This window comes from Scyliorhinus torazame, chromosome 1, assembly GCF_047496885.1.
Source record: "Scyliorhinus torazame isolate Kashiwa2021f chromosome 1, sScyTor2.1, whole genome shotgun sequence".
Taxonomy (NCBI): domain Eukaryota; kingdom Metazoa; phylum Chordata; class Chondrichthyes; order Carcharhiniformes; family Scyliorhinidae; genus Scyliorhinus; species Scyliorhinus torazame.
Window position 1 is genome coordinate 68,769,177 of NC_092707.1, and position 72,089 is coordinate 68,841,265.

General features: G+C 48.6%; 1 long non-coding RNA gene across 1 annotated transcript; it reads left to right on the top strand.

Moving 5' to 3' along the window:
• The first annotated feature begins 12,938 nt into the window (after positions 1-12,938).
• On the top strand, positions 12,939-44,961 carry LOC140429496 (uncharacterized). The gene is made up of 2 exons (XR_011949101.1): positions 12,939-13,023; positions 43,896-44,961. It is a non-coding gene; the product is annotated as an uncharacterized lncRNA (long non-coding RNA).
• The last annotated feature ends 27,128 nt before the right edge of the window (positions 44,962-72,089 follow it).

Sequence of the window (72,089 nt, forward strand, 5' to 3'; positions counted from 1 at the left end):
GTTTCGGTGGGTGTCATGGCCCTCGATGCGGAGGCTACCGGTTCCCAGGATGAAGCGTCATCGCGGTGAAGCAGCACTGCACCGATGCCATCCTGGCTCGCATCTGTCGAGATCTTCGTCTCCCTGTCTGGGTCGAAAAATGCCAAGACGGGTGCAGTGGTGAGCTTGGCTTTCAGCTCCAACCACTCTGCCTGATGTGCTGCCTTCCACTCAAAGGCAGTGGACTTCTTCACCAGGTTTTGTAGGGCCGTGGTGTGTGAGGTCAGGTTTGGGATGAACCTACCCAGAAAATTGACCATGCCCAGGAAGCGCAACATCATCTTCTTGTCTTCTGGGACCTTCATGGCTTCGATGGCCTTGACCTTGTCTGTGTCGGGGCACACGCCCTGCTGAGAGATCTGGTCACCTAGGAACTTGAGTGTCGACATGCCAAAGCAACATTTGGATCTGTTCAGCTTCAGGCCTTTGGCATGGACACGGTGGAATACCTGCTGGAGGCGGGAAACATGCTCTTCAGGGGTCGTGGACCATATGATGATGTCGTCCATGTACACACGAACCCCTTCAATGCCCTCCATCATCTGCTCCCTGATGCGATGGAAGATCTATGATGCCGAGACAATGCCAAACGGCATGCGATTCTAGCAGTATCTGCCAAACGGTGTGTTGAAGGTGCAGAGCCTTCTGCTGGACTCATCCAGCTGGATTTGCCAAAATCCATGTGACGCATCTAACTTGGTGAAAATACGTGCATGTGCCATCTCACTGGTGAGTTCCTCCCGCTTCGGTATGGGGTAATGTTCACGTATTATATTCTTATTGAGATCCTTGGGATTAATGTAGGTGCGCAGGTCTCCCGAAGGCTTTCTAACACATACCATCGAGCTGACCCAGTCAGTTGGTTCGGTTACCTTGGAAATGATGCCCTGTTGCTGAAGATCTTGAGCTTGTGCCTTCAGGCGCTCCCTCAGCGGAGCCGGGACCCGGTGTGGTGCGTGGACCACTGGCTTGGCATCAGGTCGTAGCAGAATCTTGTATTGCTATGGCAGCATGCCCATCCCGTCGAACACATCCAGATACTGAGCGAGGATGTCTTCAATGCCGGCCTGAAGATCCACATTGGAGGATGTTGTTGTGTAATCCCGCTACACGAGGTTCAGCTGCTTGCAGGCATGCGCGCCAAGTAGGGATGCCCTGTCTGGCTTGACAATTTCAAAACATAACCGTGCATGGGTGCTCCGGTTGGAGACGAGTAGATGGCAGGATCCCAGTGCCGTGATGGCATTTCCGTTGTAGTCCAGGAGCCTGCAGGCTGCTGGAAGGACCTTGGGGGGGCTTCTTGATGCATTTGAAATCTGCCTGTGAGAGGACGCTGCAGAAGCACTTGTGTCCAGCTTAAACTGGATGGAGCAGTGATTGACCTGCATCACCGCACGGCATTCGTCCACAGAATCCACAGCGAGGATGGATTGAATTTGTGATGAGTTGGATGTGACATATTCACATTTGGTAATGATGCCCACACAGTAGGCGGAGTCCAGGCATTCTTCCTCTGGATCCGTTGTGCTGCCAGGATCAGAATCCTGTAATCGTTGTTGCACACTCTGAACGTGACGTCGTCGGAATTGGGAGCGCTGGCCCCTGACTGGTGGTGCAGACCTGCACAAGGCTGCATAGTGTCCAGGCTTCCCGCAGTTTAAACATCGCCTGCCTCTTGCAGGGCAGTGTTTCTTTAAGTGGGCGTTGCCGCAGTTCGAGCACGTCCATGACGTTGGCATCCTGACGCTCCATGCGTCGTCGCACATGCGCAGTGCGGGTGTCGGCCGCTTCATTATCCCGTTCGCAGCGCTCATGCGTGGGGCGCTGGGAAAAGCGTGCGAAATGGCCGCTTTCATCAATGCTGAGGCGCTGCATCCGGGAGGTGGCCTGCACACTCTCTGCCTCGTGGGAGGAAAGTTTCTCATTTTCAGCCGATTTGTACTGGGCATAGTGATTTTTGGCATGCTCATGCACTGTACACGTTTCAATCGCGACTGGCAAGGTTATATGCTTGATTTTCAGTAGCTGCTCTCTCAGACGATCAGAGTGAACTCCAAAAACGATTTGGTCTCTGATCATGGAGTCAGCAATATCATCAAAGTTGCAGGACAGCACTAGCAGGCAGTGGTTAGTTAAGAAGGAGTTGAAAGATTCATCTTTACCTTGTAGACGCTGTTTCAATATGTAGCGCTCAATGATTTCATTGGTGTCCACTTCACAGTGACTGTCAAACTTGTCCAGGATGGTCTGAAACTTTGTCTTGTCCTGGCCTTCCGTGAAGTGAAAAGAGTTGAAGAGTTAGATGGCTTGATCACCTGCTGTTAAGAGAAGCCCGATCTTCCTTGCATCAGATGCACCCACAAGGTCTGAAGCTTTGATGTACAGCAGAAACATTTGCTTGAATGTCCGCCAGTTGGCACTGAGATTGCCGAAGGTCCTGAGCTGGTGAGGAGCTTGAATCTTCTCCATGGTGCCGGGATACATTCGCTGGTCGTCACGGAATGGACTGAGGTAAACCACCTAGGTTAAGCAGTCTCCTGGTAGCATGTTGTGTTATGTACTCTGGGATAATACAGGCTGCAACTGGATGCAGCTTTAACCAAAAGATACTCCAGACCTTGAAGTTAGTTCAATCTGGTTTATTGAACCAGTAGCAGTTAGCACAGTTCTCTATGAGTTCGACTCTCTGCTAACCTAAGTGTGGTTACTCTGTCTGACTGAACCAGACTAGCTCTTAGCCACGTGCTGGAGATGTGATACTGTACATACACCCTGACTCACTCTGTCGATGTTCATCAGTGGAAAGAGGTGGAGTGTGAATGCCTCGTGCCTTTTATAGTGAGATACCACCCCTGAGTGTCCTGCCTGTTCATTGGTCATATCCTGTTCTCTGTGTTCATTAGCTGCCTGTCTCTATATCATTATCTGCATGTCTGCATATCATGACACCTGTACCACAGGTGGGAAGGAGGCTGCCAGCCCCCGCAGTTCGCCGGGAGTTGCAGAGGTCATCAGCGCCGCAGGCAACACTGTCAGGATCAGCTAGCAGTGCCGAAAGAAACTGCACGACCTCTTCAGGGTGGCCAGGGTGAGTAGGTAGCACTGTGCCCCTAGCACCAATACCTGTCCCACACACCAATAACCCCACCCTCCCCATCCGAAGGGCGGCCGAACGCCCACCCTGCATCACATGCCGACACTCATACTACCCTCCATGGCCGGGAGCCCTGGCCACTGAAACCACCAGCTACTCACCCTCTGGGCTGCATGCATTTGACTGTTTACCAATGTGCTTTTTCTGTTCTCCCCCATCCCCCAGGATGAGGCAGCTCTCAACCGCCGAGAGCGGGAAAAGACTGGAGGGACCGCTGGACCTGTGCCCCCGCAACACAGCAGAAGAGAGGGCACTGGACGTGGTCGGCAGGCCCGAAGAAAGGGCAGTCGCTGGCGGGGCAGTCGGCACAAGGCGAAGAAGTGAGAGATCATTCAGTTGTAATTCCCATGGCACGTGTGTCACCCCCCCGCTCCACCCCCCCACCATCACCCTAGGTGTCGACCAGCGATGATGATGACACTGGCATGGCCGGGGGCCATCGAACCGTATCCTGCCGCACCACGTTACTCGAGGCCCGGAAGACACTGACTTCCTGCCATAGCTGTCTCAACACCCTCCACCATCCTGGAGACTCACACCTCGGTTGGGCATTTTAGTGAAGAGGCTCCTGGGACACGCTCTGGTGCGCACCACACACATCCGGTACATCAGGTGGAGGTCGGAACTCCCGAAGAGGGCGGGCGGTCGTAGGGTAGGCTGACCCCAGGGACTAGCTGCCGTCGATACGGGTTTCGGGTTTCTGGAACGGACAGTCTCATCGATTGTGGAGATGCAGTCACAGAGCCAGGGACTACATGAGGGGATGTTGGCGAGCATCCAGCACCTGCAGGTGCAGTTGGAGGAGTCCAACCACATGCAGGAGCAGGGGGTGGTGCCACCCAGGCCAACAACACGTGGGTGACATCTGCGGTGGAGGCCTTGGTGGTAAAGATTTTGGCCATGGGTCAATAGGAGGTGGCCGAGGCCCAGGACAGGGTTGCTGCCTCAGAGGCAGCCATGTACCAGAGCCTCCTGGATATTGCAGCGGCACTCCAGAGCGTGGCCCAGTCACAGAGGCCCATGGCTGAGAGCAATTGCGGCATTGCCCTGGTGCTGGTTGACGTGGCACAGACACAGAGGGAGGTGGCCCAGTCCCAGAGGGAGATGGCGCAGTCACTGGCTGATGTGTCACAAACCCAGAAGGTGGTGGCACAGTTGCAGGGTGATGTGGCAAAGTCACAGATGGAGGTGGACCACCCCCTGTGCTCCTTGGCCACGAACATGCAGACCCTAGTCGAGGCGAGAGTGGGCCTCCAGGACTGGAGGCACCAGGTGGCAGGGGAGCCTCAGGGCTTCGCTCCACTTGCACCCCCGTCCCATGGGGTATCCCTGGGGTCATTGGGCAACCCGAGGGAGGAGAAGGCGATGGGGCCCATGCCGGTGACTCCCGCCGGGAAGATGCCGGAACACCACAGTGCCTCGGTCTCCTTCCCTCCTGTCCCTGGAGCATCTGGTGGGCAGTGGGCAGAACATGATGGCCCTCTGCCACCTGAGACACCCAGGCGGCAGCTAGGCCCACCCAGAGCCGGTCGCCCAAGAGGACGGCAGCCAAAGGGGCTCCAAGTCACAGGTCAGGAATCGCAGCAGGCCGGCCCCACTCCTTATGTAAAGTCTGAGGATCCATCTCGGTGTAGCGCTCGGGCCTCTAAGGCCAGAAACATCACACCAGTTAAGTTGGCACAGGTGAAGGGCACAGTATAGTGTTAGGGACTAGGGCCCAAACCTGTATATATTTGTTCACATTGCCCCTTAGCATGCAGGTTAGGTGGGATTGCAGGGATAGAGCAGGTGAGTGGGCCTGGGTGGAGTGCTCTTTCAGAGGTTTGGTGCAGACTCAATGGGCTGAATGGCCTCCTTCTGCACTGTAGAGATTCAATGATCCTTTTTATAAATTTAAAGCATCCAATTCTTTTTTCTTTCCAATTAAGGGGCAATTTTAGCATGGTCAATCCACCTACCTTGCACATCTTTTTGGGTTGTGGGGGTGAGACCCATGCAGCCACAGGGAGAATGTGCAAACTCCATACAAACAGTGACCTGGGGCCGGGATCGAGCCCGGGTCCTCGATGCCGTAAGGCAGCAGTGCTTGCCACAGTGCCGCCGTCTATGATTCTATTCTAGTTGGGAGGACGACCTCTTTGTACACAAGTATCTTGGTGTCAGCACGGATGTCAGCGTCAAAGATTCTGGTCCTTAGATGTTTAATTAACCACCTTCTCTGTCCTACCACCTACATGAGTGTACATCCATCCTCAGGTCCCACTGCTCCTGCAGCTCCTTATATAATTATTTAGAATTATTTTGCTTCTCCTCAATCTTCCTCCCCAAATGCATCACTTCTCGCTTCCTGCATTAAATGTTATCTGTTACATGTCCATCCATTCCACCAGCCGCCCCTCTCGAACCCGATCGTTATCCTCCTCTCACTTCACAATACTTCCAAGTTAAGTGTCATCAGTAAATTTTGAAATTGCTCACACATTAATTCATATAGATCAAGGAATGAAGTGGTAAAAGTCCTGACCGCCTGGGGGTCGAATCCCACTATATGCCTGCCTCCTGTGTGAAAAACAACCATTCACCATTACTCCCTGTTTGCTGTCACTCAGACAACTTTGTATCCGCGCTGCTGCTGTCCCTTTTATTCCATGGGTATTGACTTTGTTATGCGGCACTTTATCAGATGACGTTTGGAAGTCCATGTCCATCAGATCTGCTGCGTCGCCCCCATCAACCTGCTCTGTTCATAAAAAAAGAATTAGTGAAAATAATTTCATTTCATTTCTTTGTGGCTGTTTCTTTGTCATTAATATTACATTGCATTTGAGTTTTCAAAACAGATATATTGGAAATGAATAGCAGGTCTGAAAGAGGAGAAATAACTCTATGCTCTGCAAGTGACCTTTTGCTGTACTGCGTTCAAAGCTTCTGATGGAAAATGCCATCCAAAATATCGGTCCCTCTTTTAGATGCTGACAGAACTGCTGTGCATTTCCAGTATTTTCTTTGCACCTTAAATTCACAATTCTTCATGTGATTCTGGTTCTCATTGCTTAATTGTTTGCTAATATAACCGGTAACATATACATAAAATTAAACATATTAGAAACAGATGTGTCGGAATTGAATAGATCTGAAAGAGACCTGTTAGTATCTTATGGGTGGCACGGTAGCACACTGGTTAGCACTGTGTGATGAACGGTTATTGTATTACTGTACCCTTATCATCATGTAAGGTGATGTCCCATTTAAGACCGGGCTTGGAACCCTGAGGGACTCCACCTCTGGCTCCGCCCACCTGGGAGTCATATATAAGGGGCCGCCTTGCAGGCGGCACCCAGTAGGCACCCGTCTTGTCATCAGGCTAGTTCTCAGCTTATTAAAGCCTTCTTTACCGTTTTACTCTCTAGCGTCGTTATTGAGGGTACAACACACTGTTGCTTCACAGTGCCAGGAAGCCGGGTTTGATTCCCGGCTAGGGTCACTGTCTCTGAGGAGTCTGCATGTTTTCCTCTTGTCTGCGTGGGTTTCCTCCGGGTGCTCCGGTTTCCACCCACAAGTCCCGAAAGACGAGCTTATTAGGTAATTTGGACATTCTGAATTCTCCCTCTGTGTACCCAAGCAGGCGTCGGAGCTTGGCGACGAGGGGATTTTCACAGTTACGTCATTGCAGGGTTAATGTAAGCCTGCTTGTGACATGATGAGCCTGAACCAGTGTTTTAGAAAGTTTCACCACAATGAATTTTCCAGCCATTCTGGCTGGCAGGATCTTCTGGTCCCATCGACAGCGAACCCCCGTCACGGGATTCCCAGCGGCCAGGGGTGGGGTAGGGGGTTGATGCATAGAACGGGAAGCCCCGTTGACAGAGGCGGGATGAGAAAATCCCACGGCCAGCCAGTGATGGACCGCCTATGCCGCTGTGGAACTGGATGCAGTGAGTGCGGACAATCCCACCTTGGTGACGTCAATAGGTCTACACTTTTTAAAAAATATATTTATTCAAATTTTCCAACAGATTTTCAACAAAACCTCCCCCCCAACAAGAAAAAAGAAGCAAAAACACAACAACCAGAAATTATACATTGGATTTCCCCCATATACAATAACCCCCCATATAACATTTAAAAGCACAAAATAGGGAAAAAACCCACCTTCACCCAAACGCCACCCTCGCCCCCCCCCCAATCCCCAGCTCGGCTTGACCCGGGCGTTCACCACCTTGGACATAGTCCACGCAACACCCCTCCAAAACCCATCCAGCGCCGGGCACGACCAGAACATATGGACGTGATTTGCTGGGCGCCCCGAGCACCTCCCACATCTGTCCTCCACCCCAAAGAACCTACTCAACCTCGCCCCTGTCATATGCGCTCTGTGAGTAACTTTGAACTGTATTAGGCTGAGCCTGGCGCAAGAGGAGGAATAATTAACCCTACTCAGGGCATCAGCCCACAGACCCTCATCTATCTCCTCCCCAATCTCCTACTCCCACTTGCCCTTTAACTCCTCCACCGAGGCCTCCTCCTCTTCCTTCAGCTCCTGGTAAATCGCCGAAACCTTGCCTTCTCCAACCCATACACCCGAAATCATCCTGTCCTGAATCCCACGTGCTGGAAGCAGCGGGAATTCCCTCACCTGCCACCTCACAAACGCCCTCACTTGCATGTACCTGAAAGCGTTTCCCGGGGGTAGCCCAAACTTCTCCTCCAGCGCTCCTAGGCTCACAAACGTCCCATCGATGAACAGGTCCCCCATTCTTCTAATCCCTGCCCGATGCCAGCTCCGAAACACCGCATCCATCCTTCCCGGGATGCGAATCGGTGACCAAACCGAGGTTCCCACCTCGCCCCTGTGTCGCCTCCACTGCCCCCAGATCTTCAGCGTCGCCGCCACCACCGAACTCGTGGTGTACCTTGTCGGCGAGAGCGGCAGCGGTGCCGTCACCAGCGCCCTCAGGCTCGTGCCCACACAGGACACCATCTCTAACCTCTTCCACGCCACGCCCTCTCCCTCCATTACTCACTTACGGATCATCGCCACATTGGCTGCCCAATAATAGCCACACACATTCGGCAGCGCCAGCCCCCCTACTCCCTGCTACGCTCCAGAATCACTCTCTTCACCCTCGGGGTCTTATTCGCCCACACAAATCCCATGATGCTCCTGCTTACCCGTTTGAAAAAGGCCTTGGGGATCAAACTGGGAAGGCACTGGAACACAAAGAGGAACCTCGGAGGACCGTCATTTTGACCGACAGCACCCTACCCGCTAGTGAGAGTGGCAGCATATCCCATCTTTTAAAATCCTCCTCCATCTGTTCCACCAACCGCGTCAAATTGAGCTTGTGCAAGGCCCTCCAGCTCCTAGCTACTTGGATCCCTAGGTACCGAAAGCTCCTTTCCGCCCTCTTCAGCGGTAGCTCGTCTATCCCCCTTCCCTGGTCCCCTGATTGTACCACAAAGAGCTCACTCTTCCCTACGTTGAGCTTATACCCCGAAAAGTCCCCAAACTCCCTAAGGATCCGCATGGCCTCCGCCATTCCCTCCACTGGATCCGCAACATACAACAACAGGTCATCGGCATACAACGAAACCCAGTGTTCCTCTCCCCCCCAGACCAATCCCCTCCATTTCCTAGATTCCCTCAGTGCCGTGGCCAGCGGCTCAATTGCCAGTGCAAACAACAAGGGGGATAGGGGGCACCCCTGCCTCATCCCCCGGTACAGCCGAAAGTACTCCGACCTCCGCCGGTTCGTAGCCACACTCGCCACCGGGGCTTTATATAGCAGCCTGACCCAACTGATGAACCCCTCCCCGAACCCAAAACCTCCGCAACACTTCCCAAAGATACTCCCACTCCACCCGATCAAAGGCCTTCTCCGCGTCCATAGCTGCCACTACCTCTGCTTCGCCCTCCACGGAGGGCATCATAATCACATTGAGGAGCCTCCGCACATTTGTATTTAGCTGCCCACCCTTCACAAATCCTGTCTGGTCCTCATGAATCACCCCCGGGACACAGTCCTCAATTCTCGTAGCCAGCACCTTCGCCAGCAACTTAGCGTCAACATTGAGGAGCGAGATCAGTCTATACGACCCACATTGCAATGGATCCTTGTCCCGCTTCAAGATCAAAGAAATCAGCGCCCTGGATATTGTCGGGGGCAAGGTCCCCCCCTCCCTCGCCTTATTAAAAGTCCTCACTAGCAACGGGCCCAGCAGGTCCACGTATTTCCTGTAGATTTCAACCGAGAGCCCATCCGGCCCCGGGACCTTCCCCGCCTGCATGCTCCCCAATCCTTTAACCAGCTCCTCCAGCCCAATCGGCTCCCCCAAACAAGCCACCTCCTCCTCCTCCACCCTCGGGAACCTCAGCTGATCCAGGAATCGTCGCATCCCCTCCTCCCCTGCTGGGGGCTCAGACCTGTACAGATCCCCATAGAAGTCCCTAAATACCTTGTTTATTCTCACCGCACTCCGCACCGTATTCTCCTCTCTATCCTTGACTCCACCAATCTCCCTCGTTGCCTCCCTCTTACGAAGCTGATGTGCCAGCATCTGACTCGCCTTCTCCCCATACTCATACGCCGCCCCCTGCACTTTCCTCCACTGTGCCTCTGCTTTCCCCGTGGTCAACAGGTCGAATTCCGTCTGGAGGTTCCGTCGCTCCCTAAGTAGCCCCTCCTCGGGGGCCTCTGCATAGCTCCTGTCCACCCTTAAAATCTCCCCCACCAACCTCTCCCTCCCCCTCCCCTCTCTCTTCTCCCTGTGGGCCCTAATGGAGATTAGCTCTCCCCTGACCACCGCCTTCAACACCTCCCAAACTACCCCCACCTGCACCTCCCTATTGTCATTGGCCTCCAAGTATTTTTCAATACATCCCCGCACCCGCCCGCACACCCCCTCATCCGCCAACAGTCCCACATCGAGGCGCCACAGCGGGCGCTGGTCCCTCTCCTTCCCAACTCCAGCTCCACCCAATGCGGGGCGTGGTCCAAGATGGCTGTGGCCGAATATTCCGTTCCCTCCACTTTCGGGATTAGCGCCCTTCTCAAGATGAAAAAATCTATCCGGGAGTAGGCTCTATGGACGTGGGAAAAGAAGGAATATTCCTGGCCTGCGGCCTGGCAAACCTCCATGGATCCACTCCCCCCAATCTGGTCCATAAACCCATCGAAGCACCTTGGCCGGACGGCCTCTTACCCGTCCTGGAGCTAGAACGGTCCAGTGCTGGGTCCAGCACCGTGTTGAAGTACCCCCCCATTATCAAGCTTCCTACCTCCAGATCCGGAATCTGACCCACCATGCGTTTCATAAATCCGGCATCATTCCAATTCGGGGCATATACGTTAACCAATATCACCCGCACCCCCTGCGTCCTACCACTCACCATCACATATCGACCTCCATTATCCACGACAATAGTCAGTGCCTCGAACGACACCCGCTTCCCCACCATATTGCAACCCCTCTGTTCTTCGCATCCAGCCCTGAATGAAAGACCTGCCCTACCCATCCCTTTCTCAGACTAACCTGATCTGCCACCTTCAGATGTGTCTCCTGGAGCATATCCACGTCTGCCTTCAGTCCCTTTAAGTGCGCGAACACCCGGGCCCTCTTGACCGACCCGTTCAGGCCCCTCACATTCCAGTTATCAGCCGGACTGGGGGGCTACTCCTCCCCCCCCAAATCTCCTTTTCTAGGCCAGGCACGTGCCCGCGCCTCCCGCACCCTCTAGTCCCCCAGGCGGCGAACTCCCGCTCCGACTACCTCTCCTACTTCCAGCTCCCCTTTGGCCAATGCAGCAGCAACCCATTTCTCCCCCCATCCCCCACTCCCCCCTCCCCCCCGCTAGATCCTCATCGAGCCATTTTGCCCCCCACCATGACACTCCCGTAAGTCAGCTGACTCTCCCGCCATTTCATCGACCCCCAGTGTGAGAATCCCCCCACCCCTTGGCAGTCAGTGCGCTCCTTTCCAGCAACGCCCTTCCCCCCCGGCCCCGCCCCCATCCTTCCCTTATGCGGGGAAAAAAACCCGCACTTTCCTGAGCCGGCCCCGCCCCCTCTGGCGCAGTTCCTATTTGCGGCCTTACCCCAACTCCCCATCCCCGGGCCTCCACCCCCCCTCTTCATCCGCGGGGTCCTGCCCCTCCAACACCGACACCCACACTCTCCCACAGCCCCCACATCAAATCCATTCACCCATCCCCACCCAGCATCAAAACAAAAAGAACATTCCCCAAACGCAGTAAACATCCCCCCACGATAAACCCTCAGTTTGAGTCCAACTTTTCAGACTGGATAAAGTTCCATGCCTCATCATGCGTTTCAAAATAGTGGTGTCGATCTTGGAACGTGACCCACAATCGCGCTGGCTGCAGCATCCCGAACTTCACCCCCTTCCGATGGAGCATCGCCTTAGCCTGGTTAAAACCAGCCCTCTTCTTAGCCACCTCCGCACTCCAGTCCTGGTAAATTCGGATCTCCGTGTTCTCCCACCTGCTGCTCCGTTCTTTTTGGCCCATCTCAGGACACACTCTCTGTCCATAAAGCGGTGGAACCTCACCACTATAGCCCCTGGCGGCTCGTTGGCTTTGGGTCTCCTTGCCAGGACCGATGAGCCCCATCCAGCTCCAGGGGCCTCGGGAAAGCTCCCGCGCCCATCAGCGAATTGAGCACCGTGCTCATATATGCCCCGGCATCGGGCCCCTCCACTCCTTCAGGGAGACCCAGAATCTGAAGATTCTTCCCCCTCGACCTATTCTACAGGTCCTCAAATTTTTCCGCTCACCTCTTGTGCAGCGCCTCGTGCGCCTCCACCTACACCGCCAGACCCAAGATCTCGTCCTCGTTCTCCGAGGCTTTTTGCCGCACCTCCCGGATCGCTGCCCCTTGGGCCTTCTGGGTCTCCACAAGCTTCTCAATCGCCGCCTTCATTGGCGCCAGCATTTCTGTCCTCAGCTCCACGAAGCAGCGTTTAAGAAACTCCTGCTGCTTCTGCGACCACTGTGCCATGCTGCTTGGTCTCCACCTGCCGCCATCTTGCTTTTCCTCCCTCGCACTTTCCGCTGCACCAGGATCACTTTTTTAACCGCTCCACTCCTGGTCCAATCCATATACTGTTGGGGGGACCTTGCTGTCATCTTCCCACACTGGAAACCGTCGAACAATTGCCGTTGGGGCCCCTCTGAAGAGCCCAAGAGTCCGTTCCTGGCGGGAGCTGTCGAACGTGCGACCTACCTAGGCATAGCCGCAACCGGAAGTCTCAATAGGTCTACACTTGAATGCAAAACAGAGAAGTTAGTTTTCCTCCCTGCTACCGATCAGAAGCTGCTGGCCTCCAACAACTTTTGGTAATTAGAGCAGCTAAACAGGAATGGTAAATCGTGTTGTACAGAAATGGTTGAACAATTAAGCAGTAGTTACATCAACATTTAGAAAAGAAAAGACAGGTTAATGTATTAACATTGAAACTCCCTCCCTAACTATCTCTGCCTCGTTATCTCTCTCCATCCTCCTTTAAACCTAACCCTTTGATCAACCTTTTTCTTACCCGTCCGAATATATCTGTAAATTCTTTAAATAGTCAGCATGATATATCTTTATGTGGTTCAACATCAACTTCTGTCTAATAATCCTCCTGGGAAGCACCTTGCGTGTTTATAAAGCATTAAAGGCGTTTGGCTTGACATCCATCATTGGAGCTGGTTTTTGAGGGCTTTCTTTTCATTTTCTAGAAGAAAAGGATTATGGGAATCATGAGCTTCCTTTAGTCCATTGCCCCTGGAACCTCCTCGGCAACATGATTGGAAAATGGGACGCAGCCAGGTACGCTCTCTTTGCCATACTTTTACTTCAAAAAAGTTCTTAAAAGGACGATTTACAAAAACCGCCACTGCCATTCATTTGCATTTTACCAGTGATCTTCGGAACGATGAACAATGTAAGTTGACAGGTCCTTTCTTTACTAAGTGCGGGTGGACACAGTTTAAGGTTCACATGAACATTTCTATTCTTCACTAATGACCACATTCACATGCACTCTTTAGAGCAATTAAGAAAAACAAACATGTCCACAGGGGCAACATATTGCAAGAAAGCACAATCAGTTCATATCAAACTTTTTTATCTCGCAATTCGCCCTATTAGCATTTCTGGAACTTAGCTTTTATCTTCCCATTTACTCTGTTGACTCACGCTTTGCATTATGTACACAACCTAAACCATTGGAACTGTTTCGCAAAGAGAACACTTAAAAGCAAAAGTTTTTTGTGTGTGTGTGACTCTCTCTCTCTCTCTCTCTCCCCCCGCCCCCCCCCCCCCCCCCCCCCCCACACACACACACACACACAACTCGACTGACAGCTTGTGCTGCCTTCTGAATGAAAAGGAGATGAGTTGAAAAGGGAGGAGTTTGGTAAAAATGCAGGAATTTAGCAGAACTTCCATTTCAATGGGCTGGGGAGCTTTGCGATTTTCTGCTGTGCTATGTGTAGGGTGTAAAAAACAGATTCCAACTCTTTAACAATAGGTCATCTCACTGTTGTCCACTGAGGCCTAAGGCCATAAACAAAGCTTGGAAAATCAACAAGCCCTCCCCTGGTATCAGCTCCTGGCAGTGCTACTGTCATTCTTTGTTCAATTTATTGGCATGTGAACAGCCTTGATAGCATAACATCTGGGTACTCAAAAGACTGGGTGGTCACAAGAGAGCCTTCTGCAGACTGAGATTGGGGGGATGTGGCAAAAGTATAAAATTCCACTTATTAAGACATTTCCCCCTATTTTCTATCTGTTTTTAAATGTTTACCATCATGCCAGCCGCTAATTCACATGACGCGTTCACGACAGAGGGTACGTGAACTGGCATATAACCAACCCCTCCAGTGCAGGACTTTCATCATTCATTTGTTTTGCTCTTTGCAAGAGCAATCCACCTATCCTGCACATCTTTTGAGTTGTGGGGGCGAGACCCACGCAGACACGGGACGAATGTGAAAACTCCACATGGACAGTGACCCGGGGCCGGGATTGAACCCGGGTCCTCGGTGCCATGAGGCAGCAGTGCTAACCACTGCACCGCCATGCCACCTTTCATTTATATCACTATATTTGTGGCAGCAGAATGTATGCTATTATTACTGTAATCTCATTTACTCAGAGCTATGAGCTATTTACTTGCAGGTGCAAAACTCCGGGCAAACACTCTTCAGCTCAAATTGAGAAATTGCTGTCTGTGATATTAGTATGGGAACTCGTAAATGGATTAATTTCTAAAAGAGCAAATAAACAAACGCCATGCAGACTTATTAAGCTTTCGAATGCTTATTTCGCAAACCATAAAAGAGACATACAGGAAGCAGAACCAAGGAGTAGGCAGACATCGGGGGCCAACAAATGAGACAAATCTACAATGAAATGTACATGCATGAACATTAGGTGCATTAGGACTAATGCCAGAAGTGGAGGCTGTTATGGCAGCAGGGAACTCTGACTTAGTGGGAATGTTCCAAACCTGCCAGACCCTAGAGGAATGTAATAAAGGCAACAAACAGAGAGAAAGAACAATGGGTAAACATAAACTGGTAAAGGGATAGCACAGTTCTATGTGTCAGGGACAAATAGGTTGTGAAGAAGTTGGTCTTGGAGGTGCAAAGTTGCACAAATAAGCTACCCTTAGATGTCTTTAATGTGAAGAGGAAAAAAATGAGACTAGGACATTCCAGGAAGCTCAAGAAGGATAAGAAGAATACAGTTTGCTCTTGAAGAGATAATGACGGTATGAAAATAGAGAGGTTACGTCAATAGTAGAAATTTGGAACACTCAATGGGTTGAGACTAAACTGCCTGACCGTTCCATAACTCAGTGCATAAGAGAAGCTGCTGCAGGAATATTACATTGCTATTGTTACTAAACCTCGACGAATTATGACCTTGTGATGTTACCTTTGTAAGTCATTGCTTTCTAGAACAAGGGGCGAAATTCTCCCGAAACGGCGCGATGTCCGCCGACTGGCGCCCAAAACGGCGCCAATCAGACGGGCATTGCGCCGCCCCAAAGGTGCGGAATGCTCCGCATCTTTGGGGGCAGAGCCCCAACATTGAGGGGCTAGGCTGACGCCGGAGGAATTTCCGCCCCGCCAGCTGGCGGAAACGGCCTTTATTGCCCCGCCAGCTGGCACGGAAATGACATGTCGGGGCGGCGAATGCGCGGGAGCGTCAGCGGACGCTGAAAGTTTCCCGCGCATGCGCAGTGGAGGGAGTCTCTTCCGCCTCCGCCATGGTGGAGACCGTGGCGGAGGCGGAAGGGAAAGAGTGCCCCCATGGCACAGGCCCGCCCGCGGATCAGTGGGCCCCAATCGCGGGCCAGGCCACCGTGGGGGCACCCCCCGGGGCCAGATCGCCCCGCGCCCCCCCAGGACCCCGGAGCCCACCCACGCTGCCTTGTCCCGCCATTCAAAAGGTGGTTTAATCCACGCCGGCGGGACAGGCAATTTATCGGCGGGACTTCGGCCCATCCGGGCTGGAGAATCCAGCGGGGGGACCCGCCAACCGGAGCGGCCCGATTCCCGCCCCCGCCGAATATCCGGTACCGGAGACTTCGGCAACCGGCAGGGGTGGGATTCACGGCAGCCCCTGGCGATTCTCCAACCCGGCGGGGGGTCGGAGAATGACGCCCAAGGTCTGAAATTGAATCACAAGGTCACAAATGCTTTTGCCAAGTATATCACCATGAATATCATAAGAATCCAAAGATTCATTGGCTTTGTTGCATATCTTACTAAATTTGGAGTTGAACTCAGGATGAATGAGCCACTGAGATATGTGACATGATGCAAAATAGTAATGGCAGTATATTCACAGCTAAGTAACCATTTAAATTGAATACTTCACAGCAGCTCATTCAGAGCTGAAATACTATAATGTGCAGAAAAATGATCCTGTAAATGAATATTTCAGAAACAGGATTTGATGAACACTCAGGCAGCTAGAACAGCAAGTTGCATTTCTTGATTCTCGGAATGAAGTATTCATGGTGTGCTTGAGAGATTCCATCAGTACTGTGATCAGACAACAACTTATATTTATTTAGCACCTTTGTGCAATAAAAGGTCACCCATACATTTCCTCATGCACCCCACTCACCCCTAATAGCCTCCCACACCCCCAATGGCAAGCTATCCCCCCATCCATCTCTTATGGCCCTTCATACCCCTCTGCCAACCTATGGCACTTCCATGTCCATTGACCCACTATGTACTGTAAAGAACCAATAAATCCGATTGTTGCAATAGAATATGTAAAGAAAAGCTTTTTTAAAAAGTCATTCATTTATTACTTTCCACTATGTTAAAAAAAGTAATTTCACTGCAAGGCAATAAAAGTGTCAATCATGCAGACCCTTTAATATGAATAACAAAAAACACAAACCCTTGAAACTACTTAACCTTGTGTAAATAAATATTGTGAAATTAATGGGAGGATTCAGAGACCCAAAGCTGTCAAGCAAGCAATGTTTCACCTGCAGTGCAACTGTTTCAACAAGAATAATGGATGTCTCGGCTCTCATAACCAGGCTTGAGGTTTAATCCTTTCAAGGGCTTGTGGTTTCAGTTAGTGATACTTTAAAGGGTCAGGGTGATTGACATTTTTATTGTCTTGTGGAGTGAAAATGCTTATTTTTAATACAATGGAAAGTCATAGAGTCATTGAGTTTCACAGCACAGAGAGAAGCCCTTCGGCCCATCATGTCTGTGTTAGCCATCCAACACCTATGCATTTGAATCCTGTTTTCCAGCGCGTGTTCTGTAGTGCTGTATGCCACTGGGTTTCAAGTGTTCATCTAAATGCTTCTTAGATGTTGTGAAAGTTTCTGCCTTGAACACCCTTTCAGTCAACAAATTGCAGATTTCCACCACCCTCTGGGTGAAAAGGTTTCCCCTCACATCCACTCTAAATCTGCCGATCCAACATCCAGTACTGGATGAGCAGAAGATTCCTCAAATTAAATGTTGGTAAAACTGAACTTTCATCCCTGGTCAAAACTCCGTTCTTTAGCTACTGACTCCATCTCTCGCCCTGGCAACGGTCTGAGGCTCAACCAGACTGTTCACAACATTGGTGTCCTCTTTAGTCCCGAGGTGTGCTTCTGACCATGTAGAAATCCACCACTAAGACGGCCCACTTCCATTTCTATAACGTCGCCAAACTTTATCCCTGCCTTAGCTTGTCTACTGTTGAAACCCTCATTCATGTCTTTGTTACCTTTAGACTTGAATATTCCAATTCACTCCTGGTTGGTCTCCCACATCCTACCCTTTGTAAACGTTTGGGTTATGCAAAATTCTGCTCCTGCCCTGTGTTCGTACTGGCACCAGTTAATTTCTCCTCCATCGCCTGTGCCCCCCAAAACCGACAGTTGGTCACCAGACAAACAACACCTCGATTTGGAAATTCTGTCCTTCTTTTCAAATTGCTCCATGGGCACACTCCTCCCTACTTCTTTACTCTCCTCCAGCCACACAATCCTCACATCTATCTGTGCATCTCTCATTCGATGAGCATATTTCACTGGCTTCATCCATTGAGCATCTCCAGTTTTAATCGCTCAATTATTGGCTGCCAAGGCGCTAAGATCTGAAATTCCCCCGCTCCATACCTCTGCTTGTTTAATACACTCCTTAAAGCCAAACTCCTTGGCCGGGATTTTCCCTTCTGGGGACTAAGTCCCCACGTCCGCCGGAAAACGGGCGAGAATCACTCCGGACTTTTTCCTCGAAGGTCCGGGGTGATTCTCCGTTTTCCTGGGGGCTAGCAGAGCCCCGCCGTGCGTCCCGCAGCTCTGGCTGCCGGCGGGGCGCTGCTGTCTAGACCGCACAGCCGCGCATGCGCACGGCGGCCGCAAGCGGGTCCGCGCATGCACATGGCAGGCCACTTTGGCGCGGGCGCCACCGACATGGCGGAGCAAGGTAAGTCCCCCGCAGATCGCGATGGCCCGCCGATTGGTGGCCCCTGATCGCGGGCCTGGCCACTGCGGAGGCCCTCCCCGGAGTCAGTTTCCCCCCACCAGGAACGCTGCCGCGGGTCCGAGCTCCCGTCGGGTGGTACCAGATGTAAACCACGCTGGCAGGAGATCGGCCGGTTGCCCACGGAGAATCGCTGCGGGGGCCTATTTCACCACCCCCAACCGGCGCCGCAGCAACCGCACAGGCGCGATTGCCGCCGATTCTCCAGTCACCGGAGAATCGGTGGCCTGACGTCAGAGTGGCGTGGCAGGAATTTCCCGTGCCCCCGGCGATTCTCCGACCCGGCGCGGGCTCGGAGAATCCCGACCCTTGTCTAAGCTTTTGGCCATCAGACCTATATCTCTTTTCATGGCTTGTTGCCAAATATTTTTAATAACACTCCTGTGAAGTTCTTTGGGACCTTTTACTACATTAAAGGTCCAATATAAGTACTGATTGTTGTTGCTTGTTTGGATCTCTGGTCACATCGTACATTTAAATATTGCATACAAAAAGATGATCATGTGGATTTGAGGTTCATTTATTTATTTATTTTTTGCTTTGTGGTAGTATGTATTGGGGGTCATGTGGGACTGGAAGCCCTAATGTCATTGGCTGGCAGATCCCGGGTCCTGGTTGGCCGTTGACTTCTAGCTCCGCCCTGAAGGCGGAGTATAAGAAGCCGGAGTATTCCCCCGCAGGCCAGTTTACTATCGAGCTGCGGGGGAACAGACACGCTTAATAAAGCCTCATCGACTTCACCCTATTCGTCTCACGGAGTCTTTGTGCGCTACAATTTATTAAGCGTGCCTAAAAAGGACTATGGAGCTCAGGATCATTCCAGAATGCCTGAGGATCAGCCCCCACGCAGTGAACGCGGCAGCAGCCTTCAAACACTGGCAGACTTGCTTCGAGGCCTACCTCAGAACGACCACCGGCCGAGTCTCAGACGAACAAAAACTGCAGGTCCTGCACTCGAGGGTGAGCACGGAGATTTTCACCCTCATTGAAGACACCGACGATTTCCAGACAGCGTTCGCAGCACTCAGAAGTCTCTACGTTCGCCCAGTTAACCAAATCTACGCTCGCTACCAGCTCGCGACGAGACGGCAAGCTCCCGGAGAATCGATGGACGAGTTCTACGCCGCGCTGCTGATTTTGGGACGAGCCTGCAGCTGCCCATCGGTGAACGCAAACGAACACACGGACATGTTAATGCGCGATGCTTTTGTGGCAGGTATGCAATCCTCCCAAATCCGCCAAAGACTTCTAGAAAAAGAGTCGCTAGGACTCTCAGAGGCACGGGCCCTAGCAGCCTCCCTAGACGTGGCCACGCGTAATACCCGCGCCTACGGCCTCGACCGCGCGGCAGGCCATTGGGCCCCATACGTACCCGTCGCGGCAAACCCCCTACCCCCCCCCCGGACACCCCACAGGCTTGCGCGGTCCAAACGCCGAGTTGCACCGGGAGCGCCCTCTGTTATTTCTGCGGCCAGGCGAAACACCCCCTACAGCGCTGTCCGGCCCGCGCAGCCATCTGCAAAAGCTGCGGGAAAAAGGGCCATTATGCGGTTGTGTGCCGGTCCCGCGAGGTCGCCGCCGTCCCGGGAGCACAGGGAGCCCTGCAAGCAGTCTATGCGCCCCAACCCCCCCAGCACGCCATGTACGACCCGCAGGCGCAGCCGCTCTGGGTCCCGACCACCGCGGTCCCGGGGGAACTGGGAGCTCTGCACGCCGCCTACGCTCCCCAACCCCCCTCCCCGCAGCCCATGTATGACCCGCCGCCGGCGCTACCGCTTTGGGTCCCGGCCAACACTCTCCACAGAGAGGAGGGAGTTTTTCACGTCCCTAACGCCACCCTAACCCCCGTCCCGCGCCCCACGCCTGACCCGCCGGCGCCACCTACTTGGACCCCGACCACCGCTGTCCCCGGTGAGGGAGCTCCGCGCGGTCCTTGCGCTCGCTGCCCCACACCTGACCCGCCGGCGCCGCCGACTTGGGCCCCGACCACCGCTGTCCCCGGTGAGGGAGCTCCGCGCGGTCCTAGCGCTCACGGTCCTAGCGCTCGCGGTGAGGGAGCTCCGTGCGGTCCTAGCGCTCGTGGTCCTAGCGCTCCCCAGCCCCCCCAGCACACCATGTGCGACCCGCAGACGCCGCCATTTTGGGTCCCGACCACCATGAGGGGAGGAGGGGCGCCGCCATCTTGGACCGCCCCAGACCTGTACGACGCATGGGGGCGGCCATTTTGTCCACCCTCGCCGCCATCTTGTGACCCCCAGCCACGTGCGATGTATGGGGGCAGCCATTTCGTTCATCCCCGACGCCATCTTGGACGGCAACAACGGACCCCACTCCACTACTACAACCACGGCTCGCTTCGATTACGCTCGATCAGGCTCGGCCCCGGACACTCCAGACGACGACGACAACGGTCTTAATAAACGGCCACGAGACGCCATGCCTAGTCAACTCCGGGAGCACGGAAAGCTTTATACACCCCGACACGGTATGACGCTGTTTCTTGACCACCTACCCCAGCGCACAAAAGATTTGCCTAGCTGCAGGATCCCACTCCGTACAGATCCAGGGATTCTGCATAGTTACCCTTACGGTGCAGGGGAGGGAGTACTAAAACTACAAACTTAACGTCCTTCCCCAACTCTGTGCCCCCACCTTGCTGGGATTAGATTTCCAATGTAATCTACAGAGCCTTACGTTCAAATTCGACGGCCCCATACCCCCACTCACTATCTGCGGCCTCGCAACCCTCAAAGTGCAACCCCCGTCCTTGTTTGCGAACCTCACCCCGGATTGCAAACCCGTCGCCACTAGGAGCAGACGGTACAGCGCCCAGGACCGGACCTTCATTCGGTCCGAAGTCCAGCAGCTACTAAAGGAGGGCATAATCCAGGCCAGCAATAGTCCCTGGAGAGCGCAGGTGGTAGTAGTGAAGACAGGGGAGAAACAAAGGATGGTCATTGACTATAGCCAGACCATCAACAGGTACACACAACTAGACGCGTACCCTCTCCCCCGCATATCCGACATGGTCAATCGGATTGCCCAATATAAAGTCTTCTCCACCGTGGACCTCAAGTCCGCCTACCATCAGCTCCCCATCCGCCCAAGTGACCGCAAGTACACAGCCTTCGAGGCAGACGGGCGATTATACCATTTCCTACGGGTCCCTTTTGGCGTCACAAACGGGGTCTCGGTCTTCCAACGGGAGATGGACCGAATGGTTGATCAACATGGGTTGCGGGCCACGTTCCCGTATCTCGACAATGTAACCATCTGCGGCCACGATCAGCAGGACCACGACGCCAACCTCCAGAATTTCCTCCAGACCGCCAAAGCCTTGAACCTCACGTACAACGAGGACAAGTGCGTTTTTAGCACCGACCGGCTAGCCATTCTGGGCTACATAGTACGCAATGGGATAATAGGCCCCGACCCCGAACGTATGCGCGCACTCATGGAATTTCCCCTCCCGCACTGCCCAAAAGCCCTGAAACGCTGCTTGGGGTTCTTTTCGTACTACGCCCAGTGGGTCCCCCAGTACGCAGACAAGGCCCGCCCCCTAATACAGACCTTCCCTCTGTCGACAGAGGCTTGCCAGGCCTTCAGCCGCATCAAAGCGGATATCGCAAAGGCCACGATGCGCGCCATCGACGAGTCCCTCCCCTTCCAGGTCGAGAGCGACGCCTCCGACGTAGCTCTAGCGGCCACCCTTAACCAAGCGGGCAGACCCGTGGCCTTTTTCTCCCAAACCCTCCACGCTTCAGAAATCCGCCACTCCTCAGTAGAAAAGGAAGCCCAAGCCACCGTGGAAGCTGTGCGACATTGGAGGCATTACCTGGCCGGCAGGAGATTCACTCTCCTCACCGACCAACGGTCGGTAGCCTTCATGTTCAATAATGCACTGCGGGGCAAAATCAAAAACGACAAGATCTTAAGGTGGAAGATCGAGCTCTCCACCTTCAACTACGAGATCTTGTATCGTCCCGGAAAGCTGAACGAGCCGTCCGATGCCCTATCCCGCGGCACATGTGCCAACGCACAAATTAACTGCCTCCAAACCCTCCACGAGGACCTCTGCTAACCGGGGGGTCACTCGGTTTTACAACTTCATCAAGTCCCGCAATCTCCCATACTCCTTAGAGGAGGTCCGTACAGTCACAAGGGACTGCCACATCTGCGCGGAATGCAAGCCGCATTTTTTCAGGCCAGATGGAGCGCACCTGATTAAGGCTTCCCGCCCCTTCGAGCGCCTCAGTCTCGATTTCAAAGGGCCCCTCCCCTCCATCGACCGCAACGCATATTTTCTTAACGTAGTGGACGAATACTCCCGCTTCCCTTTTGCCATCCCCTGTTCTGACATGACCGCGGCCACAATCATTAAAGCCCTGAACAGCATCTTCACACTGTTCGGTTACCCCGCATACGTCCACAGCGACAGGGGGTCCTCTTTCATGAGTGACGAGCTGCGCCAGTTCCTGCTCAGCAAGGGCATAGCCTCAAGCAAGACGACCAGCTACAACCCCCGGGGGAACGGGCAAGTAGAAAGGGAGAACGGCACGGTCTGGAAGGCCGTCCTACTGGCCCTACGCTCCAGGGATCTCCCAGTTTCACGGTGGCAGGAGGTCCTCCCGGACGCTCTCCATTCCATCCGGTCGTTATTATGTACGAGCACTAATCAAACGCCTCATGAGCGTCTCCTTGTCTTCCCTAGGAGGTCCTCCTCTGGAACGTCGCTGCCGACCTGGCTGGCGACCCCAGGACCCATCCTGCTCCGAAAGCATGTGCGGGCACATAAGGCGGACCCGTTGGTCGAAAGGGTTCACCTCCTCCACGCAAACCCCCAGTATGCCTACGTGGAGTACCCCGACGGCCGACAGGACACGGTCTCCCTGCGGGATCTGGCGCCCGCCGGCAACACGCACCCCCCCCGACACCATCAACCCAACCCCCCCCTTCCTGCCACCGCCGCACCCCGCGACCACCCCCTTCCCAGGAGGACCGGTCCCCCTCCCCTTTGCACCGACAGCTGAAACCGTACGGCTCCTGGAGGCGACAACACTGGTACAAGCACCACCACCACCGCCGGGGCCGAGGCGATCGACACGGACGACCAGACCGCCCGACCGACTCGTGGCGTCGATGTAAAACAAATATGGACTGTTCACAAGAACATTTTGCTTTTCTTCCTATCCTCTGTAAATAGTTGCAACAGGACGAACTGGTCCAATACTGTATCGCCATGTGAATGTTTTGTCCTCCCAGGACCAGCCCTGTAAACCCTTACCACCATACGAAGCATCACCCCGCCGGGTTCAATTTTGACAAGGGGTGAATGTGGTAGTATATATTGGGGGTCATGTGGGACTGGAAGCCCTAATGTCATTGGCTGACAGATCCCGGGTCCTGGTTGGCCGTTGACCTCTAGCTCCGCCCTGAAGGCGGAGTATAAGAAGCCGGCGTCTTCCCCCGCAGGCCAGTTTACTATCGAGCTGCGGGGGAACAGACACGTTTAATAAAGCCTCATCGACTTCACCCTATTCGTCTCACGGAGTCTTTGTGCGCTACATGCTTAAATTATTCTTTTCCAATTAAAAGGGCTATTTAGCGTGGCCAATCCATCGAACCTGAACATCTTTGGATTATGGGGGTGAGACCCACGCAGACACGCGGAAAATGTGCAAACCCCACATGGACAGTGATCCGGGGCCTGGATCGAACCTAGGTCCTCAGAACTGCGAGGCAGCAGTGCTAACCACTGCACCACCATATCGCCCTTGAGGTCCATTTATAAGAAAGACCAGCGACACTGAAGGCAGGATAATACTCAGATAATATCATTCGATAATATCTAATGGCGCAGAGCAATGATGATAAGAAGAAAATCCCAAGTTCAAAATGCAAGGCAAGCAGTAACAACTTCTGTTCTTCAAATGAATTACTTCAGCAGAATGTATGGAATTTGCAAGGCAATTAAAATTTCAAGATGCAAATCCTTAATGATGATAGCTAGGGGGTAAATCCCCACTGGAACTATATAGCTATAGGCAGAGTTACATTCACAATAGAACGTCTTTTGGTGCAGATATTGATGTAACAACAAAATAAATATGTAAAAGAACTCTAATACTGGTTCATCATGATAACAGGGAACCAAAATTTTTCATCTTTCAATATGTAACAGGGAAAAGAGGTGACAAAATGGCAAAAAAGAAACAATCTATTTTAACATCCCAATGATTTTTCTCCAGGATTGCACACAGCAGTGTCCTGGAAATTGATCTTCAAGTCATGGAGACCCCAGTTCAATCCTGAAGTGTTGGAACCCTACTAATCACCCCATCATCCTCATAACGAGCATCAGTAAAGTGGTGGAAGGGGTGATCAACAGTGCGATCAAGCCACGCTTGCACAGAAAAAACCTGCTCACTGACGCTCAGCTTGGGTTGTGCCAGGGTCACTTAGCTCCTGACCTCTTTACAGCCTTGCTCCAAACATGGACGAAAGAGTTGAACTGCAGAGATGAGGGGCTGGACTCTCTGTTATTGGGACTATGTCCCCACACTGTCGTAAAAACTGTGGACTTTCCCGTGCATGCGCATGGCGGCTGCATCCAGCGGTCGCGCCGTGCTCCATTGCGGACTAAAAATAGACCCCCGATTGGCTGCGCACCCAACCCTGACCGCCCGCACAATCATTGCCCGGTCGCGTATAAGGCCCCCCCCCGCCCTCCAATCGGCCCATGGCCAGGGTGGCCGCGGACTGAGTCCTCAGCCGCCACGCTAGTTTCCCGACCGGCTGGACTACATTAGATCCACGGCGTCGGGACTTTCGCTGGTCTGGGGCGGAGAGGGCCTCCAGCAATGGCCATAGGTAGGTGTATGCGGTGCGGCGTGCTCTCCGAGTAAGCCGCTTTTCGGGGCCCGCAGAATCGGGGAACCGATTCCGTGCAGGGGAAATGGATTCTCTGCCCCAACGCTGGCCGCGATTTCGGCGTCGGGGTGTGGAGAGCCCAGCCCAAGGTTAGAATAACTTCCCTCAACATCAAGCCAGCATTCCCTCCGTGATAAGGTTGGAAGTGGAAATGTTCGCTGATGATTGCACAATGTTCAACACCAATCACGACTCCTCAGAAAATGAAGCAGTCCGCATCCATACCAAACACTATTGGACAATATTTAAGATTAGGCTAATAAGTGGCAAGTAACATTTTTGTCACACTAGCGCCAGGCAATAACTATCTCCAATGAGAGAAAATCTTACCATTTCTCCTTGACATTGAATGGTATTACCATTGCTAAACCCCCAGTATTAACATCCTGGGAGTTACCATTGACCAAAAGCTGAACTGGACATATAGATATTGTGGCTACAAGGGCAGGATAGAGGTTGGGAATTCTGAGTTGAGTAACTAATTTCCTGACTCCCCAAAGCCTATCCACCATCTACAAGGCACAAGTCAGGAGTGTGAGTAAATGCTCTCCACTTGCCTTGATGAATGCACCTCCAACAACACTCAAGAAGTTCATCATCGTCCAGGACAAAACAGCGTGCTTGATTGGCACACATCTACCACATTAAACTCTCTCAACAACTGATGCACAGTGGCAGCAGTATGTACCAACAAGATGCATGCAGTAACTCACCAAGGCTTTTTCGATAGCACCTCCCAAACACCTCTACCATCTAGAAAGACACGAGAAACAGATGCATGGGACACTACCACCTGAAAGTTCCCTTCCAAGCCACACAGCATCCTGACATGGAACTATATCGCTGTTCCTTATCTGTCACTGGGCCAATAGCCTAGAACTCCCTTCCTAAGAGCTCTGTGGTTTTGCCACATGGACTGCAGCGGTTCAAGAAGGAGCCTCACTATCACCTTCTCAAGGGAAATTAGGAATGGCATGGCCAGTGATGCCCAGTTTTCGTGAATGAATACATTTTTAAAAATTCCTACATTTAATTTCCTTCAACTACTTAATCCCTTATAACAATGGTTAATTAGGGTTAAGTGTATTCACTGCCTCACTTCGAAGACTTTATAAGAATTTGGAGCTGTTAATCTTACTAGACTCTCAGGAACCCCTCTGTGATAATGGTAGGTTGTGGAATCAACCCTGCAGCACAAATCCTACAATGATAACATTCAGACTTTTCTCAAAAAAGAGTGAAATAACCATCATTCACTTTTTTAACTTTCAGCTGCTTCTTTCAATAATTCAGGGGATTTAAATCCCTTGACAGCTTGACAGTTCCAATGAGCTTTGACAGTTCACTTGATGGTTCTCTTGAAATTTCCATCAGCTTAACAGTTCCACTGAGTCTATCCGTTTTTTAACACATTCATGTCTAATTTTACAAATCCAAATGGCATCTAAAGGTACCTTACCTCTCTCAAAGATGTCTCTGGACCTATCCAAAAGGGTCCTACCTCTTGAGAACTCCACCTATTTTGGACTTTCTCCTGATAGGTCTAAAGTGCCCAAGTCTTGTTTTGGTTAGCCCACCTGCCAAAATTAGTTCTGACTGAAGATAGCTTCACGCTTAAAGCTGCCTCTGTGAGCCATGGATATGTAGTCAACAAACCGCCTGTTTATATACCCCGCCCCCTTGCAAAAATGGTGGGAGGGCAGGTTCAAGTACGGGACTATTGGATTTGGTCTCCGCCACCGTTTTCATTTTGACAGAGAGCCTTCCCATCAATACAAAAATTCTAGCCTAAGTGTTGGTATGCTTCTTGACTAAATAGGGTGCTTCAATTGAACCCAAATTGATCTTCAACCAATGTTTATAAACTTTCTCCTTTCCAACATGACTTACTGGATAGAGAACAGAAGGAGAATTTCAGGCTGAATTTGCCTATTTCGAGCTAAAGTTGCTGCGAGCTACTGTTACATTCTGCATTGGAGCAGTTGGTTCCTGGAATTGCAAATTCTGTGGAGCTGATTATATCTGCCGGAGTCGGCTAAGTTCAGAGGTCTGAAAGTTCTACTGAAGAAAGATTTCTCAGGAAGCATTTGAATGAAAGAAGCAAAATACTGCAGATGCTGGAATCTAAAATAAAGACAGAGGAGGCTGGGAAAACTCAGCAGGTCTGGTAGCATCTGTAAAGAGAGAAAACAGAGTTAACACTTTGAGTCAGCTTGGCTCTTTGTCAGAACACGTGCCAATTGGACTCAAAACGTCGGGCTGCAGCCCCGAGAAACATCCCGTTATCCAACAGCTCTTTGCCATTTCTTTTGGCCCCGGGAAGTTTCTCTGCGTAGAGGCTGCACGTAGGGTGATTTTGTGCTGGTGAGAAAGGCTTCTTGCAGATTGGGGTGCCATTTTGTCCGGTAGCCCCGATCTTTCCCCCCTCCACCCCTTTCAGATCCGCTCCCTGTTTTTGTACCCCCTCCTCACTCCCACGACCTTCGGGAGGCCCCTGGGTGCCACCCTCACCCTCCCTCCAAGTGGCAAGGCCCTCTGAGGCCCGATTCCTGGCAGTGTCAACCTGGCTCTTGATCACACTGGCAGTGCCAGCCTGGCAGTATCCCTGGCACCGTGGCACTGCCACCCAGGCACCCTGGCAGATCATGCCGGGTGGACTGACTCACAATTGGCCTGGCGTGGAGCCAGGGGCTCGCGCACGATTCACCCATTGCGCCCAGTGCAACGGGGTCCCAGAAACCCGCATGTTAGTTCTGTTTTCTCTCCTTACAGATGCTGCCAGACCTGCTTGAGGTTTTCCAGCATCCTCTGGTCTTGTTTGAGTGAGATCCTGACTACTTTCCTTTGACTTGCCGCTCGCCGTGTCACTTCCTGGAGCTGGCAACAACTGTCAGTTTTGTGTCGTTTTTCACCCGACCATGTTGAGCTAATTCAGCACCTCCAGATGGCCAATCCATTTCCCCTTCCTTACCTTCTCTTTTTGCCTCAAAGTTATGGATTTCCCCAAACAACATCTTGTTGAAGGGGAGCATTTGCTTGCAAAGAATCATTTGCTGAGGCACTCATTCATTCCCTATTACTGCCGGAGTGCTAGAAATGAAAGGATTAAAGGAAAAAATAATTTACATTTAGAGGCTTCCGTTGCATTCTGAAGACTACAAAATATAATGAAGAGTCAAGATGGAGCAGCTGAGCTGACCAGGTATTGATTTCAAACCAGGGGCTGGTTTAGCACAGTGGGCTAAACAGTTGGGTTGTAATGCAGAACAAGGCAGCAGCGCGGGTACAATTCCCGTACCGGCCTCCCCGAACAGGCGCCGGAATGTGGCGACTCGGGGCTTTTCAGAATAACTTCATTGAAGCCTATTGTGACAATAAGCGATTATTATTATTTCATTATGCCATAGGTAACAATTAAGTTCAGTAATATTTACAGTATGTCTCCAAAATAAATCAACAGATTGGTTGTTTAGACCCAAATCTTGGGTCTGTCCCTTCATTATTAAACATCATTACCATTATTTTCTTTTTAAATTTAGAATACCCAATATTTTTTTTTCCAATTAAGGGGCAATTTAGCGTGGCCAATCCACCTAACCTGCACATCTTTGGGTTGTGGGGGTGAAACCCACGCAGACATGGGGAGAATGTGCAAACTCCACACAGACAGTGATCCAGGGCCGGGATTCGAACCCAGGTCCTCAGCGCCGCAGTCCCGGTGCTATCCACTGCGCCACATACAGCCCCATCGTTACCATTATTATAACCATAATGCTGATTGCTAAAAAGCCACATAGTGGGAAACAGATGATCAAACAATTTGAGTAGAGGTCTTTGACAAAGGGTCATGTGGACCCGAAACGTTACCTCTTTTCTCTCCCTACAGATGTTGCCAGACTTGCCGAGATTTTCCAGCATTTTCACTTTGATTTCAGATTCCAGCATCCACAGTAATTTGCTTTTATTTGAGTAGAGGTGCAAGTTGCCTTTACTTTGATATTTTTAAAAAACCTTACAATACCGCTTGTGTCTATTTAGACATTAAAATCTAAACTGTTGAGAGAAAATAGAGCTAATGCTTCGAGTCTATATGACTCTTTGTCAAAGCTAGTCAAATCAAATTTATCAAATCCTTAAAGATTGCCTCTTGACTTCAAGAACAATTGAAAAGGAGAATAAGAACTATCACATATGAAAATAATTGGGAAAATGTTATTATAAGAAGTAAAGCATTATCAATCAATGCCTATTTAAGAACTGGAAAAAAAGCTTGACTATTTTTCAGACTATTAAATTAAAAGTATATTTGAAAAGGTCTGTATTATTCTGTAATGGAGAGATCATTCATTCATTCACTCAATTATTCTGCCAATGTGTATAATCAGTGTTCAGACAAATGTCATTCACTATGTGAAGCTCCTCAAGATAGCATGTCGGTTCTGACATGTTAGCAAAGATAATCACATCAAAGGCTATTGAATAGCCTCACTTTTCAGATTCAACACATTTTCCTCTTCCCCGGTATCAGTATTAACTTTTGTGCTACTGCTAAGTTTCCATGACATTACCGTTTTGTTCACACTGCGTCTGTGATATTTTGCACAATCTAAATTAATTTGCAAATACGAGAATCAGAGGATACAGATGAAGGTAATGTTATAAGGGAGCTATGTCAACTTTCATTTCTCTTGCCTTTATGGAAGATAGTTCATGCTGGAGCTGGAACGAAAAAAGGTTCCTCCTGTCACCTTACTGTACATGCGGGAGTCTCGAACACACGTAGGTGCAGTCAACATTTCTTCATCAGCCAAACTGCCCTCCCTTTTGTTTCTCAGTGATTCTGACGCTTTATTGTCATTCTGACTCTGAAAATACCAATATGGAAATACTGAATTCCAACCAGGCCTCATTTGACCTCTGAAAATGTTATGCGGGCTATTTCACAAAATGTTGCTAGTGTTGATAAACCCTTTCCATTGGATGTGGCCTTTTCGGCTCCCTTCATAAGCTGCAACTGCCGCATGCAACAAAATGTTTTATGTTCTCCCTCATATTTATTTTGTATTATATAAAGCAACCCCAATGAAATAGTGCTCAAACAGAGTCCTGCGCTGGCCTCCGCTATCAACTTTATATCAAGCCACCACTGGAGACTCACGTTCACCATTGCTTTAAAAATGTTTTTAATTCAGAGCTCCCAATTCTTTTTATTCCAATTAAGGGGCAATTTAGCGTGGCCAATCCACCGACCCTGCACATCTTTTGGGTTGTAGGGGTGAGGCCCATGCAGACATGGGGAGAATGTGCAAACTCCACATGGACAGTGATCCTGGGCTGAGATTGAACCCGGGACTTCAACGCCGTGAGGCAGTAGTGCTAACCACTGCGCCACTTCAACTCCATTAGGTTTTGGAAAATTGAGGGTTTTTTCTATATTAAAGAGTATCAAAGTCAACATTCAATGAATGTCCATCTTTATGGACCTTTCACAGTAATAAAACCAGTTGAGCAATGGCAGTGACTTTCGGTCATGCTTCTTAGCAATAAATTCTTGGAATCAACCACCTAGGCGAGTAATATTGAAATCAGCTCTCATTCATTGACGTTAAGGTGGAGAACAAACATTGGAAAGCATTGAAGGTACAGTGAAAACCATGGCGCAATAGAAAAAGCGTGGCAAAATTCAAAAATCCAAATCTGGCACATTGTCAAGCTTGCAATCATGATCTTGCTCTGGGTTGAGTATTATATATCTAAATATATAATACACGTGTGCACTATGTACGTGTATATATATATATTATATATATATATATATATATATGCATTGTATATGTCTATATATAAAATGATGCAAGTATTGTAATACTGGGCATACTTGCAATCTCAAATAACAAAGCCTTATTTTACAATGGTAAATAATTGCAGAGGAGAAAATCTTTGGAGAGGTAACCAGCATAATTGGATAACAACAAAATAAATGCTTTCATCTTCCAATTAGAGAATCAGCAAGCTATATCAGATATGTTGTTATTAATAAAGTACTAACTATATAATTAGCTAATTATAATTGACTCACCATTGTTGAATGGATTCATTAACTGAATTTAATGTTTTTAAACATATGACATCTGTAACAAATGATTTTTGTACTTTCTAATGGTCTGTATCATGGAACTGAATTAGTGCAAGGTATAAGGCTAAAGATATCATTTATGGCAGCTCATAGGTATGTTTGAACCCCATTAATTATATAATTTCATAGAATAATCTATTATTATGCAATTCCAAAGCACCAATCTAATGTATTTCACATTAACTCATTCTGCTCAACAAATTGTGATAAAATTATTTGACTGCCATATAATCTTTCAGATTAAAATACCCGGATACCCACAGCAAACCTGAAATAAGATATCAAAATTTTTCTGCATTAAGCCTTGGTATAAATTAACTTGGAATTATCCATCTAAATATATTAAAAGAAGAATAATTCTAAACCTTTAATTGATCCTTCAATCTCTTTGCACCTGTTGGCAATAGTTCTACAATCCTCTTTCGCACTCCATTGATCTACTTCCCTGAAGTCCAGCTCTCTTCTTGTTTTCGATGCTCAAAGCCAAATAATGTGATTTACATGTGTCCACTCTTAATTCCCTCCTTCCTTCCTCTGCCAAGCTGAGAGAAGTAAATTTCACCCTCTAACTTATTTTCCACTGCTGTTCCTGACCCTTTCCTGTTGCGTGAACATTTGCAGCAATACCTGACTGAAAATACTTGAAGGATAACAGGAAGGAGCTTAGTCCAGATTTAGTGAATTCACAGTTTAGACATGGACCTTGAACTGCCAGTCAAGCAGCCCAGTCTGATCCCTAACTTGCAGCTTCTGCTCAATGATTCCCCTGTCAAAGCAGTGCATGTGCAAGCTGGCAAGATGCAGCATTTCAGTGACAAGTCATCTGTGAATCGGGTGGCTCTGGGCTTCCTTGGACTGCTTCATTGCTGACCTCACAACTGATTCAGCCAGGAGTACTGCAGCTGTGACTAGCTAGTCTTGCTGGTTTGCTGCCACATCCATTGTCACTTACGCAGTGATGACTGATGCAAGTGAAATGGTGTCACGTTGAAATAAATCTAGCTCATCGATGCATATTCCGGATATTCCACTGCTGCTGGGAGCTCACTACCTTACATGGAAGAACACCATCTCTGAAGCAATGAACTACATATTCTTGCCTCAAGGTCCTCTTAATCCAATCTCCCAGCATAGTTCGGCTGGACAAGAGAGTCTCTTTTAAATTTGAGCCCAAGATCTCCACTACAGCAATTTGACATTCATTAATAACACTGATTTTGCGCTGGCGTTGTCACAGTGCAGATTCCGTCCATCAAGGGGTACAGTGGACATGATCTTCACAGCAAGACAAGTCCAATAAAAATGCAGAGAGCAGCAACACCCTCTATTCACGGCCTTCTTTGACCTCATAAAGGCCTTCAAATCTATCAACTGGGAGGGACTAGAGACACATCCTCCTCAAATTTGGCTGTCCACAGAAATTCACCATCATTCTCCTCGCCTGCTGCACGATGACATGCAAGCTGCGATCCTTACCAACGGACCCAATTCGAGTGCAAAGTAGGGTCAAAGTAGGGTCAAGCAAGGTTATATCATCAAAACCATGCTCTTTTCCATCTTGCTTGCTTCAACATTCTACCCCATCTCCATGAAGCTCCCCACCCAAATGGAGCTATTTCACAGGACAAGCAGGAACTATTCAACCGACATCACCTCTAGTCCAGAACCAAGATCACCCCAACCCCTGTCATCGAGCTGAGGTACCCTGTTAACAGTCAGAAGTTGAGCTCCAAACTATTGTCAATGTATTTATGAGGGTGTATGAAAGAATGGGCCTTCAGCTAATATCCGGAAAACAAAAGGTCCTTGACCAGCCCACTTCTACTGTGCAATACTGTCACCCTGGAGTGTACCAAACTCTGAGCGGTGCACTCACCCAACTCATCAAACACTGTCTGCCCCACTTGTCACAGAGAGGAAGGATCCAACATTGGACTTTATAGCCACCTCAGGGCTAACAACCCCAGAGTGGAGGATAGTCACCCTCAGTCCTGAAGGACTGCCTAAGATGAAGAAGAAGTATCTTGTGACCAGAACCTGAAAAATTGATGTTGCAGTTGTTGCCATTTACTGCATTCCAGTAAAACATCTATCCAGGGCTGCACTGATCCTTCACACTGCTTGCCAGATTCAGCTGATACCATCTCCCAGGTCTCACAATCTACTCTTTTCAAGAGAATGGGGAGGTAGGTGCAACTCTCTTTGAAACCTAGTCACCTTCAATTCAACAGGTCCTGATCACAGAATCATAGAATCCCTACAGTGCAAAGGAGGCCATTCGGTCCATCGAGTCTGCACCGACCCTTCGAAGGATCACCCTTCCTAAGCCCACTCCCCGCTATCCCTGTAACCCTATAACCTAGGGCACGATCCAATGGAAAGGCTTCCCAATGTGAGCGAGCGGGAATGGCTGGGTGTTTACCTAAGACAACCTGGTGAGGCCGTCACCTGTATCTAACATTAATTAGGGCACTTAATTATGCACCACAGGCTTCATGCCATAAATGAATGCCCCGATAGCTGATTCGCTTGGACTGCGCTCAGCAACTCCCCGCTAATGAAGGGGAGCAGCTCTTAAACCGATCCCATGGAGCAAACCCCAGACAGCATGCAGCACGGTAGCACAAGTGGATAGCACTGTGGCTTCACAGCGCCAGGGTCCTAGGCTTGACTCCCCGCGGGGTCACTGTCTGTGCAGCGTCTGCACGTTCTCCCCGTGCCTGCGTGGGTTTCTTCCGGGTGTGCTGGTTTCCTCCCACAGTCCAAAGACGTGCAGGTTAGGTGGATTGGCCATGCTAAATTGCCCTTAGTGTCCAAAAAGGTTAGGAGGGGTTATTTGGTTACGGGGATAGGGTGGAAGTGAGGGCTTAAGTGGGTCGGTGCAGACTTGATGGGCCAAATGGCCTGCTTCTGCACTGTGTGGTCTATGTTCTATGCCACCACGCAGACCAGCCAAATGTTTTGGTAATGCCGACCTGGCTCGAGTGTTGGGCGCGGGGGAGTCCAGATGGGATATCCTGCTTCCCCAAGGGGGTCAGAGAGTCAGCCACAGGGCAGCCAGTGCTGCCTGCGAGTCAGTGGCAGTGGCTGCAAGCACGGGGGCTGTAACTAGGAGGACTGTCACCTAGTGCCGCATAAGCTCAACAACCTAGACCGGGCCGCACGGATAAAATGGCTTCGACCACCTGGCCACATGTCCATTCTCCTGCAGGTTCTGGGATGGCCCCTCCGCCTCCCAAGAGAACAATTCGGAGGACAGCTCCGACATGCCACCGTCAAGGCATCACAGCTGTCATCCCAACTCTCCCCTGCGCAGAGACACACATCTTGGTGGGTGAAAGTAGTGGACAGACTTCTGGGGCACAGTCTGGTGAACACCACAAAGTTCCTGATGCACATCAGGTGGAGGCAGGAACGTCCCAGGGGGACAGCAATTGGAGGTCGCTAGATCCCAGGACCCAGCTGGGTCCCAGCCAGGTGCTAAGCCTCTGGACCAGGTCATCCTGGATCTGATGCAGATGCTGGCGTGCAGCTGTGTGATTCAGAGGGGGATGTGAGCGACACTGCAGCGGATCCATAGCCAATTGGAGGAATCCCAAATGCTACAGGCGCAGGAGATAGCGCAGACAATGCATGGCACCGAGGCCGACACTTCTAGGGTAGCGACCTAAGTGGAGAGCCTGGAACACGGCGTCAGCACCCTGGCTCAGCCAGCGACGGCCATGGCTGAGGGCCTCGACAGCATGGCCTAGTCGTTGGGAGACGGGTGCCAGGGGCAGGTGGACCTTGCTGAGGGGCTTCAGAGCATGTCCCTGTCTCAGGTGGGCATTGCCGAGGTGCTCCAGGGCTTGTCCCAGTCGCTGAGGACCGTGTTGCAAATGCAGGTGGACATTGGCAAGGCACTGCAGAGTCTGGCCTGGTCACAGAAGGGCATCGCTGAGGGCATCTGCACTATGGCGCAGACAATGGGCAGCCGGCAGGACTGGCAGAGCCAGATGGCATCGGGACATCTGGAGTTCAATCCAGCTGCCCCTCTATCCCAAGGTGACCCCCAGGGCTCGAAGGGCACCGACCGGGAGGAGGGACCGCTGAAGGCCAACCCGGACCTCCCTCCAGGGAGTGACAGCAGTCACCAGATCTCCCGAGCCTTACCTCTTGATACTGGCGCATCCTGGGTCAGCGGGCGGAACATGGTGGCACCAGGCCCTCCAGAGGACGCCCGCTAGGGCATAAAAGTCCCCAGGGTGTGGTAAGCAGCAGGCTGCCGCCAGCTCTGGTTTGCCTCCTGGGGATACCCCTAGACATCGCAGCAGAGCACAGAAGGCTAAGAAGATTGAGGATCACTGAGAGGGCACTGTGCGGAGGGGGGATGGCACGATTTAAATTTTTTTTTTTAAGTATCCAATTCATTTTTTCCAATTAAGGGGTAATTTAGCATGGCCAATCCACCTACCCTGCACATCTTTTGGGTTGTGAGGGTGAAATCTACGCAAACACGGGATGAATGTGCAAACTCCACATGTACAGTGACCCTGAACCGGGATCGAACCTGAGACCTCGGCGCCGTGAGGCAACCATGCTAACCACTTGCACCACCATGCTGCCCTGGGGGATGGCACAATTGGTAGTTGGGGACAGTTAGGTTTACGATTTTACACGTTATACTCGAGACATGTGATGCCACTGTCACATTATTTCGCGTGCGGGTCGGTGAGATGCCATATGCCATATGCAGGTGATGGGTATGAGTGCGCTGTCAGCAAACGGACAGGAGTCAGATTATGGAATAGATTGAGGAGCGCCAGAGTTCAGCTTCCAGTTCCCCTGGACTGACTGCCTGTTTTCCAAGATGGTTACTCACCTCCTCTGATTCCCACAGCAGTCATTTTGCCAGCTTCCCGTTTTTCAATAGGTGTGGTAAAGGGTGCCCGCGTGACTGCTCACTGGGGAGCCGGTTAGATCACAGGAGGTTGTTCGATCGGGGGTCCTTCCCGTTAATGGAACAGAGATTGGCTTTAATTGGTGATTATTGGTTTCTCGCCATGCCATGGCAGGATCCAGAACTTGCCATCAGGAGCTGGCCGGTTAGATCGGAAACCAATCAGGGCTCGGCACAATTCCAGAATCTCCCGCGATTTATCTGGCTTGCTCAGATTCATGCCCAGAGAGACACGGCCGTTACATCGCGTCCCTAATCTGCACCTCCCTGGACACAATGGCATTCCAATCTCTTGAGCTCCCAACATGACCCCCAAAACCCCCAGAGAGCCCCAATTCACCTACAAGGGAGGCCTCAGGCCCCCATGCACCCCACCACAAATGCGTAGGGCAACCCCTTGCCCGATTCCCAGCATGCCAGATGCCAGGCTTCTCAGGTGGCACCAGAGGGCAAGCACATAGGGGCCTCCGATCCCCTGGGAGACCCCCATTAGGTCCTGTTCTATCTGTTTCTGACGAATGTGATATAAAATAGTTAGTTCAAATATTAGTTACAGTAATGTAGATAGGAGTGAGTTCACAAAGGACAAAGGAATTCAGAAAGCATGGCAAGGATGGGGAAAAGGATGCTGGGTAACAAGAGGCCTAAGGTTAAGGAATGCGAAGTGAGCCAATCAGGATGTATGGCCAGGTCAGGAGGGATATAGGATGACCTATGGGAATCAGGGGCGTCATTCTCCGACCCCCCAGCGGGTCGGAGAATGGCCGTTGGCCGCCGTGAATCCCGCCCCCGCCCAATCTCCGGTACCGGAGACTTCGGCAACCGGCGGGGGCGGGATTCACGGCGGCCAACGGCCATTCTCCGACCCGCTGGGGGGTCGGAGAATGACGCCCCTGATGCCCATAGGGGAATCGGGCCGCACCGGTTGGCGGGCCCCCCCGCTCAATTCTCCGGCCCGGATGGGCTGAAGTCCCGCCGAGAAATTGCCTGTCCCGCCGGCGTAAATTAAAGTAGGTATTTACCGGCGGGACAAGGCGGCGTGGGCGGGCTCCGGGGTCCTGGGGGGGGCGCGGGGCGATCTGACCCCGGGGGGTGCCCCCACGGTGGACTGGCCCGCGATCGGGGCCCACCGATCCGCGGGCGGGCCTGTGCCGTGGGGCACTCTTTCCCTTCCGCCTCCGCAACGGCCTCCACCATGGCGGAGGCGGAAGAGACTCTCCCCACTGCGCATGCGCGGGAAACTGTCAGCGGCCGCTGACACTCCCGCGCATGCGCCGCCTGGGGATGTCATTTCCGCGCCAGCTGGCGGGGCAACAAACGCCGTTTCCGTGAGCTGGCGGGGCGGAAATCCCTCCGGCGCCAGCCTAGCCCCTCAATGTTGGGGCACGGCCCCCAAAGATGCGGAGCATTCCGCACCTTTGGGGTGGCGCGATGCCCGTCTGATTGGCGCCGTTTTGGGCGCCAGTCGGCGGACATCGCGCCGTTGGGGGAGAATTTCGCCCCTTGTATGTGAAACTTGATGCCATTTGAATGTATTTGCAGAGATCTCTTTGTCTCCGACCTCACTCGGTTCCTAGGGGTTCAGGAGACAGCTTGTGTGTTCTGAGGCTCATTGTGAAGCGAGTCAGCCTTGCAAGTTGGTTAAAAATAAATAATACTATACCTACAAATCCATCTCGAGTTTTATAGAGGCCAGACTGACGGGTAAAGAATTCAATATTGTCATTTGGTGCCGAAACCCGGGATTTCTCCAGACGGTCACCGGCCAGCTGCGAAATCAGAATTAGACTGATGTTGGACAAGGAAAGTGGAAATGGGCCCACAATGTGTGTAGCTGGAAAATGACCACATTGATTTTCCCCTCTTCTCATGGTCTGATTGGTCTGGTCACTCGCGGTTGGTACGGAAAGATCGTCTCGATGAAATCAAAGGTCAGTCTGGGGATTAGAAAATTAAACTGATGGGATATCATAATATTGATAGTTCAGTTTTGGGTTAATTGTGGAATGGTTTAATTCCACGAGTGTGTGTTTTGGAATTGATGGGACATCGAAAGGATGGTTTAATTCCACGTGTTTGTGTTTTGGAAACTATAGTTGATTAAGTTAAAATTGTATCCTTGGACTGTAGTGGCGAAAAAAACGCAGTCTTGAGGACTAGGTTGAGATTATGGGGAATTGCTTGGATAACACGAGTGATCCAAACAGTTCATTGCAAATATTATGTGATATTTATCCAGACAAAGCGAGAGATTTTAGTAAAATGTCAGCAACTTTAAGGAAGAAATTGGGTGACGAATGGCCACTAGGGGGCACTAAAGATCTGGACATCATTAAGAAAATTCAGGGTGAAATCTTCAAAAAGCCAAAGTATGAAAGCAAAAGAGTTAATTGGATTATGGAGACAATATTGTCAAGAGGAGAGGGATAAGATCATGTTATCATGTTGGCAAGAAAATGCCCTTAAAATGGGGATTCCAATTAGTGAAGTGGGGAACCAGAAAACTCTGGAGATCTTGAAAAAGGAGTGTGCATTCAAAAAACGCGCAAGTAAAGAGAGGGTGGACTTGAGTTTAAAAAATTGGCTACGTAGTTCAATGGCTGGCCTTGCATTGACAGAGGCAGATGGTAACCTAGAGAATTGGACCATGTCGGGTAGAGTCCCGACTGCACCAGTAGCATTGTGTGCACTAATTCCAGAACCACCAGAGTATCATAATTTATATCCAGTCACTGCTCCCCACATTCAAATCATGCCAGCCTCTCCAGTCCCTTTGGTTGATAGTTTGGGTCCTATTTCTGCACCTTCACCGTCTGTTAGAGAAGGGGAGCTCTGTTCCACAAGCCCAATTAGCTTTAGCACCTGATCTCGGACAATGAGAGAGGGGCCTGATCCTATCCAAAAACAATTACGCATACCACCTAGATCCCTTAAGACCGATATAGTAGGACAGAAAAGTATGAGAACAAAGAAAGAGGACGGGAATGGTTCTGAGGAGCCGGGGCTCCCCCTATCGGAAGGGACGGACGTCGAAGTCTCTGAAGAGCCAGAGGAATCTGCTAAAGCGCCCCCTAGTGAGACTCTGAGACAGTTGCCGATTAGGAAAGTACCCAACCCTGATGTTGCAACAGCAGCAGCCCAGCCCACGATAGACGTTTATTTCCCATGGAGACCCAGTGAGATGATGGTTATTCTGGCTGCAATCCCAGACAGGAAGAAATCTCCCGCTGCTTTCATGGACTATCTGAGAACTACCATCTCAGTTTATCAAGCTGATTATAGGGACCTCTGGGCCCTAGTCCAGCAGCTTTTAACCCCAGCAGAGTACCGCAGTCACCTCAATCACTTGAATTATGCCAGCCATGCCGCACTTCAGCAAGCCCATGCCTTGGGCAATGATAGACGGGCACAAATCCTGAATGCGTTGAATGCCACATTACAAAAGCCCATAAACATCTCTGCTATCTTAGACCTCAAACCTAAAAAGACTGAGGAGCCAGAGGAATTTCTAGAACGTTTTAATGAAATCTACTGTGGACAGTCAGGCGACTTGCCATACCAAAATGGTCAGAATTCCCCTCAATATTGTGCTATGTTAATGTATTGCCTATCACCTTCCGTGGCTACTGCCGTGAAATGTAATAACATGAATTGGACAGAGAACGACCCTTCCCAGATGGCCCGGGCAGTCAGATTTTATTGGAAGGAGGGTGTAGGCCAGGAAGGAGGCTCAGTTACAAAGATTAAGACTGAGTATGTAATGAAAAAGAATGATCTGAGACCCCAACCAGCGGCAGATACAGTGGCTTACCAGCTGGAACCCCAATATTGTGACCTTGGGTGGGTGGATCGACAAGGGGGAGGATATCAAACCCACCCAAATGGACCTTCAGCCCCTCTTTATGGCCCACCGTATGCACCAACAGCTTTACAACTGCCGCCCCCTCTGAGGGGCCATTGGTCTACTTGGAAAAGAGGATGGGGCAGATATAGAGGGAATAATACATGTTTTAATTGTGGCCGTACAGATCACTGGCATCAGGAATGCACCTTTAAAAGACGGGCAGCAGAAGGAGACAACCCGACCCAAAGGAGGAGGGTACCCACCAAGGGGAGGATAGACGAGGTACACCGACTTCTCCCAGGCAAACCCTTTCCCAACACAAGATTAACTAGCTAATTTAGTCATAAGGACTCTCCAATCGGACAGGGAACCTATTATTTCTCTGCAGATAAGAGATCAACATTAGACCATAAGACATAGGAGCGGAAGTAAGGCCATTCGGCCCATCGAGTCCACTCCACCATTCAATCATGGCTGATTTCAACTCCATTTACCCGCTCTCTCTTCATAGCCCTTAATTCCTCGAGAAATCAAGAATTTATCAACTTCTGTCTTAAAGACACTCAACGTCCCAGCCTCCACCGCCCTCTGTGGCAATGAATTCCACAGACCCACCATTCTCTGGCTGAAGACATTTCTCCTCATCTCTGTTCTAAAGTGACTCCCTTTTATTCTAAGGCTGTGCCCCTAGTCTCCCCTGCTAATGGAAACAACTTCCCTACGTCCACCCTATCTGAGCCATTCATTATCTTGTAAGTTTCTATTAGATCTCCCCTCAACCTCCTAAACTCCAATGAATATAATCCCAGGATCCTCAGACGTTCATCGTATGTTAGGCCTACCATTCCTGGGATCATCCGTGTGAATCTCAGCTGGACCCGCTCCAGTGCCAGTATGTCCTTCCTGAGGTGTGGGGCCCAAAATTGCTCACAGTATTCTAAATGGGGCCTAACTAATGCTTTATAAAGCTTCAGAAGTACATCCTTGCTTTTATATTCCAAGCCTCTTGAGATAAATGACAACATTGCATTTGCTTTCTTAATTACGGACTCAACCTGCAAGTTTACCTTTAGAGAATCCTGGACTAGGACTCCCAAGTCCCTTTGCACTTCAGCATTATGAATTTTGTCACCGTTTAGAAAATTGTCCATGCCTCTATTCTTTTTTCCAAAGTGCAAGACCTCGCACTTGCCCACGTTGAATTTCATCAGCCATTTCTTGGACCACTCTCCTAAACTGTCTAAATCTTTCTGCAGCCTCCCCACCTCCTCCATACTACCTGCCCCTCCACCTATCTTTGTATCATCGGCAAACTTAGCCAGAATGCCCCCAGTCCCGTCATCTAGATCGTTAATATATAAAGAGAACAGCTGTGGCCCCAACACTGAACCCTGCGGGACACCACTCGTCACCGGTTGCCATTCCGAAAAAGAACCTTTTATCCCAACTCTCTGCATTCTGCCTGACAGCCAATCGTCAATCCATGTTAGTACCTTGCCTTGAATACCATGGGCCCTTATTTTACTCAGCAGTCTCCCGTGAGGCACCTTATCAAAGGCCTTTTGGAAGTCAAGATAGATAACATCCATTGGCTCTCCTAGGTCTAACCTATTTGTTATCTGTTCAAAGAACTCTAATAGGTTTGTCAGGCATGACCTCCCCTTACTAAATCCATGCTGACTTGTCCTAATCCGACCCTGCACTTCCAAGAATTTAGAAATCTCATCCTTAACAATGGATTCTAGAATCTTGCCAACAACCGAGGTTAGGCCAATTGGCCTATAATTTTCCATCTTTTTCCTTGTTCCCTTCTTGAACAGGGGGGTTACAACAGCGATTTTCCAATCCTCTGGGACTTTCCCTGACTCCAGTGACTTTTGAAAGATCATAACTAATCATTTGTAATCGACACTGGAGCAGCCATGTCTTCGGTGCAATCAGAACATCGACTAACACTATCCGACCACACCCAGCATTTGTCGGGGCGCCAAGGACAGGTGTGTGAGTATCCTATTTCTGAACCTGTGACAGTCACTTATGAGAATAAGTCTACAGATCATCAGTTTGTGGTGACTACTGGATTGGACTGTAACTTGTTGGCCCGAGATTTACTGTGTAACTTCCAGCTACAGTTAGAGTGCAGAGACAAAGGGTTAACGGTTCAGTCATGGAGGATGAGACAACAGTGCTTCATTTCTATCACACCCCAGTGGTGGACGTTAGATATTGAACATTCACTGCACCACGTTGCCCTGGCCTATGACAGAACCGCACAAAACAGGGAGTTGGAGGACAAATATCGGCCGTTAATTGGGACCAAATGGCCAGTCAAGATTACAGCCACAGTCACGGGAAAAGAAGGTACAGCCGATTTTGTTACAATACCACCACATTTATGGCTACAGTCAGCTTCTGTAGGCCCTCATGTCAGGTACACGTCAGGTCCACGACCAGTACCATGCCAAGGATCTGGGGCCTATGGTAAGGAGGGCAGTGGATCATTCAGACCCATCAGAGTACGCACTTCAAGTCATGCCAGACGGCACTTCCAAAAAATATTTTGAGGTCCCTGCAACAATTAACACTCAACTTCAGCATCACCTGGGATGTGACGTTTTGGGATATGTCAACCCACAGCTCTGGAAGAATAGGGGATTTTCCTTACCTCGGCCGGCACGGAAATATCCCACCGGGGTTTAGTTAATGACCTACTGCAGGCCCTCCTTATGCCCGTGCAGATTTCCGTCATTAAATGCGCTGCCCATACAAACGGTAAGAGCCCAGTTGACGTTGGTAATGAACGAGCAGATTGTGCAGCGCGGACAGCCGCGCAAATTCAGCAAGTGATGGGGCCTAAAATGTTAAGTCAGACTAAACGTTCTGCAATAAATAGGTCTGCCTCTTACAAGCCAATGCCAACCCTCCAAGACGTCATAAGGTTACAGGAGGATGCTCCTGAGAGTGATAAACAAATGTGGAAACGGTTAGGTTGTACATATGATTCTGTTTCCTCTTTATGGACCACGCCAGCACATCAGACTTGTATGTCTGATGTACTGGCTTTATGGGTCATCGAATGTGTACACTTTGCAACTCATTGTGGGGCTCGGGGGACTAGTGATTTGTTGCTGGACACTTGGTGGCACCCTAAAATGCAGGGGCTGGCCCAGAGTATCAGTAATCGGTGTTTGATTTGTCAGCAATATAACACCGGCAAAGGTATCCCTTGTGGTATGGGGCAAACCCCGTTGCCCAGTGGTCCCTTTGAGATGCTCTAAATGGATTACATTGAGTTGGAAAGGTGTCAATGTTATAAATATGTTTTGGTCATTGTGGATGATAATAAAGCTGCTACGGTGGTTAAAGTTCTGATGCTGGAAATCATTCCCCGGTACGGCATACCAGCTCAATTAAGTTCTGATAACGGGCCTCATTTTATTGGACAGATTAACAAAGAGTTCTGCTCCTAGTTGGGCATACGCCAGCAGTTATACTGTGCGTACAGACCGCAGGCGGCCGGGTTGGTTGAGAGACCCAATCAGACCCTCAACACTAAATTGGCTAAATTAAGAGCAGACACGGGACTGACATGGCTTAAGTTGCTCCCCGTTGCCCTCTTCCAGTTGCAGTAGCTCACTTTCAGTGCAGCCTGGTAGTTATGTCATGGTCAAAAATTGGCCTCGGAAAGGGTCGGAGCCATGATGGGAGGGGCCCTTCCAAGTTCTCCTTACCACCCCCACTGCAGTTAAAGTGGAGGGGCGGAGTGCTTGGGTCCACCTCCACCACTGTAAAAAGGTCGGTCACTAATCTGCCTCCCTTCCCCAGCGCTGTTTTACAGGTGTGGAGCATGATGGGGTGGCTACGCGCTGCCTGTATAGTCTTCGGCCTCGCCTCGCTTGGAGTGACATCGGCAACGGAAATGGAAAAGGGAAATATCATCTACACCTGTAACCTCAACCAAACTACAAGGACATTTCACTTATGCAGAGGTGACGTCCCCATATACAAGGACATGGTACCGACTCATGGAAGGTCATCAGGTTAACGGACAATGCAGGACTCATGAAGCAATTGCACCGGTCCCGGCGATGGGAAGGGAACATTACATGGACATTGCCTTGTTTTTGGAGTACATGTAAATTTGATTTTGGATGTGTTAAGATTGGTGCCATAAAGGTAAAGTCAGACCGTGCGGAGAGGGTAGGAAGAGGTTGTGAGAGAGGGAGGGGGACTAGAGAGAGGACGGAGCGTGTGAGAAGGGGAGTACAACTAGAACGTAGGTTATCAGGAGATATACTTAATTCATTTAGGACTAAGGGAAACCTGGCTAAAATGCAGGGTGCACTGGAACAGATAGACGCCCCTAGAATCTTGGCTGTTAGGATCCACGAGGGTGCAGCGGATGACGGGGGGCTGCAACAGGAATTGGAAATGTAGCGACGAATCTTCTTAGATGAGGGGCCGTAGCTACGGATTGGACAGATAGGTTATCATGAAATGATAAAAGGAGGGAATGACGAATGTGATATAAAATAGTTAGTTCAAATATTAGTTACAGTAATGTAGATAGTAGTGAGTTCACAAAGGACAAAGCAAGTAAAAAGCATGGCAAGGATGGGGAAAAGGATGCTGGGTAACAAGAGGGCCATTGTTAAGGAATGCAAAATGAGCCAATCAGCTTGTATGGCCAGGTAAGGAGGGGTATAGGATGACCTATGGGAATCTTGTATGTGAAACTTGATGCCATTGGAATGTATTTGCAGAGATCTCTTTGTCTCCGACCTCACTCGGTTCCTAGGGTTTCAGCAGACAGCTTGTGTGTTCTGAGGCTCATTGTGAAGCGAGTCAGACTTGCAAGTTGGTTAAAAATAAATAATACTATACCTACAAATCCATCTCGAGTTTTATTGAGGCCTGACTGACGGGTAAAGAATTTAATATTGTCATTTCCATCTGGTCCCAGCACTGAACACCGCTCACCAATGTCTCCAAAGTGAAGAGGTTAGATCCCGCGGCTCAGGTAGATCGGGGGAACGCATATTAGAATGAGACTAGCTGTCTCACTCTAATATGCAGATTTACAAAATAGTGATCCTGCCCACAATGGGCTGGATTTAGATCAATGGGTCTCGCGAGATTGTGTTCAATGCCCTGAGGCGTGGCGAGCCAAATTGATTTTGGAAGAGGGATTTCCCGGCATCTACTGGCCACGCCGCCTTTTGGAATGCAACATGGCAGGTACATCACATCCATAATCGTAAAGTACAGAAGATGATCATTTGGCCCATGGTCTTAGTGCCAGCTCTTTGCAAGAGTTATCCAGTTAGTTCCACTCTCTCGCTCTTTCCCCAAACAACTGACCAGTTTTTCTTTTCAAGCATTGATCCAATGACCTTTGGAAAGTTCTTATTAAATCTGCTGCCATCACCCTCCCAGACAGTGCATGTCAGATCATAACAACTCGCTGCATCAAAATAATCTTCTCATCTCCCCCATCGACAAACTTCCCCCCCCCCCTCCCGCCATCCCATTCTTTATGGGATTATCTTGTATTTGTTGTCCGGTTACTGACCCTCCTGATAATGGGAATTGTTTTTCTTCAATTACTTTATGAAAACTCTCATTACGTTGGACACTTCTGATATATTTATCTTTATATCTATCTTTACCCACTTCTCAAAGGAGAACAAGTCCAATTTCTCTGGTCTCACCATATTAAACAGCAAACTCAGCAGTAAATATATGGGTCATAACATAAAATAAATTTAGAAGACTTAGAGGTGATGATGCCAGTGTACAGCTGGGAGGGCCATCTGTCACCTGACATGTTCAATCAAGGCTCCATCTGTCTTCCCAAATGGATGTGAAAGATCCCACAACACTATTTTAAAGCCATGATGTGGAGATTCCGGCGTTGGACTGGGGTGAGCACAGTAAGGAGTCTTCCTCACCTGAGGAAGGAGCAGTGCTCTGAAAGCTAGTGATTTGAAACAAACCTGTTGAACTTTAACCTGGTGTTGTAAGACTTCTTACTATTTTAAAGAAGGGGTTATGCCTGGTCAATATTCACCACTCCCAACATGACTACATCAGGTTACCAGCTCATTTTCACTTTGCTGTTTGTGGGAGTTGTAATGTGCCTTTAAGGGATAGCAGGAAGTTTCACATTGTTTCTCTGGGTGTTTAGCTGTCAAGGATAAGCAAGAGGCAGAGATTTCCCTTGAAATTTTAATGCCATTGTATTTTGAAACTCTTCACAGTCCCTCCCCCAAACATTAAGAGTTCAAAAACGCAAAGAGTATAGGATGGTTTGTATAATCACAATCACCTCTAGATAGATTAAACTAAATTGTTTCATCATTTAGTTAAAATAGGAATGTTGAGACGCAGAGACCACTTTGCCATGAAGGGGTTAAACTGCAACCAATGTATTTGTCTTTAATTAAATTAAATGCAGCAGTAATTAGACTTTTTCCAGAGTTACTGGGGTTCTTTATTGGTACCATTCCATGGTTCACATTTACAGGTATTTAACATACCCTATAACGCCAGGATCTTTAATTAATTCTTAATTGCTACCTCTTCCATTAATTGAGGTTGTCAGGAAATTAGATTAAATGTGTAAGTGTATTCAAGACAAAGAAAGTGTAATGGACCTGTGGAGATCCATTCTCACATAATGATGTACAGGCACATTGTGCCAAACACTCAGAGGTTGATGCCTCCACATGAGGAATCCCAGTGCCAAAGCAGACTGGTGTTTTAAGTATTAGGTTTAAATGGAATGACAGAAACCATTACATTGCTATTTATAATCAAAATTAATTAAGGATTAACAAGACTGACTAAGACATTTTTTTCATTCATCACTGAGGATTCCAAATTTATTTGTAACAAAAGCTCGCTGCTTGAAAATGTTTGCATATTGCACATGCTAAACGTTCACCTGGAAGACTTTTCTGAAACCTGCCCATTACTCTCTGTACTCCAGTCTCTATGAAGCATTGAACAGACCATTTTAATGACACCAATTCTTTCAAGCAATGAGCAGGAATAGATTTTGATTGTGTTTAAATATATCCACATGCCAAAACTATTTGTCACATCGGTTTCTTACTATTTTGATCCAATTAACTGAAGTTATGTATTCTAATGACATTATTATATTGCACCAAGGAGTCATTAAATTCACAGATACTGACGGAGAGTGGCATACTAAACCCATTAAGACCAAGATGTATAGACTTGGTCCATGGTCTGCGCTGGGTTAGCCAGTTTTAGCTACAGATGAGCCACAGTGGCTTCAGGATCCCTAGATTAGCAGAAAAGGAAATCAGCAGTTTTGTACTCCTGAGAGCTCTCCGCTGACCACTGCTAAACACGTGGATCTCAGGCAAACATGGGACCACGTTTGGCTTTAGTGAGCCTCCACATTTTATTCCGGCCTGGAAAAAAAGACTTTCATTTATATAGTGTCTTCCACCACCTCAGGTCACTTTAAAGTGTAATCAGTTGCATGGGGCACACGTGGTGGGTACGATTGTTTTTCCCATTTTGCTCGAGGAATATGAGTTCCCTCTCTAACTACAGGGCTGATAACCATGTTGTATAAAAGGTCGGCCAGATAGGAACCGACCGACAGAGAGAGAGGACCCGGTGAGGTTCAACCGGGCGCCTTGTAAATAATACGTTCTTACAAATAAACGTCTTCTTTTGCTTACTCGTCTGACTCCCTGCACCTTTATTAATCTGGCGATGAGGATAAATTGGAATTGTCAACGTGCAACTCTGCAGACTACGCCACCTACAGTGACTTTTGCATCTCCTAGGACTAAAGTACTGTGATAAGAACATTACAACCAATGAAGTGTAGTCATTGTTTGCTCATGGCAAGGACCAACAAACAGCAAAGAGATAATCTATTCTCATGATGTTGGTTGAGGAACCTCCCTGCTCTTCTTCAGATGGTGCCATGGGAGCTGTCTGTCAGAGAGTGGACAAAACTGCTGTTTAATATCTCATCCAAAGATGGTAGCTTCAAAAGTTGCAACACTCCCTTGGTACATGGAACCATAGCTCAGAATGTTATGAGAACAAGAAATAAAAGTGGTCCTGAAGTAAAATAATATAAAGTGAAACCATTCCTTATACTATTGACAGCTTGGAACTTGTGGGACAAATCATTTCACATGTCATGAAAACAATCTCTTTACAAATTTCAGGTCGTGTGATGCCATGACATTGGCTAAATCTCTAGAATCGCTAATATTTCATTTTTTGGCAGTTTTTTGTCTGCACTGAACATGGAAATCATTGTAAAACAGTTAGCATCAATCCTTTTTGTTTCCCAGCATTGCTTTAACATTGGGCCCGGAATATTCCGTCTGTTGCGATTTAATTTTCCCGCCGACAGCGCACCCCCACCTGCAGGTTTTCCGGTGGGGTGTGGTGGTTTGAATGGGAAATCCCATTGACAAGCGGCAGGAAGAGGAGCTTCCCGCCGTTAGTGAACGGTGCGCTGCCGAGAAACACACGGCGCGGGAACGGGAGAATTTGACCCTTTATTATAGTCGGAAACAATGTACCGTCTTTTTCTGGGGAAGTCAATAATGAATGGATTTAGGAATGAGGGTGAAGCTCAGTTGGCTAGATGGCTAACGTGTGGTTCAGAATAATGCCAACAGAGTGGCGGTATTCCCATGCTGACTGAGGTAGATGCGGGGCCTGCCTCTTCACGCTGCCCGAAAGGAAAGTAATCGCAAAGCAAAACACCACTGACAAAAATTGCCAAGAAAATGATTCAGGATGAAGCATCAGCAGACAATGGGCCAAGGACCTGCTTCAAGCAGAGCTCACATGAACAAATGTAGTTCACAGCATATATCAATTTCTACTCAAAATAGCCTGTTAAAGATATTTATATGGGAACTAACATGTATCCAACCCATATGCATTTGGTCCATTGCCACCTAAAGATTGGTGGGGCAGCGGTTGGCACTGATGCCTCACGGCGCTGAGGTCCCTGGTTTGATCCCGGCCCTGGGTCATTGTGCGCCGTATGGAGTTTGCACATTCTCCCCTACCCCCACAACACAAAGATGTGCAGGGTAGGTAGATTGGCCATGCTAAATTGCCCCTTAATTGAAAAACAAAACGAATTGGGTACTCTAAATTTACTTTAAAAAGATTGGGGTATTCTGAGTCAAAATTGATGTATATAATAAGAGGTGTACAGGGAGGAAACAAAAAGACTTCAAATGCATCAAGAAGCACAGAGTGAATCATTCAGTACAGTTGCGAAGCTCAAAAAGCTTGTGGTCTTTATTGGGACCCTGCACTTGGGTTCCAGTCTTTATCTCCCATTAATATACCAATGTTATTCAACATAATATGATATCAACAATATAGAAAAAGTTTCCTTCTCAATGCGGATTTGGGCATCTTTGTTGTAGTTTGAACCGGGAGGCAATAAATGAAAGGATATTATGACTGACTCGAACACCCTACCTGAAGGATTACAGCAGCATGCAACAAGAATGATTGTACTACAAGCTTAATACTTTTTAAAAATCTTGCTTATACAGTAACTTAGCTGCTCAAGTATCATTTGGAACTTATTGTGATGGAGCAAGAATACATTGCTTTGTGACTTAATAACGGTCTACAAAACTGATGAATATGCTTTAAAGATAGGCTTGGCGCAATTGGTCTCACAGTTAAAACTGCGCAAAACCCCTTTCTTCAAAAAAAAAAGTTTGCACAGGAAAAGAGACATCAAGTTCTCTTGGTGTGACATTGCTTTCAGCAGAGATGCATCTCGTCAGGGCTAGCCAAATAGGGTTCTTAACAAGAATTAACGGACACAAAGAGTCTCCTTTTCATCCTTCTCACCATATTTGAATGGTGGAATTCCAGTGCAGTAGGCTTTTAATCAGGTTTTTGAAGCCTTCACCATGAGGAACCCTGGGAGGTTTAGGAAACTAGCAAGTAAATGTAAATCAAAGGTCAGTCAAAGCATAACCACAGGGCAAAGTGGCTGCGGATTATGGTTTTCAGACTCATTCTCTCGCACATTTCATTTGTTCTCAGAAAGAGTGAGAAGAGTACAAGCTTAAGGAGATCAGGGTCTATTCAGGAGGCCTTGTCCAAAATCTTGCTACTTTTCTTCTGATGTCATTCTTCAGCTGATTCTTCTCAAGTGAAAGCATGTTAAGTCTTCTTTAAAACCAAAAAGTCCCACTTTTTCCTTCATTCGCAGTGTCCTACCACCAACAAGCACTGTCCAAGGCTCAAAGTGCTTTCTCTTTCTGCGGTCAGAGAGGAGATGAAATGCTTATTCTGTCACCTGACATTTTAAGCTTTCTGTAAACAAGGTCCAAAAAGGAAAGATTTGCTTTATAGACACAGATGGCTTTGTGCACACCAATGAAAACATTGCGGGGGCTGTGTACTTTTGTTTAAAATGACAATGCAAAGATGTAGCAAGATTAGAGTGCGAAGAACCGACAACATTATGCTGGATTAGGCCAAGTATGAAAGCCTCATGACATTACAAGAAATAACAGCAGCATAAAGAAACACAGCAAAATAGCAATTTACTGCAAAACACTTGCACAAATAGTGATGAATCCTCCAGCATTGTGAAGGGTTTTGTGTAGTGCGCCTGAGAACAAAAAAACAAACGCTTGGCTTTATTAGTCACGGTTTTATTTGATGGTTACATATCCTTCTTTTGTCCTCTGTTATAAAGCATATTTAGGTGCCGAATACAAAAGCAAAATATAGCTATTGGCTGCTACCTTGTTTGATAATTCGTATCACCCCCCCCGGCCCGAATATTTTTCGCAGCATGTGCAATTTTCTGCAGAAAATGTGGACACGTATGTATAATTTTCCTTACTCTCACAGACAGCATTATGTACATGTTAAATCCTTTTAAATGATTTACTCTATTGTCTTGTTTAAAAGCACAGTCTAGATCATGTAGTTAGTACATTCCTAATGACATTTGAACAACTTTCAGAAATTGCTTATTGTTGTGGGGTGAGAGTTGAGGGAAGACAGTCCCAGAGGACCATAGGCTACTCTCACCTTTTGAGGGAGAGCTGACTGGGGATCACCACACCTGAGGCGAGAGGCAAGTTTGAGAAGGCGGGGCCTTCATGAATAACCTCAGCCGGTATGGGAATTGAACCCGCGTTGTTGGCGTCTCCCTGCATCACAAGCCAGCTGTCCAACCAACTGAGCTATCATTTGGGAAGACCCAGCAAAATCTAATTTGTGAATGACTTCCTTTGTTGATCTGAAACAACCAGTTTCTGAGAGTGCAATATAATAAACAGGATATAAACTACAGAGAGAATGCAGACAATAAAAAGAGGAATTTTGTCAGTAGGGTTTAGGTTAGGCAAGAGTCTGGCTGCCACATGAACCGGAGTCTGCTTCTGAAGAGTTTTGTCTATCAGATTTCACCAGAGAAAAATTAAAATTGAAATTGAAAGCACCAGAAATGGAAATCAAGCAGGGGCAGCACTGTGGCACAGTGGTTAGCACTGCTGCCTCACAGCACTGAGACCTGGGTTCGACCCCGGCCCCGGGTCACTGTCCGTGTGCTGTTTGCACCTTCTCCCCGTGTCTGCGTGGGTCTCACCCCCACAACCCAAAATGATGTGCAGGGTAGACGGATTGGCCACGTTAAATGGCCCCTTAATTGGAAAAAAGAATTGGCTGCTCTAAATTTATTAAGAAATAGAAATCAAGCAGGTTGTATAGCGAGCGGCCAATTTCATGATGCCAATTTTCCAACTGCACTGCCACTTGAAAACCTACCCCAGGGTCCTGGGTACAATAACCCTTTGCATTTCTATAGCACATTTATCAAAGTAAAATACCTGCTGGCCCTCCATAGGAATGTCAAAGTGGTTTGCTTTAAGAAGTGTCTTATGGGAGAGGAGAGACAATTGCTTCAAAATGTTGACCGTTGTTCACTGCTGCTTTCCCAGTGCATCGTGGATGAGCGGTTGGAAGAACACCAGGAGGAATAAACCCTTGCTTGGTGCAATAATGTAAAATGGATGGTAGCCTGTTTTACCTCTCTGTTGAATCAATGGATATGAACATCAGGAGAATTGCAGAATGGTTTACCAGTTTCTATTATCTGCTTTACACCATTGCATAAAACTAAGATTTATCCTCAGAAGTTAATGAAAAAAGCTTAAAGCAGCATTAAGAAATTGTCACAATAAGCATATGAACGTGCATGGAAGTAAATAAAAAGTTAATGAAAATAGCTTAAACCAGCATTAAGAAATTGTCACAATAAGCTTATGAACGTGCATGGAAGTAAATAAATGGCCAACTTTGGTGACGGCACAACCGCAGGGGGCACACTTTCCACCCAGGTAGTTGCAGTGCCTATGACATCAAAGCCAGCGACACATAGAACATACAGTGCAGAAGGAGTCCATCGGCCCATCGAGTCTGCACCGACACACTTAAGCCCTCACTTCCACCCTTTCCCCGTAACCCAATAACCCCTCCTAACCTTTTTTGGTCACTGAGGGCAATTTAACATGGCCAATCCACCTAATCTGCATGTCTTTGGATTGTCAGAGGAAACCGGAGCACCCGGAGGAAACCCACGCACACACGGGGAGAATGTGCATACTCCGCACAGACAGTGACCCAGCGGGGAATCGAACCTGGGACCTTGGTGCTGTGAAGCTACAGTGCTAACCACTTGTGCTACCGTGCTGCCTGCATCAAAGATGGTGGAGGTCTAGGAAAATCAAAAATATTTTCTTTCAGGAACATGTGCTAGTATCTTGCATTAGAAATGCAAAGATTTTGCTGAAATGTTGGTGCTAAAATGTCAGAAGTCTGGGCGTTATAATGAGGGCCCAGGAGAAGGAAAGGGGCAGCTAGGGCCCAGGAGGGCAGCGAGGGCCCAGAAGAGGGGCCAGCGAGGGCCAAGGAGAGCGGGCAGTGAGGACCTAGCAGAGGGAATGGCAAGGGGCCAGTAGAGAGGGCAGCAAGGGCCCAGAAAAGGGGCACAAGGGCTTGGGAATAGATCAAATGTGAACTCAGGGCAATGGCGGGAGCGGAGTAGATTAGCCCATGAAATGCAAGTAACAGTGTGAACAGTGAGCTCAACTAAATGACCACATGTAGTTGCAAACCAGGACTGGTATAGATGCACATCAATGAAGTCAGTAGTGGAGGGCAATGATGAGTTGGGTGCTCTGGATCCGTGGAACACATACAGGCTACCAACACTTAAAATAGAACAACACTATTTTATTAAGCTAGAAACTGTTGAACATACTTTCACTGCGGGTTAACACGATGTTAGATTAAACTAAAGACCTATGCCTATCCTAACCAGTCTATGCACTCAGCACATGGTGAAGATCTGTGCTGTAAGCTGTAAGCTCTGTCCTTCTGAGAGGCTGCATCCCGAATGAGCGCGAAAACCGATGCCCTCTGTCTTTATAGTGAGTGTGCTCTAACTGGTGATTGGCTGCGGTGTTGTGTGTGTTTATTGGTCTTGCTGTGTGTCCATCAGTGTGTGTGTCTGCACCATGATATACTGGTGTATATTATGACAGGCAACACGGTGGCGCATTGGGTTAGCACTGCGGCCTCACGCTGTCGAGGTCCCAGGTTCGATCCCGGCCCTGGGTCACTGTCTGTGTGGAGTTTGCACATTCTCCCTGTGTTTGCGTGGGTTTCGCCCCCACAACCTAAAGATGTGCAAGCCAGGTGGATTGACCACTCTAAATTGCCCCTTAATTGGAAAAAATGAATTGGGTACTCTAAATTTGAAAAAAAAATGATGTCAGTAGTGGAAAGATTTGTACATGCGTTGGTGGATGCAGGGTGAGGTGAGTGCCCATGTGCAACTGTCCTTACAATAGGCCAATCTGCCTCAGGATATTGCATGTAAGCCAGTACAAACCCTAGTCTATGCTAAGTTAACTGATATCAACCATAGTAGCCTTGGCAGACAGAGTCACAGGGCTAAAGTGGCTGAGAAAGCAATTTGCTACTATATCTGACTGCTGTCTTGTTCAGTGTTCCTCTTTGACTGCGTGCGTATGTCTTTGAATGTATACACGTATGTGTGCTTGTGTGTGCGTGCGTATACGTGTGCCTGTGCGTGCAGGCATGCGGGGGGAAGGGATGGATCTGGCCCATTTAGAATGCACTGTCGACAAATAACCTGTTTTTTGTCTACCTACAAAGATCACTCCTTTGCAGCAGGCATCAGAGTATTGCCACTGCCAGGAACTGTATTACGACATGAATCGCCACCTCCAGACAGGGACCAGCAAAAAGGGCATTGTTTTGGGGTGGGGAAGCACAAATGGTGCCTCCCTCCCTTGATGGGCCCATGTCATGTGGATAGGACTGTGTTTTGCTGGGTTGCTCTGTGGTGAATGTATAATTACTGATAATTCACCAGTGCACTGTATTGTGTTATGTTATGTTACTAACCCTATGGGCTCCACCTATGGGCCATTGTGTGGCTTCACCCACAGGGGGATATGTTGGGTCATGTATGGGTTCCGCCCATGGCTCCACCCCTTTAGAGGAAGTATAAGAGCAGCTGACCTGCGGGGCTGCCTTCAGTATTGTACCGGTCGCAGGCAGGCACAGTTCTAAGCTGATTAAAACCACAATTTACTTCTCCACGTGTCTTTGAGTGAATTGATGGTCGCATCATGCTCCTTATGGTCAGCCAGCCTACACACACCTTTCCCTGCTCACACATGATGGATGATACCCAATCAAGATGAAGCAGTGCAATATAGTTAGGGTTAGAAGGGTTGTCATTACCTGTGGAAAGGCCCCCATAGTGAATCATTACATTCAAAAGCAGAGCATTGAACTGAAAAAAAGGATGTACTTAAAGAATATCCAATGCACGTAGTTTTGGTCCTTGAAATTATGCTGTGCATATGTTAGCATATGAATGTTTAACTTGCTCGGATGCAATTCTTTTATGTCTTATTTTAGTGGAGACATTAGCCCATTGAAAGTAAATTGGTTAGCATCTCCATTAAAACAGCAAACAAAGGAATTAATATGAAAGCATTAATCATTTGTACACCAGTATTCACACAATATAATGTTAAGACCTTGATCTGGTCTGCTACTGATTGTCTAAATGCCAGTGTCGAGGGTGTCTTTTGTTACATATTCCCACATACAAGGGACTGTGAAGATTTACACACAGCCATGTAAAAACCATGTGAGAAAATTGTACTTAATGACTATATACAATACTTTTACAGTGATAATAAGTTCTGGATGAACCAAGAAATGTTTAACTTGTTAAATTGAGTTACACTTCGTCAAAAAGGCTACCACTGACTGTGTTCTGCAGACATTTAAATTGCCAATCAGTGCTATTGTCGAAAAGAGGTTACAAATAAAGTCGAGAAGCAGGAGATGTATGTTCAGTTGCAAATTGTGTGCACGATAAGATGAGCGGAAATGTGAGTGATGGTGCAAACTAAAGACACCAAATCCAACAGAGACATAGAGAGGTCGATATGCATTAGTAACGAGAGAAGAAAAGCTGATTCCAATTGGGGTAGGCTGTTTGTGCCGCCAGATTTTGTAAATATTTGTAACTGCTGTGTTCTAATCACCTATGTGGTTATGAACAATACTGAAAGGGGCATTATTATACAAAATCTAAACATTTATCAGCTTTGTTTCCATGAATTTCTGATGAATTTATAGAACTCAGAAATTCAACTGCTAATGCCTACCAAAAGCAAAAGGATACATTTATTTCAAAGCACTGTGCTGTGTTTCTCCAATGTGATGTTTTGCAAAAGTGGTCCCTCCCATTATATACCAATCTTCCCCACTTAGCCACACACTGTCTACCAGCAGTTCATGTGCAGCAAGTTAGAAGATAATAAATAGCAGACAATAAATAGCAGATATTCTTTTAATTTACCTCGTCACTTGTAAAGCCTGTGGGAAATTCTGATTTCCTCCTCATTTCTTTGCCATAGTTTTTCTTTTTGGCTTTTATTCTCCGATTTTCTGTGCTTCCTTCCTTTTCTGAAGATGTTAACACCCCACTGTGGAATCCAGTTTCACAGGTACTGAGCATCCTTCAGCATCGTAGCTCGAAAGCCAGTACTTAAGTTTGAACCATAAAAGCTAATGTTTGCAACACATCCAACTGCACAGGACCCAAAGTCTCAATGTTTTAAAAAAATTTAAAGTGCCTAATTAATTTTTTTTGTCAATGAAGGGGCAATTTACCAATGCTAATCCACCTCCCCTGCACCTATTTGGGCTGTGGAGGTGAGACCCATACAGACATGGGGAGAACGTGCAAACTCCACCACGGACAGTGACCCGGGGCCCGGATCGAACCCGGGTCCTCGGCCCCGTGAGGCAGCAGGTGCTAACCACTGTGCTACCATGCCACCCCCAAAGTCCCAACAGATGCAGTCTCATTCTTAAATTATTTTCCTGCCCTAATCGAGAATTGCTTCAGCAACACCCAGCCTTAGATTATCAAGTCAACACCAACCCACGTTCACAAATGAAGCCAAGTCTGCATGGGTCAGAGACAGAAGCTCTGAGACTCAAGGCAGCTTTCCACATTCCTTGAAGACATCCCTTAGCTTTTATTTACCTTTGACAAACATTAGAAACTTTAAGGGAGTTACAATGGATTATGTATGTAGCCTGTGTATCAATTCAAATAAATAAAAGTGTTTTTGATACTGAATCTGAGGTACTGGAAACTGAATGCCAAGCCCAAGGTGTAGGGAAAACCAAACAACAGCATTTTTAATGATTGAAAGCTATAAGACAATGAAACTATGTTTGACTTTTAACAGGCCAAACTGGTAGCCAAGGTGCTAACCTCCTAACTACCTCCGCACTCTCCAAGAATATATTGTACTATTTCATGCCACTAATACCTCCACAGGGAATGCAGAGAAGTGATTAAACTTTCATAAGGATTAAAGTGGAGATGGTTTTCGGAAAATTCCCGTTACATTCTATAAGAGGGAAAACGCCTTGAACCCAGTCAATAACTGGCGTGATTACTCTGCGGGATATTCACACATATATTCAGCTTCTCCTGTGCTAAGGGAAGACGGACATCACCTGTATCATGCTGGGACCAGAGTCCTGGTGAATTGCATAACTAGAACTGTGGATAGGGCTTTGAATTAAATAGTAGTGTGGGGGGAGGGAGTGTTCAGTTGAATGGGAAATTAGAAAATCAAAGTTAAAAAGGTAGAGTGCAGTTTAATGATGAGGACTTTAAATTAGTTAAAGTGGGGGGAGGGTTCAGGAGATGTTACTACAGATTCCAGAACAAGTAATAGAACAGAAAGTATAGAAAGTGGCAGGAATCTAACCTCAGGCACAGCAGATAAGGGAACCACTTCATCAGAAGGGGAGTGGTCAACGCAGGACTGAGGGTGTTGTACCTAAATGCATGCAGCATACAAAACAAGGTAAATGCGCTTCTAGATCACATTAAAATTGATGGGCACGGGCAGAAGGAAGAGAGTGGGAATAAAGGAATGTTTTTCAGGATGGCAGTCATGACTAGTGGTGTTCTGCAGGGGTCAGTCTTGGGACCACAACTATTCATGATATATCTTGATATATTTTGGGCGGAGAGGTGGCAAATGGAGTTTAATGTAGAGAAGTGTGAGGTGATTCACTTTGGAAGGAATAACAGGAATGCGGAATATTTGGCTAATGGTAAAGTTCTTGAAAGTGTGGATGAGCAGAGGGATCTAGGTGTCCATGTACATAGATCCCTGAAAGTTGCCACCCAGGTTGATAGGGTTGTGAAGAAGGCCTATGGAGTGTTGGCCTTTATTGGTAGAGGGATTGAGTTCCGGAGTCGGGAGGTCATGTTGCAGCTGTACAGAACTCTGGTACGGCCGCATTTGGAGTATTGCATACAGTTCTGGTCACCGCATTATAGGAAGGACGTGGAGGCTTTGGAGCGGGTGCAGAGGAGATTTACCAGGATGTTGCCTGGTATGGAGGGAAAATCTTATGAGGAAAGGCTGATGGACTTGAGGTTGTTTTCGTTGGAGAGAAGAAGGTTAAGAGGAGACTTAATAGAGGCATACAAAATGATCAGGGGGTTGGATAGGGTGGACAGTGAGAGCCTTCTCCCGCGGATGGATATGGCTGGCACGAGGGGACATAACTTTAAACTGAGGGGTAATAGATATAGGACAGAGGTCAGAGGTAGGTTCTTTTCGCAAAGAGTAGTGAGGCCGTGGAATGCCCTACCTGCTACAGTAGTGAACTCGCCAACATTGAGGGCATTTAAAAGTTTATTAGATAAACATATGGATGATAATGGCATAGTGTAGGTTAGATGGCTTTTGTTTCGGTGCAACATCGTGGGCCGAAGGGCCTGTACTGCGCTGTATTGTTCTATGTTCTATGTTCTATCTGCAAACTTAGCATTGCTGCTCAGTTTGCAGACATGTCGAGGGACAGGTAGTGTTGAGGAAGTGGGAAGGCTGCAGAAGGACTTGGACAGGCTAGAAGAGTGGGTAAAGTAGTGGCAGACGGAAAACAATATGGTAAAGTGTGAGATTATGCACTTTGGTAGGAAGAATAGAGGCATAGACTTTTCTAAATAGGGAAAGGCTTTGGAAATCTGAAACATAAAGGGACTTGGAAGTCCTTGTTCAGGATTCTCAAGGTAAGCACACAGGTTTAGTTGGCAGTTAGGAAGGCAATGCAATGTTAGCAATAATTTTTAGAAGGTTAGAATACAAGAGCAGGTATGTACTGCTGAGGCTATATAAGGCTCTGGTCATACCCCATTTGGAGTAATGTGAGCAGTTTTGGGCCCGTATCTAAGGAAGGATGTGCCAGCCTTGGAAAGGGTCCAGAGGAGGTTCACAAGAATGATGCTGGATATGAAGGGCTTGTCATATAAGGAGCGGTTTAGGACTCTGGGTGCGTACTCAATGGAGTTTAGAAGGATGATAGAGGATCTTATTGAAACATACAGAAAACCGAGAGGCCTGGATAGAGTAGACATGGAGAGGATGTTTCTACTTGTAGGAGACACTAGAACCCGAGGGCACAGCCTCAGACTGACGGGACAATCCTTTGAAACTGAAATGAGGAGGAATTTCTTCAGCCAGAGGGTGGTGAATCTGTGGACCATTTACCACAGAAGGCTGTGGAGGCCAAGTCATTGAGTGTCTTTAAGGCAGATCGATAGATTCTTGATTAATATGGAAATCAGGGGTTATGGGGAGAACATAAGAACTAGGAGCAGGAGTAGGCCATCCGGCCTGCTCTGCCATTCAATGAGATCATGGCTGATCTTTTGTGGACTCAGCTCCACTTTCCGGCCCGAACACCATAACCCTTAATCCCGTTATTCTTCAAAAAACTATCTATCTTTATCTTAAAAACATTTAATGAAGGAGCCTCTACTGCTTCACTGGGCAAGGAATTCCATAGATTCACAACCCTTTGGGTGAAGAAGTTCCTTCTAAACTCAGTCCTAAATCTAATTCCCCTTATTTTGAGGCTATGCCCCCTAGTTCTGCTTTCACCCGCCAGTGGAAACAACCTGCCCGCATCTATCCTATCTATTCCCTTCATAATTTTATATGTTTCTATAAGATCCCCCCCGCATCCTTCTAAATTCCAACGAGTACAGTCCCAGTCTATTCAACCTGTCCTCGTAATTCAACACCTTCAGCTCTGGGATTAACCTGGTGAATCTCCTCTGCACACCCTCCAGCGCCAGTACGTCCTTTCTCAAGTAAGGAGACCAAAACTGAACACAATACGCCAGGTGTGGCCTCACTCACACCTTATACAATTGCAGCATAACTTCCCTAGTCTTAAACTCCATCCCTCTAGCAATGAAGGACAAAATTACATTTGGCTTCTTAATCACCTGTTGCACCTATAAACCAACTTTTTGCGACTCATGCACTAGCACACCCAGGTCTCTCTGCACAGCAGCATGTTTTAATATTTTATCATTTAAATAATAATCCCTTTTGCTGTCATTTCTATCAAAATGGATAACCTCACATTTGTCAACATTGTATTCCATCTGCCAGACCCTAGCCCATTCACTTAACCTATCCAAATCCTTCTGCAGACTTCCGGTATCCACCACTCACCTTAGTGTCGTCTGCAAACTTGCACACATTGCCCTTGGTTCCCAATTCCAAATCATCTATGTAAATTGTGAACAATTGTGGGCTCAACACTGATCCCTGAGGGACACAACTAGCCACTGATTGCAAACCAGAGAAACACCCATTAATCCCCACTCTTTGCTTTCTATTAATTAACCAATCCTCTATCCATGCTACTACTTTACCCTTAATGCCATGCATCTTTATCTTATGCAGCAACCTTTTGTGTGGAACCTTGTCAAAAGCTTTCTGGAAATCCAGATATACCACATCCATCGGCTCCCTGTTATTTACCGCATTGGTAATGTCCTCAAAAATTTCCACTAAATTAGTTAGGCACGACATGCCCTTTATGAACGCATGCTGCATCTGCCCAAGGTGGACAATTTCCATCCAGATGCCTCACTTTTTATTCCTTGATGATAGATTCCAGCATCTTCTCTACTACCGAAGTTAAGCTCACTGGCCTATAATTACCCGCTTTCTGCCTACCTCCTTTTTTAAACAGTGGTGTCACATTTGCTAATTTCCAATCTAGTGAATGTTGGTAAATTATCACTAGTGCATTTGCAATTTCCCTAGCCATCTCTTTTAGCACTCTGGGATGCATTCCATCAGGGCCAGGAGACTTGTCTACCTTTAGCCCCATTAGCATGCCCCAGGAGAATGGGGATGAGAAACATATCAGCCATGATATGGGCAGCACAGTAGTTAGCACAGTTGCTTCACAGTGGCAGGGTCCCAGGTTCGATTCCTGGCTCGGGTCACTGTATGTGAGGAGTCTGCATGTTCTCCCTGTGATTGCATGGGTTTCCTCCGGGTGCTCCGGTTTCCTCCCACAGTCCAAAGATATGCAGGTTAGGTAGATTGGCTATGCTAAATTGCCCTTAAGTGTCCAAAAAAGGTTACGGGGACAGGGTGGAGGTGTGGGCTTAGGTGTGGGCTCTTTCCAAAGGCTGGTGCATACTCAATGGGCCAAATGGCCTCCTTCAGCACTGTAAATTCTATGATGATCGAATGGTGGAGCAGACTCGATCAGCTGAATGGTTCACTTTTGCTCATATGTCTTATGGTCTTATGTGAGCACATCGGCTTTAAATTCTTGTCTGCCCTATTTTTAAAAAAAAATAATTTAGAGTACCCAATTAATTTTTTCCAATTAAGGGGCAATTTAGCGTGGCCAATGCACCTACCCTGCACATCTTTGGGTTGTGGATTCAAAACCCATGCAACACGGGGAGAATGTGCAAACTCCACGCGGACAGTGACCCAGAGCTGGGATTGAACATGGGACTTCGGCGCCGTGAGGCAGCAGTGCTATCCACTGTGCCAACGTGCTGCCCTGTCTGCCCTATTTTATGTCAGCCGCTGACCCGTTTAGCACAGACAGCAATTTAACAGCGATGCATACACAGAGAATTAAACCCCATAAGTATTTTATTCCTTCCTTTCTGCACACCTATTCCAAGTATTTTCCCATTGCCCTCATTAACATAAAGGGATTTAGTTTTGCTTTAAGTCTCCGTTGCTCACCTGGCGTAAGGACATGGGGCGTTAGAAAAATGACACCAGACCAAAGCAGAGCAAGCAGTCAGACTATTGGCAGCATTGAGAGTCTGCTGCACTATTAAGAATTAGCAATTAAAGAGTTAAAGAAAACCTGTGACAAAAGCAAGGGATAGCATACAAAGCACAGTGGAAAAATATTATTGTTAGGTATAATAATTGATCTGTGGATGGATCATTCATCTCCCATGCGAAAAATGATGTGCCACCCTGCACATTTAGAAAATTGCTGTTCTCCCCCTTGTGTGCTGTACATGCTTAGCCAATTGGAACATATTTGGATGCCCTCCTCTGAATGTCTTTGTGTTGTCTCTTTGTTTGTGTGACAATGTATTCCACATCCACAAACTGCAAATGTCCACAAGCACAACAGCCAAAATCGCACTCTCTCTCGGGACTAAGTGCAGTCTGAAGCTGTCAAAGTGCGCACATCTATTGGCATACGACACCCGTGAGAGAGAAAATCAGTCAGTCTCTAACTTAGAATGTGACAAAGTAGAAATTGTAAGAAAATATCTCAATGTTAGCCAATCCCCAAGCACAGCAGAGCTGACGAGACCCACAGCTGATTATTGAACAAGGTAAGCCAAACCTTAAACTCCAACCCATTCTTCCTATACTTGCAGAATTAAAAACTGCAGTAAACTAATAACTTTGCCTCAAGTCAATGATAGACAAGTTGAACACTGATATATAAACAGAAAATGCTGGATAAACCCAGCAGGTCTGGCTGTATCTGTGGACACAGTCAAAAAGTTAACATTTTGAGTCCACATGACCCTATACTGAGTTCATTTCCAACTTCTTAGATGTTGAAGCCTATAGCAGGCATGGAGCTCAAAGTTTGGCAAGCTCGATTCCGACCTGCTGGATATTTTCACATTGAATTTTGCATTACAGAGGGAGGCAGTTTGACCTGAGTTGGTTTTCTAAGAGAGCAACCTAGTTAATTTCATTCCTTTGTTCTTTCTCCATATCCTTATAAACGTTTGCCTTTGGGCAGCACGGTGGCACAGTGATTAGTACTGCTGCCTCACGCCGCCGAGGACCCAGGTTCGAACCCAGCCCTGGGTCACTGTCCATGTGGAGTTTGAACATTCCCCACCCCCCAAGTCTGCATGGGTCTCACTCCCACAACCCAAGATCTACAGGGTAGGTGGATTGGCCACGCTAAATTGCCCCTTAATTGGGAAAAAAAAGAATTGGGTACTTTAAATATAAAATAAATGTTTGCCTTTAAAAGAAAATCCACTTCCTTTTTGTTATGTACTCGGGTTCAGTAATATAAAAAAATGTCCCCAAATCCTGGTTGGCCGGGGACACTGTCTACCGCATGAATGTTCCAAATTGATATGACTCTGAATTCAATTACCAATCTATGCTGTTGTGGCTGATCTCAGTTAGCATTGTGATTGGGGAATCACAGGTAATTGGCCACAATTTCTTCCAATTATTATCCAGTGTTTCTTGCTGGAAAGTGCACAGGTGTGGCTCGAGGCAAAGGTTGAATCAAACTCGGCACTGATGCATGTCACAGTCAAACAATTTGACAACACTTAGGCCTGAATTTTCGCACAGATGTAGAGGCCTTCTGAGTTAGCAAAAAATGGTTGCAGAGGCATGAATCCAGAGGTCCCGTCCCTAAAATCGTCCCCACCATTTTCAAACTTGGGCGGGATGGGGGAAGGTTCTAAATAGCACATTCATGATTCACGGAGGCAGCTGTCTCCGTTAAAGTACAGTCAGATTCAATTTCAGGGGCTGGTTTAGCACAGGGCTAAATCGCAGGCTTTGAAAGCAGACCAAGGCAGGCCAGCAGCACGGTTCAATTCCGTACCAGCCTCCCTGAACAGGCGCCGGATTGAGTTGACTAGGGGCTTTTCACAGTAACTTCATTTAAAGCCTACTTGTGACAATAAGTGATTTTCATTTCATTTTTCATTTTAAATTTTCGCTTGTGGAACACCTTCCCCACCTGTCCTGCCACCTTCAGATAATGTGGGCATGTACTCCAAGACCTCTCCCTTCATCTATCCCTCTCAATATCGTCCTGTTTATTGTGTATTCCCTTGCTTTGTTTGCCCTCCCAAAATGCATTACCTCACACTTTTCTGAATTGAATTCCATTTGCCACTTCTTTGTCCGCTCAACCATCATTGATATCATTCTGGAGACAACAGCTATCCGCTTCATTTCAACTACACAGCCAATTTTTGTGTTGTCTGCAAATTTCCCAATCATGCCTCCCACATCTAAGTCATTAATATATACAACAAACAGCAAAGGACCCGATATTGATCTCTGTGGAACGCCACTGGAAACTACTTTCCATTTGCACAAACATCTATCAATCATTACCCTTTGTTCCTGCCACTGAACCAATTTTGAGTCCAACTCACTACCTTCCCCTGTGTCCCATGGGCTTTTATTTTTCGGACCAGTCTGCCATGTCAATTGCCTTACCAAAGATCACATCCACTGCACTATCTTCCTCAATTCTCCTGGTTACTCTCCCAAAAAATATAATTAAATTAGTAAAATATGACTTTCCCTTAATCCCTGATTAATCCTCACCTTTCGCCCCGCCCACCTCCACACCCCGCAGACTCCACAAATATTCTGGGCGCGGCGGCCATGACTCCCATTTTCACCAACAATTACCGCCACCCGCACCCCCTCCTCAGAATGGAAATCTGAACTGCGGGAGCTCTTTCTCTCAGGTCGGGTTTGCAGAGCCATGAATTGTCCCAACTCTACGCTCCCAGGCCAGGAGTGAAAATACAGGTCCTATTGTCCAGACTCACCCGCAAGAAGCAAGGGCAATTGGGTGAGATGGAAGAGGGCAGCCAGCAATTGAAGTGACAGGAAAAGGGAAATATTTATTGCCGATTAGAGTTCCCACTCAAATAGTAAACAGAATAATCGCAGCCAGAAGCGAGCTGGCGATTTTATTGAGGCCGTATAACTCAGTTGAGACCTGTGGCGCTCGTGAATTATGCAGCCTTTCGGAGGACCGAAGAAAAAAAAAAATGATATCTCACTCATCTGCCATCCTCCATGCAATACAGCTGCCAGCATTTCAGTGTGCAGTTAAGAAGGCCCAAGGGCCTTACTAAGAATAATTTATATATCTGGGCGCAGGATTGAGACTGCAGTGTAATAGAGCCACACTTGGCTGCAGGAATATACTGCTGGAATATTAGTTGCTGATCAAGACACAAATTATTGGGATTTTCTATTAGTAACATGGAATGTTCTAGCATTTTCTCAGTATTATCTCTGGTGTCACTGAATTTTTGTCTTTTCGGCACAACAGTGAAAAAAGGTTGAACCTAAACTGATGCTGACATTAACATAGCAGACCTGAATAAGAGATGCATAAGTCATTGTCCATTTATGCATTAGTATTATTTGGGGTGATGTGAAATATCTTCTTAGACACTACCCTTTTTTTTTTAAACGACTGGATTTTGAATGATAAATATGATTAAGCTCTGGTGACAGGTGCAGGAATTTGTCTGGGCCATTGCCTGTGTCTGTGCACCAAGTTAACTATTCTTGTATGGAAGCCAGTGTGGCAAGAATGTTCGCGTGAAGGGTAGCCAGCTCAAACTCAGGGGGCAATTCCCAAATGCTCTGTTCACACTGAAGAATGGGGCTTCAGGCAGACATTTCTTTTAAACCTAAGCCCTTGCTGACCAACTGAGGCCTGACTCCCTCTAAGGGGATCAGGGGTTATGGGGAGAAGGCAGGAGAATGGGGGTGAGAAAATATCAGCCATGATTGAATGGTGGAGCAGACTCGATGGGCCAAGTGGCCTAATTCTGCTCCTATGTCTTATGGTCTGACCGACTCAGGTGGCATTGGAGGCCCTTCTGGGAAAGACAGGTTTTCAAAATAAAATTTTGTCTGACTGGGAAGAACCCGAAGCTTAGCGTGGCAAGAATCTTCAGGTCCACCTCCGTACTGAACCAGCAAGAGCTGCATAGTGGCAACATCCAACACCAACACAAAGACAGATTGCAGGTTGTGCTGTAACAGAAATACATCGTGAGGCACTGAAACTGATTGTAGACATTTGTAAGCTGACTTCCATTTTTGCCAATGTAATAAGTCTCACAAGGCCCACAGGGATACTCTGAGCGGGATTCTCTCAGCCCCGGGACCGGGCCGGACAATCCCCGCGACTGGCGTGAATCATGCCACGCTGCCACGACGCCAGCACGCGATTCTCCACAGAGCGGAGAATCGGCACCATTGGCGCCGGCGTGGTTGGCGTGGCGCCGGTCGCGGGCCGCTATATGCGGCCGGCCCGCCAATTCTCGGCCCGGGATGGGCCGAGCGGCCATCATGAAAACACTGAGTCCCGCCGGCGCCGGCCACACCTGGGGCGGGATTCTCCAAACCTGCGGCAGAGTGTCCACGCCGTCGTAAACGCCGTCGCATTTTACGGTGGCGTGAACAGGCCGGTCCCACGACTAATTCTGGCCCCTACAGGGGGCCAGCACGGCACTGGAGGGGTTCATGCCACTCCAGCTGCTGATCCCGAACTGGGCGCCGCGGGATCCGCACATGCGCAGTGGCTTCCTTCAATGCGCCGGCCCAGACGCAATATGGCGCAGGCCTACAGGGGCCGTCGCGTAGGAAAGGAGGCACCCAGCCAGAGAGGTCGGCCCGCCAATCGGTGGGCCCCGATCGTGGGCCAGGTCACACAGGAGGCCCCCCCCGTGTCGGACCCCCCTCTCCCCCCACAGGCCATCCCTTGACCCTTCCACACCGAGGTCCCGCCAGCTGAGAGCAGGGCCAGCGCCGGCGGGACTCGCCCTTTTCACGACGGCCGCTCGGAACATCCCGAGCCAAGAATCGGCGGTTCAGCCCCTGTAGAGCAGCCCGCGACTGGCGCTCTGTGGAGAATCGCGTGCCGGCATCATGGTGGATTGGTGCGATTTGCGCCGGTCGCGGGGATTCTCTGGCCTGACCCCGGGCTGAGAGAATCCCGCCCGTGCTCTCAGCCATCGGGACCTCGGCGTGGAAGGGCCAGGGGGGCGGCCTGTGTGGGAGGGGGGTCCAACCCCGCAGGGGGGGGGCCTCCGATGTGGCCTGGCCTGCGATCGGGGCCCACCAGTCGGCGGGCCGGCCTCTCTGTCTGGGGGCCTCCTTTCCTACGCACCGGCCGCTGTAGTCCAGCGCCATGTTGCGTCGGGGCCGGCGCATTGAAGGAAGCCACTGCGCATGCACGCGTTGGCGCCGGTGCCACCCAGTTCGCGCCGGGATCAGCAGCTGGAGCGGCATGAACTGCTCTAGTGCTGCGCTGGACCCGTAAAATGCGACGGCGTTAACGACAGCGTGGACACTCTGCCGCGGGATTAGAGAATCTCGCCCCACAATCGATCTGCCCATGAGACCCGTGGAATACAAACTTCCCCACAATTGGGCGGAGGCCTACCCAGCTGGGGCTAGTTTCCAGACTGTGAACGCCGGCCCAGCCAAGGACTGCCAGTCTGCTAGTCCTGACGGGGACTTATTGTGTGTGCATGTCACCATAGAAGCCGTTTTCTATGGCTGCAATAAGCTTAGGTTTATTCATTTACAAGGGCGTCCAGGATCTTCATAGCCAAGTATTATTTTGGCTATTTGGAATCCACATTTTTTAATCAGAATGTGAGAAAATTAAGTTGCGCGGTACATGCCAAATTTTGTGGCCCGCAATTAAAGCATCTGAATGGCTCAGTAGGTTACCGCTTATTGCCTTCTCAAGGCTTACAGCACTTTTGTGCCATGTAACCAGGAGACTAAGTGGTCAGAAAACTTGACTGCAACAATTAAAGCTGGCTGAGCAGATACTCCCTCTCCCCAAGCACAGGGGAGGATATAATTGTAAAATAAATAATCTTTGAAATCTTGTGGAGGCGACTGGCCAATCAGCCACTGACTGGGAAGCCAGGGGAGACTCCAGGCTGCCTCTTTTCAGAAAGGGTTGCATCATGTGCCACTCAGGCACTTGACAGGCCAGAGGCAGGATTCCAGCCCCAGGATCCAGGGCCCCAGGGCTGAAAGTCCACTCAGTGAGAGCTGCCAGCCAATTAGAAGCCAGCAGTGTAGTGATCTGTTCATCTGTACATATATCTGCACATACACCAGGGACTGCAGCACAGATGTAACAGTCACAGCATCACTAAAGGGCAGCATCAGAGATGGGTATAAAGGGTCGAGCCCAAGGCAGGATCCACCTCTTTGAGAAGCACAGAGCTAGGGAGCAGCAGCACACAGAGACAGCTCAGCATAGGCAGTTTCACTGGTCATACCTCTTGACTGTTTTACATCTAGTTGAGCTCTGGAAGCAGAACAAACCCTTTGAATAAAGAGCTTGTGTTAACTGTAAGTCTTCAATCTTCATTCAGACTTAGAGAATAACATATGGTACCTGGTGTGATTTCAGCAAGCTAGCTAGACAACAGCAAGAGAAGACGACTTAAACCAGACATTCGACCATGGAAGGCCTCGCAACATTCGGACCCTTCAGATACCAATCAGCACGATGGACCCAATCCAGCCTCCATGCCTGCTCCAGACCACTGGTAATATGAATTCCAATTGGAAACTTTTTATACAACAGTTCAAAATATATCTAGGAGCTAAGGATCTAACCTCAGCATCTGATGCCAGGAAGATAGCCTTGCTCTTATCCCTAGCTGGGCCGCAGGCACTAGAAATATATAATTCCTTTACCTACCTGGAAGGGGAGGACAAGGGCAAGCTGGAAATAATCATCAGAAAATTTGAAACCCACTGTCAATGAGATATTTGAAAGATTCAAGTTCACCAGGCGTTTGCAAACACCGGGAGAATCTTTCAGCAGTTTTGTAACTGATTTAAAATTACTAGCTCAATCCTGCAACTTTGAAAACCTCTGTGACTCCCTCATCAGAGACCAGATAGTCAATGGTATATCTGATGAGGGACTTAGAAAATCCTTACTTAAACGAAAAGACCTATCCCTAGAAACAGCCATGCAAAGATGCTCTACTTATGAAAAAAGTAAAGAAGAATATGAGGAGTTTACTTACCGGGCGGGACCAAGGCCTTCACCATGAGGTCGAGCCCATCAAAATGGTGGCCCAGGAGTCCAGAAGGCGCTCCTCTAGTGGCAATCCCGCGCGCGCGAACCTGGATGCAGGCCACACGCATGCGCAGTTCTCCCGTAGATTTGACACAGAAGGCGTACTGCGCATGCGCGAGCGTGGAGGGACAGCATCATGACATGTCCCCGCTGTGGACACGCCCACTTAAAAGGGCAATGTCCAGCTTCTGGAAAACAATGTTTAAAGTGTGGCAAATACAATCACTTTGCCTCACAGTGCAGAGCTGTGCTGCAAATGGAGACAACTAGACAGAAACACATGAACTTCAACGTAAATAGCATAGATTCAACAGAGCACAAAAAACCCAATGATGAGTATTCCTCGGATGAGGACAACCTCGCTTGCGACAACTCGCTTGTTGTGGACACGATCGAGACAATCGAGGAACATGATGCAACAATCGCCACGCGTCACCCGGTCAACAGCATTGATTCCAGCAGTGAGTGGACTGCGACTGTGCAAGTCAATGACTTTCCATTAGTCTTCAAGCTTGACACTGGGGCCTTAGCTAATCTCCTCACTAGCAAGGATCTCCATTCGATTCCAGGAGACCATGAAATAATACCCGCTGCATGTCGGCTGAAGGACTACAACGGCAATCAGATCGCCTCAAAGAGATCGTGCCATCTCCGAGTGGACAGCAAGACGATACGCAAGCAGCTATGATTCAAGATTGTAGACGACAACAAATCATCACTGTTAGGCGCTCAGGCCTGCAAAGACCTGCGGCTGGTGCAACGCATTTACATGCACGCCCAGGATCCATCAAGCCTGGAAGCTAAAATCCACAGCATGCATGCTACAAGAATACCCCGACGTATTCAAAGGCATGGGCACCCTACCCTGCCAATACAAAATCATGCTGAAGACAGACGCCAAACCCGTCATTCAGCTGCCCAGGAGGGTTCTAGCTCCACTGCGGGAGAAGTTGAAAGCGGAACTCAACAGACTGCAGTCACAAGGCATCATATCGCGAGTCACACATCCGACTGACTGAGTTAGCTCCATTGCCTGTGTTAAGAAACTGTCTGGAGATCTTCGCATATGCATAGACCCGAAGGACCTGAACCAGAACATTCGCTGGGAACACTACCCCATCCCCAAGCGTGAAGAGATCACGTCTGAGATGGCGAATGCTCGTATCTTCACCAAGCTCGACACCTCACAGGGGTTTTGGCAGATACAGCTCGATGATTCGAGCAGATTACTGTGCACGTTCAACACGCCATTTGGACGTTTCTGCTTCAATCGCATGTCCTTTGGCATTATCTCTGCGTCAGAGATTTTCCACAGGATAATGGAACAAATGACAGAGGGCATCGAGGGTGTCAGAGTCTATGTGGATGACATCATCGTATGGTCCACCACTGAAGAAGAACACCTCTGTCGCCTGAAGAAGGTGTTTCAGAGGATTCATAAATACGGTTTGAAACTGAACCAGGCAAAATGCACATTTGCGAAGGAGTCTGTAACCTTTTTGAGTGACACCATATCATCTCAGGGTGTCAGCCCTGATGAGGCGAAAATCGCTGCAATCGGGACCATGAAGACGCCACATGACAAGAAGGCGGTGCTAAGATTCCTGGGCTTCGTCAACTTCCTCGGCAGGTTCATCCCAAACCTGTCCACGCGGACGGCAGCTTTACGCAATCTCCAACGAAAGACCACTGCATTTGAGTGGACACAGCGTCACCAAAAGGAATGGGTGGATCTCAAACAGCAACTAACGAGGGCACCGACCCTTGCTTTCTTTGACGCAACCAGACCCACCAAGATCTCCACTGATGCCAGCCAGGACGGGATTGGCGATGTTCTCCTCCAACAGGACGACCAGCCTGACTGGGTCCCGGTGGCATATGCGTCCAGGGCCATGACCCCAACTGAGTGCAGATATGCACAGATCAAAAAAGAATGTCTCGGACTCCTCACTGGGATTCTGAAGTTCCAGGACTATGTGCACGGCCTGCCCACGTTCATAGTGGAAACCGACCACAGACCGTTGGTCCATATCAGAGACAAGGATCTAAATGACATGACACCTCATCTGCAGCGCATCATGATGAAGCTGCGAAGGTACGATTTCACCCTAATATATAACCCGGGACGAGACCTTGCCATTGCCGACGCACTGTCCCGATCCATTGGCACTGACAACGCACCATCAGCCCCTATCAGAGAAATCGAGGCCCAAACATAGTTACGCTTGGAGAATTTGCCTGCTTTGGATGAGAAGCTTTGCCTAATCCGACAGGAGACGCAAAAAGATGCAACCTTACGGAGGGTGCTGCACCTATTCCAGCACGGTTGGACGAGGGGACAATGTCCCCAATTTCAGAATGTCAAGTCAGAACTGATTGAAGTTGACGGCCTGCTGATACGCAATGCGCAGATTGTGATTCAGGCCACACTCCGCGCCGCGATACTACGTAAGATTCATGAAGGCCACCTAGGCATTGAGAAATGCAAAAGGTAAGCATGACAGGCTGTGTACTGGCCCGGCATGAATCAAGACATAACGGACATGGGCATGACATGTGACACCTGTCAAAGACATCAACCCGCACAGTGTAAAGAACCACTGCAGCAACACAAACTCATAATGGCACCGTGGACAAAAGTGGGCATTGACCTATTTCATGCCACAGGGCGTAATTGCGTCTTGATCATGGACTATTACTCAAACTATCCGGAGGTACTGAAACTCCATGATCTCACGTCGTCATCTGTCATCAAGGCGTGCCAGGAGACATTCGCACAACATGGAATCCTGCGTGTGGTGATGTCAGATAATGGTCCCTGCTTCGCGAGCTGGGAATGGAAAGAGTTCTCAGACCGCTACAGCGTTCGGCATGTAACATCCAGTCCGCGCTACCCACAGTCAAATGGGAAAGTGGAAAAGGGTGTCCACATCGTTAAACGGCTTATTAGCAAGGCAACAGATTCACGCTCGGACATCAACCTAGCGCTGTTGTCCTACCGAGCAACCCCATTGAGCTCAGCACTGTCGCCAGCGCAGATGCTCTTCGGCAGGGACATCCGGACAACCCTCCCGGCGATTCAATTCCGAGACGCCGATAGCGCTCTGGTACTCGACAAAATGCAGGTACTACAGTCCA